This window comes from Lacerta agilis, chromosome 2, assembly GCF_009819535.1.
Source record: "Lacerta agilis isolate rLacAgi1 chromosome 2, rLacAgi1.pri, whole genome shotgun sequence".
Lineage (NCBI taxonomy): Eukaryota > Metazoa > Chordata > Lepidosauria > Squamata > Lacertidae > Lacerta > Lacerta agilis.
The window spans coordinates 110,862,856-110,931,001 of NC_046313.1; the positions used below are offsets into that span (position 1 = coordinate 110,862,856).

General features: G+C 47.0%; 5 protein-coding genes, 1 long non-coding RNA gene and 7 other non-coding genes across 13 annotated transcripts; 4 read left to right on the forward strand and 9 right to left on the reverse strand.

Moving 5' to 3' along the window:
• Positions 1 to 2,771: 2,771 nt before the first annotated feature.
• LOC117042433 (zinc finger protein 271-like) lies at positions 2,772 to 12,795 on the reverse strand. The gene is made up of 6 exons (XM_033141979.1): positions 11,896 to 12,795; positions 10,913 to 11,027; positions 10,201 to 10,686; positions 8,080 to 8,730; positions 3,794 to 3,840; positions 2,772 to 3,658 (listed from the first exon to the last, which is right to left on the reverse strand). The coding sequence occupies exons 1-6, from the start codon at positions 12,694 to 12,696 to the stop codon at positions 2,858 to 2,860; spliced, it is 2,901 nt and encodes a 966-aa protein (XP_032997870.1). The 5' UTR covers positions 12,697 to 12,795; the 3' UTR covers positions 2,772 to 2,857.
• A 7,875-nt stretch (positions 12,796 to 20,670) lies between these two features.
• Positions 20,671 to 24,458, reverse strand: LOC117042671 (zinc finger and SCAN domain-containing protein 31-like). Its single transcript, XM_033142263.1, has 3 exons — positions 23,259 to 24,458; positions 22,695 to 22,827; positions 20,671 to 21,829 (listed from the first exon to the last, which is right to left on the reverse strand). Exons 1-3 carry the CDS (start codon positions 24,054 to 24,056, stop codon positions 20,709 to 20,711), a joined length of 2,052 nt encoding a protein of 683 aa, XP_032998154.1. The 5' UTR covers positions 24,057 to 24,458; the 3' UTR covers positions 20,671 to 20,708.
• A 29-nt stretch (positions 24,459 to 24,487) lies between these two features.
• On the reverse strand, positions 24,488 to 25,338 carry LOC117042860. The gene is made up of 2 exons (XR_004426089.1): positions 25,217 to 25,338; positions 24,488 to 24,520 (listed from the first exon to the last, which is right to left on the reverse strand). It is a non-coding gene; the product is annotated as an uncharacterized LOC117042860 (long non-coding RNA).
• Positions 25,339 to 27,156: 1,818 nt separating this feature from the next.
• Positions 27,157 to 30,039, forward strand: LOC117042748 (protein ALP1-like). The gene is made up of 2 exons (XM_033142384.1): positions 27,157 to 27,792; positions 29,330 to 30,039. The coding sequence occupies exons 1-2, from the start codon at positions 27,226 to 27,228 to the stop codon at positions 30,029 to 30,031; spliced, it is 1,269 nt and encodes a 422-aa protein (XP_032998275.1). The 5' UTR covers positions 27,157 to 27,225; the 3' UTR covers positions 30,032 to 30,039.
• A 4,077-nt stretch (positions 30,040 to 34,116) lies between these two features.
• On the forward strand, positions 34,117 to 38,786 carry LOC117042681 (zinc finger protein 397-like). The gene is made up of 4 exons (XM_033142277.1): positions 34,117 to 34,290; positions 35,428 to 36,164; positions 36,604 to 36,694; positions 37,789 to 38,786. Exons 1-4 carry the CDS (start codon positions 34,227 to 34,229, stop codon positions 38,670 to 38,672), a joined length of 1,776 nt encoding a protein of 591 aa, XP_032998168.1. The 5' UTR covers positions 34,117 to 34,226; the 3' UTR covers positions 38,673 to 38,786.
• A 3,136-nt stretch (positions 38,787 to 41,922) lies between these two features.
• Positions 41,923 to 41,994, forward strand: TRNAM-CAU. Its single transcript has one exon. It is a non-coding gene; the product is annotated as a tRNA-Met (tRNA).
• A 700-nt stretch (positions 41,995 to 42,694) lies between these two features.
• Positions 42,695 to 42,776, reverse strand: TRNAS-GCU. Its single transcript has one exon. It is a non-coding gene; the product is annotated as a tRNA-Ser (tRNA).
• A 19-nt stretch (positions 42,777 to 42,795) lies between these two features.
• On the reverse strand, positions 42,796 to 42,869 carry TRNAN-GUU. The gene has a single exon. It is a non-coding gene; the product is annotated as a tRNA-Asn (tRNA).
• Positions 42,870 to 44,827: 1,958 nt separating this feature from the next.
• Positions 44,828 to 44,900, reverse strand: TRNAV-AAC. The gene has a single exon. It is a non-coding gene; the product is annotated as a tRNA-Val (tRNA).
• A 598-nt stretch (positions 44,901 to 45,498) lies between these two features.
• On the reverse strand, positions 45,499 to 45,570 carry TRNAE-UUC. Its single transcript has one exon. It is a non-coding gene; the product is annotated as a tRNA-Glu (tRNA).
• Positions 45,571 to 45,812: 242 nt separating this feature from the next.
• TRNAM-CAU lies at positions 45,813 to 45,885 on the reverse strand. Its single transcript has one exon. It is a non-coding gene; the product is annotated as a tRNA-Met (tRNA).
• Positions 45,886 to 47,299: 1,414 nt separating this feature from the next.
• On the forward strand, positions 47,300 to 47,372 carry TRNAF-GAA. The gene has a single exon. It is a non-coding gene; the product is annotated as a tRNA-Phe (tRNA).
• A 2,556-nt stretch (positions 47,373 to 49,928) lies between these two features.
• Positions 49,929 to 59,493, reverse strand: LOC117042839 (zinc finger protein RFP-like). The gene is made up of 8 exons (XM_033142497.1): positions 58,983 to 59,493; positions 57,198 to 57,293; positions 56,568 to 56,798; positions 55,704 to 55,726; positions 55,083 to 55,201; positions 54,005 to 54,037; positions 52,887 to 52,916; positions 49,929 to 50,622 (listed from the first exon to the last, which is right to left on the reverse strand). The coding sequence occupies exons 1-8, from the start codon at positions 59,412 to 59,414 to the stop codon at positions 50,096 to 50,098; spliced, it is 1,491 nt and encodes a 496-aa protein (XP_032998388.1). The 5' UTR covers positions 59,415 to 59,493; the 3' UTR covers positions 49,929 to 50,095.
• Positions 59,494 to 68,146: the final 8,653 nt, after the last annotated feature.

Below are 68,146 nucleotides of genomic sequence, written 5' to 3' on the forward strand. Positions count from 1 at the left end.
CTATTGTATTTTACTTTCAGTTCTGGCTCGAGAGATGCTAGACGCTTTTATGGACAGCTCTGACTATCTGAGCTGGCAAGCAGAGGCATACTCTGCCTTTTATCTGCAATAAAGTAGTTTTTAGCCTTGATGGCTTGTGTGTGTTGTTCTTCACGCTGGAGAGCAATCGCATATTATCAGTGTGCCCCTGGACTCGAGTAGTCATGAGGGCACGCAGGCTTCGTCCCTACCTGGGGGTCAGTCTCACAGCTTGCCCCCGCGGGACGCATCATAACATATCTCCACATTTCAGAGATAAATCTCACTGAATTCAGTGGGATTTTGGCCCAGTTAAAATGTTTAGGGTTGTTGCATTAACATTCCTTATGAAACTTGCTTTGGATTGGGCTGCTGGTGTTAACTGTTCCTGAAGGTTGCATTTCTGAAGCGTCTCACCAGGGGTGATGCATTGTCACTTTGTGTAAATATCATGAATTGTGAGTTGTGCATCTTTGCAAGGAAGGTGGACAGAGTGAGAGCATTCCCAATGGGGAGGAGATGCCACTGTCTACCCACTTCTTAGCGTATGAAGCAGCAGGTCAGTCTCATAATCTGAAGGTCTTGAGTTGGGAGCCTCTGAGAAGGCAACTTCCTGCTCTCTCTTCCTTTTTGCCAAGGGATGTGTTCAGCGGCACTCTCTAAGAAGGGAAAAGGGAAGACTGTGGGCATCATGGGTGGTGAGTTGGGAGTCTTGATTGCTGTTATTTATCTGTATTAAGCATTTGCAAGTAATAAGTAAATAAAGAGAAAAACATATTCCTTGACCAGGAATTGAATGCATCAATGAGAGAAACAGTTTTTAGAACCACAAGTAGATTTTGATTGGTGATATTTTTCTATGTTAAACAACTAAGAAGAATGTTTAAATTAAAAAGAACGAATCCTCTGTTCAGAAATGATGTGGGCTTCAGGGTGAAAATGTGGTGACCAAGTTTGCTCAGACATTAAATTGTTCAGCCTCTCAAACCATCTGTCTGTTTGTCATCTATTCAGCTCCAGCAACAAAACCTAAGCCCAAAGGAGGCTGAAAGGGGAAACCATTCAGCTCTCTGTGGCTCCGTTGGTTAGTGTGTCTGATTGTTTGGGTCTGGTTAGTGTGTCTGGTAGTTTGAGTCCATCCAGGTACAGGTTTGGGTCCCCTACCCTCATGATCACAAGGTGAAGGTGATGACTGGCTAATCCATTGCTCCTCGGGCATGTGGGTTTGAATCTCACCTTCATCAACACTTTATCCCAAACTGAATTATGGAAGCTGGGCGTAAGAACTGCTGGATTAGGCCAATGGCCCATGCAGTTCTCACGTGGCCAACCAGAAGCCTGTGGGAAGATGCCCACAAGCAGTAACATTAATTTGGCCCTAACATTCTTTCCCCTGACTTGCTAGATTTCTATATGCAGGGACTGCTTTTGTACAGAGGAGCTTTCATTCAAGTGAGTCTCCTCTTTTCTTGCTCTGTCTTTCCCTTCCTTTTATTTTACGGGTTGTTGTGAATTGTAAACTGAGCCATGGGGAGCTGGCAGTGAAATGTTCAGTGTTGTGCACTTACATATAAAAACAAGTGGGAAGGGGAGGGTGTGAAGGAGAAAAAGGAAACACTTTTATTTAACAACAAAAACAAAAAAAAGCGGGCAATCACACGGCTACTCGGTTCTTCAAGTGCTGGCCCAAAGGTAGCCAAAATGGCAACATCGATGCACAAAGTATCAGCAGGCATAGAGGAACCCCAGCAACTTTAGAAAACCTTCCGAAAACTGCCCAAAGAGGAACACACATTTCTAGTGGCCTTGAAAAGCTGATTTTCTGATGAGACACGAAAAGTGTGTGTGTGTGTGTGTGTGTGTGTGTGTGTGAGAGAGAGAGAGAGAGAGAGAGAGAGAGAGAGAGAGAGAGAGAGAGAGAGAGAAATACTGGTAAGTATCCTGGAAGACAGCACCCTACAGACTGCTGCGTTTCATAAGAAATCTAACTTGTAGTAGTAGAATTACCTTTTTACTGTTCACAGTGTTTCTCGTAAATTTTCCCAACCATCATTGACAACACCGCTGTGGGCAGGCAAAAGTGATCAATTCCCAAGTGCAGATATGGGATAACTATGAAGAAGGAGCAGCTGACCCACTCCGTTATGAAACTGAGGGAGTAGGACTCTGTTAAATGAACTAGCAGGAAGAGGCGGTGATGAAGCTGCCCTTCTCTTAAACCATTTCCTACCATTTGAGCCCCTCTGCAGAGCAAATTCCAACACCAGGGCTAAAATATACACATAGAACATGTCATTTTAAGAACCCCCCCAAAGAGCTGCAAATCCCCCCAATGCCTTTTCTTTTTAAAACTATTGGCAAATGTATTAAAGCTTGAGTCCTGCTGAGTAACTGTTCCTAGCTGGTTTCACAGTCCTGTATTTCTCCAGCCACAGTAACTAGGGTTTCATCTTTTGAGGGGCAGGGTTTGTGGTGCATAAAAACATAAGACAAGCCTGGTAGATCAATAGCTATGTGTTGAGGACGGTCAATAGTAGTGGGCAATCCATCTTTCAGGGAAGCATGTTTGCCCCTATTGATCTTTGCACTGAGAGATCCCTTAGTAAGTTTTTGAGGAACTACCAGGGCTCCTGAGTTTGGACAAACTGCGGGAGGCAGTGAAGGATAGGCGTGCCTGGCGTGCTCTGGTCCATGGGGTCACGAAGAGTCGGACACGACTGAACGACTGAACAACAACAACAACAACCAGGGCTCCCCCAAGCCAGAAAACTAAACCAGGTAACTTCCACCTGAGGCTGAAAAATATCAAGTCCTGACTTCCTGCATGCAAGTTAAGCTTTTAGACAGTCCTTTTCTCTCTTGAATGGGTTTTCTCATGTGATGTGAGGCTGCCCTTCTGACTGAATCTCCTCCCGCAATCCAAACAGTGGTATGGCTTCTCTCCTGTGTGGATCCGCACGTGCGTCATGAGGTTCCCCTTCTGACGGAAGCGTTTCCCACAGTGCAGACACGGATACGGATTCTCATCTGTATGGATCCTCTCATGTATGACAAGGTTGGACTTCTGAGAGAAGCTTTTCCCGCAGTGCGGACACTTGTATGGGTCCTCCTCTGTGTGGATTCTCTCGTGTGCGATGAGGTCACATTTTCGACTGAAGTTTCTCCCGCAATCGGAGCACTTAAAGGGTCTCTCTCCTGTGTGGGTCTTCTCGTGGATAATAAGATTGCACCTCTGAGAGAAACTTTTCCCACAGTCAGAGCACTTGAACGGTTTCTCACCTGTATGGATTCTCATGTGTTTCCTAAAAACTGAGCTACGAGTGAAGACCTTCTCACAGTGTGGGCACCTGTGTACATTCTCCCCTGTGTGGATTCTCTCATGCGCTGTAAGGCTCGAGCTGTGATAGAAGGTCTGGCCACAGTTTGTGCATGTGTACGGCTTTTCTCCTGTGTGGATTTTCTCATGTGCCCTAAGATTTGAACTGTGGGTGAAGCTTCTCCCACAGTTGGAGCACTCGTATGGTTTCTCTCCAGTGTGGGTTCTTTCATGTACTAGAAGGTTGGTGCTCCGGCTGAAGGTTTTCCCACATTCTGAACACTTATATTTATCCTCTCCTGTATGCATTATTTGGTGTTTATGATTTCAGCTCTGTTGGAAGCTGCCTTTGACATCAGCACATGGCTTTAGGGCACCATAATCATGATCTTTCACTTCCCCCCCCCCATCCAAACAATCTTCTAGGAACAGTTTCTCTCATATCTTTCCCAGATCCACTTGCTCCCGAAGCTTCTTCATCTTATTCTCACGCACCCGTCCATCACCTGCCCAGGACGAAGGGGAGAATCATAATATGAGACACATCCTGCTCTGGATGCTTATTTCTTACGAATAAATATTACCCCACACGTGAGGCCAAAGTCTTTAAAAATGGCTCGCCACAGTATGAGAACAGCAAAAAGGCAGTAGTGACACAGAAGATGAAAGGCTAGGATCTAAAAAGCCTAAACATCTTGGGCAAAGAGGAGGATTTGTCTGACTGCAGAAAGACAAGCAGCTCAGCACCAGGTGAGCACCAAGACAATGCCCTAAGGCTGGGGTAAGGAACCTCAGGCTCAGGAACAAAAGTGGCCCTTCAAACCTCTCTGTTTGGCCCTCAGGGCCACTAAGCCACAACCCCTCCCAGAGGCCTTTCCTTCCTTGAGGAACCTCTCTTCAGGGCTATATTCATGTCATGTGGGCCAGAGGGAAGGCAATGCTTCATTTTGTTCTAAGACAGTAATGTGAACGCAGCACAAGTCAGAGTTGGGTGAAGATATATAGCATCCCAGCTTTTTAAAAATAAAGTTTCAAAGTCTTTAAGGGATTGCAGGATTTGGAACTCTAAGGGTTTTGTGTTCTGCTTGGGCTGCTTGAGGATCCTTTAGTTTTCAACGTGTTTTTTTCCACGTTGCTTAATGCTAGTTTAAGCAGTTTTTCAGCCTGAAGGCAACAACAACAACAACAACAACAACAACAACAACGAGCCCTGCTATTTAAGGCCAGTGTCCCATCTAGTTCAGCATCCTTTTCTCAGTGTGAACAACCAGGAAGCAGCTGGTACCACAAGCTGTTAGGAAGCTGGGATAGTAAATGATGATATGAGTAATAACTATATTGTATATTGCTGGATTGTACCCAAAACCTCTAAAGAGTTTGCAAATAATAATGATGATAACTGTCAACAACAACCAAAAACAGATTTTAAAAATTCAAACTGTTTATTAAAATAAGCGTAGTTAAAGGCAGACTAAAGCATTCTAGCCATCTTGGATAGGCTTGCATGAGCAGAAATTCTTTGACCAGAAATGTATTACTATTTTACAATCATAATGATAAAGGCACTCCTTCCCAACACACACACACACACACACACACACACACACGACAGTGGATTTACCAGGGTGAAATGCCAGATAATCGAGGCAACCAGAGTATCTGAACACACAACGGATCTTTTTTCTTCCTCTTCTTCAGTCTCTCTCGCTTTTTGTGCAACTAGATCCTGGGCTGCTGCTGTCCATTCTCTGGAACTTACTAGGCTCCCCTTTAAAACCTCTTCCTTTCTCTCCACGCTCACCTCTCCTTGCAGCCTTTTGCAATGCAAACCCTGCTAACTGCAGCTGGGGGTGGGGTGGGGAGATCTGCTAAAAGGCTCCAACATGAAGCCCCTTTTCTGCAAAGGTCGTAGAACAAGCCAACCCCGCCACTCACCTCCAGGGGGCGCGATGGGAAAAGGTCTGGTAAGGAAGTGGCTTTCTTATTCAATCGTCATCTTTCTTCCTCCTCCGCCTTCTCCATCCTCTCTCTCTCTCTCTCTCTCTCTCTCTCTCTCTCTCTGGCCTTTCTAGGAACCGGAGCTGAACTCGGTGGATTTAACCGTTTGAGTAATGAATAACCTTGCAGACACTCTTCTCTGGTCGATAATCCGACCTGTTTCAGGCGCTTTTCTTATTGCAATGAAGTCTGATCGGCGGAGCAAGTTGGTTGTGCAAGATAAATTGTAATTGGGCAACCTGAATGTGTTGATGTGATATGTACACACACATAAAAGAGCCTGGATGGTAAAGTTATAGCTGTCAACTTTTCCCTTTTTTTTAAAGGGAAATTACCTCATTCCGAATAGGATTCCTCGCAAGAAAAGGAAAAAGTTGACAGCTATGGGTAAAGTGCTTAAAGGTTGGACTAGAACAGGCATAGACAAACTCCGGCCCTCCAGATATTTTGGAACTACAACTCCCATCGTCACTAGCTAACAGAACCAGTGGTCAGGGATGATGGGAATTGTAGTCTCAAAACATCTGGAGGGCAGGAGTTTGCCTATGCCTGGACTAGGACTTGGGAGCCCAGGGTTCAAATTCCCCACTCAGTCATTCACAGGGTGAGATTGGAATAGTCACTGTCTGAGCCTAATCTACCTCACAGGGTTGTTGTGAAGATAAAATGGGGAGGTGGAGAACCATGCATGCCAGCTTGAGCTCTTTGGGGTAGCTCAAGGTGGGGTAGAAATGTAAAAATAAACTTTTCCAGCTCTGCAATATCCTTCCGTGAAGCGAGATGATCAGAGCTGTATACGGTATTCCAAATGCAGTCTCAGCATAGTGTTATAGGAATTCTAAGGTCTTGTATATATCTGGAATAGATGTTCATAAATGTACAAGGCAAACACACATGCATAAGTATAGTGTCTGAAACCGTACAGGAGAGCAATCCCGAAGCCATTTTGACTCTCCCAAATTGAGTCAAATATTTCTCTGCAAGGAGGAAGGAAATGGGAAAAGCTTTCCAATTGTCTTTGGACTGTAAATACAGCCTGGCAAGTATCTGTTAAGCGGAGCACACTATCAGTACTGTATGCATAAGAGATTCAGGAACTAAGTATTTACCATCTCAGAGGAATGGCCAGTCTACCCAGAAAAGGCAATCTAAGGCATTATCAGGTAGAAGCAACACACACAAATTTCTGCTGGGGACCACCTTTTTCTGTGATGTGATGTACTGTATGATGTTTTCAGGGTGGTCTTGAGCTACAGACAATTTCAAATATCTACATAAGAGCTTGCACACCAATGTTCTGGGTTCCTCTCCTTCCCTGCATGGGGGAGTGGGGGACCCTGTTGCAACAGTTTAATAAAGATCATGCTTACTAGCTGCTTTGCTTCTCAATACAGTGGTACCTTGGGTTACATACGCTTCAGGTTGCATACTCCGCTAACCCAGAAATAACGCTTCAGGTTAAGAACTTTGCTTCAGGATGAGAACAGAAATTGTGCTCTGGCGGCACAGCAGCAGCAGGAGGTCCCATTAGCTAAAGTGGTGCTTCAGGTTAAGAACAGTTTCAGGTTAAGAATGGACCTCCGGAACGAATTAAGTACGTAACCAGAGGTACCACTGTACTCTCTGGTTGACCTCTGTTATTTTCTCCTACCGATAGAAAACCTACATAAGGACTATATACGGGCTCTTCGATACCCCATAAGGGAAAGGGAGCAGTATTTTTCTTACCACAATAGATTTGTAGAACAGCATTATGATACCAGCAGTTTTATTTTAAATTCCTTTCTTAACAATTCCCAGGGTGGAATTTGCCTTTATCACAGCTGTGGCACACACTGGGTAGATAGATGTCTTCATCAAAACTATCCACCACGACCTCAAGGTCTCATCCCTGGCTAGTTACTGGCATTGCTAACTCAGTTAGTGTTGGGGTTTGTTTGGCCCAAAGTGCAAAGACCTTGCTTTTAAAACATGAAAAATGAAATGATCAGTTTGGGACAGCAGCTGGGACAGCAACTGGGACAGCAACTCACAGGGATGAGCTTCTACTAAAAATAAATACATATAAAATTTTATCTACGACAGCAATTCAAAGAAGGCTGAGTGCCCTGCCTCTACATTCATATTTGCAGGCGGGGTTGGAGTTCTTGTGCACGCTTTCTTCAGGGGCAAATAAATAAAAGGCAACCATACAATGTGAAAAATTGTCAAAAGAGATACAATTCAGGCTATGGTCTGGTTCACCTAAAGGGGGTAAATCTGCCTCTGGGAAGTACCACTTCAGATTGCAGGGGGAGGACTCGTGTTCCTGAATGCATAAAACAAAAACCCTGCATATAGAAAACTAGTGTGCCTGGGCTAAAATGATTCTCATTGGAACACTAGCTTTCTAGATGCAGGGTGTTTGCTTCTTTTTAATAGTGAAGTATTTGAACATATTGAGCTCCCAACTACCGTCAGAAATGGTACAGCTCAAGACACCAGTTTACTGCTGAAATAAGAACTACAAGGTTTGATTTGGGAGAATCAGGGTGGGGGGGGTGGTAAGTCGGGTTCAACAAAGCTTTTTGTGTTCTCCACAACTGCCAGATCTCAGTCCCCACCTATCACATATTGATATCTGAAAGACTCCTTTGCCTTAACAACACAAATTTGTAGCTACAAAGAGACAGCGCATTAGCACATTTAATGCTCAGCTGTGGTTTGCTTTAACCATGGTTTGTCCGGCCATTTGTTCTGCCGCAGTCAGAGCTTCTCCGTGGTTCTCCCTCCCAAGTGGATTCTCCTATGCACGCGAAGGCCTGAGCTGTGCCCGAAGTTCTTCCCGCAGTCGGGGCAGCTGTACGACTTCTCTCCTTTGTGGCTTATCTCGTGGGCCAGGAGGCAGGACTTCTGGATGAAGCTCCTCCCACAGTCCGAACACTTATAGGGCCTCTCCCCTGTATGGATCCTCTCGTGGGTCAGGAGGCCCGACCTGGTTGTGAACCTTTTCCCGCAGGTGGAGCACATGTATGGCTTCTCCCCGGTGTGAGTCCTCACGTGAGCCCGGAGCGTGGAACCCTTGCCGAAGCTCCTCCCACAGTCCAAACACTTGTGGGGCCTTTCTCCAGTGTGGGTCCGCTCATGGGCTTTCAGGTTGCAGCGGTGCTTGAAGCTCCTTCCGCAATGGCAGTGGTGGAGCCTCTGGTGACCGTTGCCCTCTTCCCACCCCAAGCCGCCTCCTTTACTGGGAAGAGCTCCATCCACGTTCCTCTCTGGCCTGATCCCCTGCTGACCCGCAGGCCTCACTCCCTCTTTGCCATGACGCGAAACCTTGCCTCTTCTCAACAGTGCCTCCCTTAGCTCCAGTTGTTCTGGGCTTTCCTGCTGAAGGCGATGTCCCTCGGTTTCAAGTGCTCCTGGATGCGTATATATAAAAAAAGAACCTTGATGTGAAACTCTTGCTCTGGCTAAGTGTTCCCAATAGCTGGAAATCTCTGTCCTCTTCCTCAAATTTAAACATAGAAATCACAGAATTGTAGAATTGGAAGGAACCCCATGGGTCATATAGTCCAACCCCCTGCAATGCAGGAATCTCAGCTAAAGCAAATAGGTTCTCTGCCCCAAAGAAGGAAAAATCTGTATCTTCACCGGTTTTCCACATTATTTTAATTATTAGTTTGTGTCTAATTCTAGTCCTATCCGGAGGTAGCCATCAAGACAAGACGACATCGTGTTGCATCCAAAACTAGTCCCGCCTAGAGGAAACCCATTAAATTTGCATGCTGCTTTTCCACATAAATGTGCCCAAAGGGTCTCACAAGACAAGAAAAGCAACAACAGAGCAAGAAAAAGAATCATCATTGTGACCTTTGTGTGCCCCCTCCTCAGGAGGTCTGGAGGGTGGCAACATGAGAATGGGCCTTTTTGGTGGTGGCTTCTCACTTGTGGAATGCTCTCCCTGGGGAGGCTTGCCTGGCACCATCATTACATAGCTTTAGGCACCACGCAAAACCACGTCTTTTTTGCCAGGCCTTTGGTTCTTAATTATCTGTGGCCAACTTGAGCGGGTAGAATGTTTTAATCCTGTCTTTTAAAAACAGGATTGTCTTTGTTTCATTTTTTCTTTTATGCTCATTTCAACGTACAGTGGTACCTCGACTTACGAGCTCCTCGACTTATGAAATTTTCGACTTCCGAATGAGTTCCGGAAGGAAAAAAATGGCCGCCGCTTCCGAATTTTTCGACTTACGAAGGGAAAGCGGCGGCGCAATACCTCGACTTACGAGTTTTTAAATGCGGTTTTCTCGACTTACGGAATTTTTTCCCCTTCGGAGATAGCGCCTTTCGACTTATGAAAATTTCGACCTATGAGGGCGCGTTCGGAACACATTATCTTCGTAAGTCGAGGTACCACTGTACGTGTTTGCCTTTTTACATATTGTAATTCACTTTGAGTTACCTGGGTAACTCAACCAATAAATTTTAATAATAATTTAAAAATAGCAGCCATGGATGTATACCAAGATTGCAATCACCTGTTCCATCTGCATGCTGAGGACGAGCATGAATGGCTCTGGAATGAGAAAAACTACATTTTTGCATTGCAAATGAGTCAGTGTGTACCCAGCCATTGATTTAAATCTGCTAAGCCACTTTATACCAAGTGAGACTAATAATCTGCCTTAGCCGTGTATTAACTATTCCTGTGGCTGTGCAGTTAAGGATGGGTTTCAGGGACAGGAAAAAACCCAGATCCTTTTAACTGGATCTGCCAGGGATGGCAATGGGGACTTCCTTCAATTCAGCCCCCGATCTGCTCAGGCACCCATGGAGTTCTCCTGCCCAGCGAATGCAGCTTACAGCCTGACACGGACCCATTTCCTCACCTGTGTGGATTCTCTCGTGTGCTGCGAGACTTGCACTATGACAGAAGCTCCTCCCACAGTAGGTGCACTTATGCGGCTTCTCTCCCTGGGGGCTTCTCTCCCTTGCCACATGGGTTGAGCTTTCACCAAAGGTTTCCACTCGGTACTGCAATTGCCGTGGTTTCTCAACAAGGTGGATTATCCGAATGTCTGAGTCTCCTCTGAAGTCACTCTGGGCCTTTTCTCCCTTGCCATGCAAGGTGTTATTCTGGGCTATGACCACTTTTTTCCGAGAGCCCCCTTCCCAACAAGAAGGAGTTTCGGCAAGACTCTTTGTCGCATCCTTTCCCTGCTCCTTTTCCAACTCTCGCAGAATCTGAAGACCTGCGGCCTTGTTGTGATACTGGAATATGTCGCCTCTTTCCAAGGAGCGCTTTTCTGGTGCCACCTGCACAGAACATCCACGATGAGGCTCCTTCATCTTGTTCTCGCGCATTTGCCCATCAACTGCAAGTATAAGCAGAATGTGGTGCCCTTCACATTTAAAATAAAATCAAAACTGGGTCCCCCCATTTTTCTATCCCTCCCCCAGGCCTTCTCATCTCTAGTGAGCAGATGAAGTCCCATGGCACAGGTGGAAGTCCCTGCGCTAACAGGATGACTTCATTAGATACAACCCAAACAATTTCCCATCATTCTGATGCAACCTGAGTCTTACCCCTTGTGTCCTTACCTCCTTTTCTCGCCTGTTCAGTGGCCTGGCAAACCTGCCTCTGCCAGGTGTCTGCCTGGCTGGCCTCAGAGGAATCCACAGCTGTTATGATCCCCTGAGGCCGAGACATCTGAAGCTGCAATTAAAGAAAAATCAAGGCATTAGTGCTCCAAGAGAGGCAAATATTTGGTTTCTCCTCAAAAAATCCACTCAGTACGGGGTTCCCTTGCACATGGTCGAGAAACTACAGGTAATGCAGAATGTTGTTAGGAGACTCCTTATTCCCCTCAGTGCTTTAACTACCAGCCCTTCTTCCCAGGGAACTCTGGGAATTGTAACTCTGTGTGGGGAATAGGGAGTCTCCTAACAACTCCCAGCATCCTTAACAAACTACACTTCCCAGGATTCTTGGGGGGAAGCCATGGCTGTTTAAAGTGGTATATAACATACAGGAGAGTCCTCTCTACAGCTGCTGCCAGTCACTTGTCAGCAGTACTGAGCATGACTTGGTATATTTGAGCCTGACTTGGTATATTCCTGTATTCCTGTTTCCATAGAGGAACTTTATCCCAGCTGACCACCATAACCCCAGAAAGCTAGCTGCAAAAATCTGATCTAAAATACTACTGGCAACAGTATCTCTTCAACTCCATTGCCATTTATCTAACAATCCGAGCTGTAACTGGATTGGCACAAATCAAGTACAGTGGTGCCTCGCAAAACGAAAATAATTCGTTCTGCGAGTGTCTTCGTATAGCGAATTTTTCGTCTTGCGAAGCACCAAGGCAGAATAGCGGTTTTCGCGGGGGGAAATTTTTTGTCTTGCGAGGCAAGCCCATTGACTTTTTCGTCTTGCGGGGCAGCCTTCTGCTAGCGAATGCCTTTCGTCTAGCGAGTTTTTCGTCTAGCAAGGCATTCGTCTAGTGGGGCACCACTGTAATGCAAAACTGGGGCAGCCACTCTCTCCTGAATCCACCTTCCAAGACCACCAGAACACCCCTCACCTCTCCTTCCTGTTTCACCATATTATGCTGCTGCAACAAGAAATTCTCTGCCAAGGCCACTGCCTGGCTGCAGGTTTCAGGCCTGCCTTCCCTGACCCAGCTCTCCATTTCCTGGGGCAAGACTGTCAGGAACTGCTCCAGGATCAGCAGCTCCAAGATCTCCTCCTTGGTGTGTCTCTCCGCTCTCAGCCATTGGCGGCAAAGTTCCCTCAGCCGGCCGTAAACGCCTCTGGGCCCCTCCACTTCCTGGTAGCAGAACTGCCTGAAGTGCTGGCGCTGCTTCTCCCTCAAAGTGGCCTCCCCTTGCAAGATGGCCGCCTTCACCTTCCCGTAGTCTCCCCTGTCCCGGGCACTGAGGCCGTTGAAGGCCTGCTGGGCTTCTCCGCTGAGGGCTGGCAAGAGCAGGGTCACCCACTTGTCCAGAGGCCACCGGCAGGCTGAGGCTACTTTCTCAAAGGAGGCCAGGAAGGCCTTGGCATCCTCCCATGGTGAGGGCCCCTCTGATACCTGAGGATTCCCCCATCCTGAGTGAGGGGCCCGCAATGTCTGGAGGAACTCCTGCCACTGGGCTTCCCAGCATTCCTGAAGCTCCTCTTCTGGTTCACGTTTCAGCTGCCGTGGATAGACCGTAGCTTGTGATTCTCCAATCCCCTCAATGCATACAAGCTGTGGGGCTTTTGTTTCCCCCAGATCTGTCCACAATTTGACGTTGGGGGTGTTTTGCTCTCCCCTCTGCAATCCTGGGGTCTTTGCTGCCCCTTCATCCACAGACATGTTCAACTCCACTCTCAAGGTCTCCATTGAACTGTTCAAATGTAAGGAGGAGTTCCCAGCCCCTGGTGGGCTTTCTTTAAATCACTCCTCACAGTCAGTCCATGAATCTCTTGCTATATATCATTACAGTCTTCTAGGAAACCACAAGTTGCAGGGTGTTGTGGTCTCTCCGATGAAGTGCTGCAGGCTTCTCCTGAAAGGGAACAAGATTTATGTGAATATTTAGTTGGGAACCTGCTCTCACAAAGTGTCTGGACCTTCCTGATAAGCTAGATCTCTGGGTGCAAGGAGCTTAGAACAGGCGAGACCCACTAAACACTACTGTCCTAAGAGACAGCTCCTTTCTTATAATGTTATTTACCCATCATTTTCAAATGCTTTATTACTGTTGCAAGGTGAGTCAAACTCAACACTGTTGTTGGAAAAGTGTGTTCAACACATTTGATGTCAAATCGAGATAGACAGAATTTCAAAATGATTCTTATCCATTATTTCAGGAATCCCTACAACTGTCCGCAAAGACAGGCCAATATAAGTAGCCCCAGAACTGATCGAGAAGGATGAAGGATGGGCAAATAAATCAATGGAACTGTGGCACACTTTCCATTGTATGTTATGGTATGAGCAACTTGCAGAGGTTAAATATAAATTTGAGGTATGACTGTGTTTCAGAGGAAATAAACTCTAACATGAATTATTTATTCTTAAACAATGCAAAATAAACTCATCACTGCTAATGATATTAACTGCAGATAGCACAATTCATTTCCCTGACAGAGCTACAATTCCCAGAGTTTCCAGAGAAGAGGGGCTGTTTATATTAATATGGAACTGTAGCTCTGTGAGAGGAATAGGGGGCAACTCTTAGCACCCTTTGGAAACTACAGTTCCCAGGATTGTTTGGCAGAAAAAATAATCCTATTTTAAAATGTATGATGTGAATGGAGCCACAGAGACATAAGGGATCTTCCTCTCATCTAGTCTAACTCCCTGATTAGTTCCAGTTACAGGTAGGTAGCCGTGTTGGTCTGCCATAGTCAAAACAAAACAAAATAAAAAATTCCTTCCAGTAGCACCTTAGAGACCAACTAAGTTTGTTCTTGGTATGAGCTTTCGTGTGCATGCACACTTCTTCAGATACACGAAAGCTCATACCAAGAACAAACTTAGTTGGTCTCTAAGGTGCTACTGGAAGGAATTTTTTATTTTGTTTTGTTTTCCCTGATTAGTGAAAGACATAAAATACAACTACAGCACAGTCTCCCCGACAGGCGGTTGCTATTAAATACCTCCTGTTAAAGGGAACATACCACCTCTCAAGGAAGAAACAGGCATTCCCTCAAATAACAGATTTCTCTTTCAGTGCAAAACTTCACTCTAATGTCTATCTAAGGTTGGCGGCAAGCAGAGGAGCCCAATCAGGAAAGCTGAAGAAAAGGTGGCAACTCAGGCTTGCCAACTGACCAGTGGGAGAAAAAAACAACAACCTGCTCCTGTGTAGTTTAACATTGCAAGTGGTGTGGTACCACTGTGCGCTAACAGTTGAGGCTGAAGCTGCCGTTCCCTAGGCACAGTGACAAAATCTGTGCAACGCCTGGCAACCTTGTGCTAGCTTCCAGAAAGATGCTGGTTTGAGGGACAACTGTGCACAGAATTACTGCATTGCAGGGGGTTGGACTAGATGACCCTTGGGATCCCTTCCAGCTCAGTAATTCTGTGATTCTATGATTTAGTGTGTACGCTTGTGACATCTTTCCACTTCTGCACTAGCATGCACTTTGCAGCAGGGATTTGGGGGCGGGGAACCCCCCGTGGGGGGGGGGCATCCAAATGCTATTAGGACTCCAACTCCCATCAGCCCCAGCCAGCACAACCAATAGTCAGGAGTGATGGGAGTTGTAGTCCAACAACATCTGAAGGAACACAGGTTCCCCGCATCGTTCTTTAGCAGGCTGTTTGGAATTGGTTTGAATTGGGAGAGAGGTTGAATCTTGTTGCTTCTGCCCTATTGTTCTCCCAGGATCTGGGATTGCAGCAGTAGTTTCATTGTTTTTCCTGCAATTTTGCATACTCTATCCAACTGCAGCTTCCTCCTGCCCCCTCCCCTTCTTTTACCCCCCCCCCCCCCCCAATTTTCACTCACCTCTCCCTTGCAGCCCTGGCAGCCTGTTCTCTGCAGCAGAAAGATACAGTATTCAAAAGCCAGTTTCCCTCCAGAGGGGAGCAAAAGGGGAGGGGGGCAGGAAGTGGATGCCCTTTGTTTACCACAAAGAGATAGGTGCTTGAAAGGAAACAAGCCTTTAAAAAAAACAAAAAACCCAAAGCAAGAGCCTTCATTTCCGGTTCTCCTTGGACTTCTTCATCTGAGGAAAAGTGCAGGGCATCCTTGGCTGCAGTTCTTGTTTTCTTTCTAAATAAATCAGGCTCATTGCACAGCACAGTGGCATTCGCACCCATGCCATGTTGGACAGCTCCAAAAGGAATGATAGAAACATGGAGTTGGAAAGGGTTCCCTAAGGGTCATCTAGTCCAACCCCCTGCAATGCAGGCATCTCCACTAAAGCATATAGAATCACAGAGTGCTGAGACAACTTCGAAAGTTTCAGCTTTTAAAAATGCGTTGCTGAAATTTTTTTTCAACTCCTCCAGGCCTGTGCAGGCAAATAAGAATGCATCTTTCCACAATGATTAATTGATTACTGCTTTCATTTTTCCATGGTTTTCACTGTACGGTTTTGTGTGTCTTCGTTGCAAACCACCTCATTACCTTTTAAAAAAATGAAATAGCGATATCAGAGAGCCAGTGTTGCGCAGTGGTTAGAGCGTCAGACTAGGGCCTTCGGAGGCCAGGGTTCAAATCCCCGCTCAACCATGAAGCTGACTGAGAGACCTTAGGCCAGCCACAGCCTTCTCTCAGCCGAACCTACCTCACAGGATCGTTGTGGGGATCAAATGAGGAGGGAGAGAACCATGTGGTGCCCCCCCTCCTTGAGCTCCTTGGAGAAAAGTTGGGATATCAATGCAGTAAATATAAATACTGTAAATAAATAAAATCCATTGGGGATAATGGTCTCGGTCTGCCAGTCCTCAGCTTCTTAATTCATAACCAGCCCAGGGGTTGGTCCTGCCATTCAGTCTCAGTGTCAGTGTTGCACTTGTGCAACTCAGCGGAAAAGAGGACCAGGGACAAAACTAGAATTAGTTGCCTCTGCTTGTCAGTGGCTTTGGCTGTGGTTTTGGCTCCCTGCCTTCTTCCCCAGGGAGCACCAGCCACCATTGCAATGGCTACTATATTGGGAGGGCTCTGTTCTGCCTCTGAATATCAGTTGCTGGAAATCACAGGGAGGGAGAGTTTGGTTGTTGGGCTGACGTCCAGGCTTCCTAGTGCAACATCTGCCTGGCCACTGTAAGAACAGGGTGCTGAACTATGGTGGCTTATGTCCTGCTGATCCAACCAGGATTTTTCTTACGCATACACCAAATTATTTTTACCCCCTGACTCCTGTGGAGCATGGGAAGAACGAGCAGAAAAGGTCAAATCTGACAGAGCTTTTCCCTACAGGAGTTTCTTGTATAACTCCAAATAATATGCCAGAAATAAGAGAAGTTTGGAGGGTAGAATCAGCCTTGCCAAATTTGTGTTGCACTTTTTTCTTTCCTCTGCAGGAGGCTGTGCTCATTTCAAACTGTCTGCTCTTTTAGACCTTTATAGAAAAGAACATCTTAATTCCTAGGTAATTTCCTCCTGCTTTTCTACCAAGTGCAACTGCGAGTCAGAAATGTTGCTGGAGAACCATAAAAACTGCAGCCCTTTGGGGTTTGCAGTGCATCAGATTTCTCAGGTTTCCAGGCCTTGCTAGGAATCTGAGTGGAATTCTACGGATTTAACCCTTCAACTGCTTTCTGGGTGGAAGGGTTGGGCTGGAGGTATCTTGATATTTGTTTTTTTGGAAGCCTCCCCCATCCCTATCGGTTGTTTCAAAAAGCACATGTTGCCGCTGCATCTTAGCTATGTGAACTTGGAACAACTGGATTTTGGTTTTGGATTGCTGATGTGAATGGCGTAACAATCTGTGCACTTTTCTGTATTTTGATCTTCACTGTTTTCCCACTAATACCACATCCTGTAGAATTCTATCAGATATATTCTATCATCTGAACAATCCAAATGATTTTCAAATATTTTTTTTCTGTGCAGCTTGCACAGGAGCAATAAATAATGTTATAGTTAATTGTTATAGCTTGTCTTCACTTACAACCCCCCCACTGCCCTGCCCACAGTTGTGAATAATATTCTCATGTTATGAATGGTCCATGTCACCATTAAGAAAAAGAGGTAGGAATAGGCCAATATATTTGTGGACTGTCCCTGGATCAAGTGACTTTACTCTTTAAGTTCTCAATGTTCTCAACCTAGCTCAAGGTTGTCATCTGAACTAGCCATATGTTTATCTGAGTAGCCTATCAACCTATGTCAGTCCATCATTTAAAAAATAAAGAATTTAGAGCCCTCTTGCCCAAAAATAGCAACCAGACATTCTGTGTTGGTGACTGTAACCTTGATTTAAGGAGCCACTTGGCGCCTAGCTTATATACCTGAGTTTCTGACAATGGTTGTCATATATATGGCATATATGCTCCCTCTTGCCCCGGTGTGGGAATTGCTTGCAGACAACTGTAGTGCCTGGAGACAGCAGTCAAGTTGTGTATCCATAGTAGTGATCAGAGGAGAAATGACCACTAGGAGGAATGCAAAGAAACACCATGGTGCATCTGCAACAGCAAAACAGGATGCCTTTGTCTGCTCCAGCTGCAACAAAACATGTCTCTCCCGTATCATCTCTACAGCCACAACAGGTGCTGCAACCTTCCAACAGCTTGACCTCATCCTCAAAGGAGCACTCCTTCATCGTCTCCCAGGATGGATGGATGCCTCTACTGAGCCTTCAATGTGCCAGGCCTTGCCCTGTGGAACCCCCTGCTAGTACTAGAGGTTCAGCAGGAATCATTTTGTCTTCTCTTAGACATCTCCTAAAAGCAGTGTTATTCAGACAAAGCGTTGCAATTTTCACCAACCAGTATTTATTGATGTTTTTATAGCTCTTATTGTAATTTCATATGACTTACAAATAATTTTAGGAATGTGTGGTACGTGGGTGTAGGTGTGGGTGTAAACCCAAAACACTATCCAATGGCTTTTGATGAAGGGTAGTATAGAAATTTCAAAAATAAACAAACTGACACAGGTTTGCCCCATAGGAACTAGCCCTGAGGGACACTTTGTTTGCCTCTGTCAGGTTGTCCTTAAAAATCAGAGGCAACAAGAGCTCTTCAGTAAATTTTGTAGAAAAGAAAATTCAGCTTGAGAATGGACCATATTTAAAAAGTTTTAAACACAAGGAAATAACACATATCATTTCCATATACAGCATATGGCGTGGGTAGGCAAAATAAGGCCCGGGGGCCGGATCTGGCCCAATCACCTTCTAAATCCGGCCCGTGGACGGTCCGGGAATCAGCGTGTTTTTACATGAGTAGAATGTGTCCTTTTATTTAAAATGCATCTCTGGGTTATTTGTAGGGCATAGGAATTCGTTGAATTTTTTATTTTTTTTCAAAATATAGTCCGACCCCCAACAAGGTCTGAGGGACAGTGGACCGGCCCCCTAATGAAAAAAGTTTGCTGACCCCTGGCATATGGAATGCACCATTGTTGCCAGAAATTCAGGGCTGGGTAAGGGTTGAATGGGTTAAGAAAATAAGAAGATCCTTTGCTAGTTCAATATAGCCCAACATTTAATTTCCCACAGTGGCCAATCAGGCGCCTCTCACTCTTGTTCCCTCGGCAACAGGTATTCACTGAAATATACTGCCTCAGATTCTAGAGGTACCAAACAGCCATCATGACTGTTTAAGCCACTGACAGGCTTATCCTCCATGAATTCAACCCACCTTTTAAAGCAGTCCAAGTTGGTGAAGAACTTAACCCTTTTGCCACTCCCGAATCTTCCAACATTCAGCTTCTATAGATCACTACATGTTCTCATACTATGAGAGGAGGAGATAACTTCTCTCTATCCACAACGTGCATAATTTTATATACCTCTATTGCGCTCCTCCCAGGGCCATTTCTTCTAAACTAAAAAGACCCAAACATCATAACCTATCCTCATAAGGGACTTGCTCCACCCCCTTGATCACTTTGGTTTCGCTTTTCTGAACCTTTTCCATCATAGATTTGTATAACAACATTGGCAATTTTATTTTCAGCTCCTTTCCTAATGATTCCTAGCATTGAATTTTCCCTTTTTTCGCTCTAGGTTGGCATTTTCGTTGCACTTTCCACCACGACCCCAAGACCCCATTCCTTGCCAGTCACTGACAGCTCAGATCCCATCGGTGTAAATTGATCCCAATTTGGATCAATAATTTTTAAGCTCTTCACAGTCCCTTTCTGTTTTTAATCACCCTAAGCAATTTGATGTCATCAGCGAAATTTGCCACCTCAGTGCTCACCCCTAAATCTTAATAGTTTATGACAAAAAGTTTAAAAGTACTGGTTGGTAGTGGCTGGCATTCACTGGGACTGGTGGGGCAGGTAGCTCAACACTAGGTGGCACCAGAGCCAATGACTGGCCCAGCCAATTAATTCTAGCTTTGCTTCGTCGTCCTCCTTGCAGAGTTCTATATTCACAACACTGAAACTAAGGAGGAGGGAGCTGACAGCCAGGGCTATCCACTGGACTGGCTGGAATAAGGAAGGTGAGTTGGTGAAGGCTGGTTGAGGGCAAACTGAGGCTGGTGGGCCCCATTTGCCTTAACTAGCCAGCAGGGCCGCCTTAAGCATATCCGGCGCCGTGGTTCAAAGATCCTTCCTCCACCCCTCCTTTCCCAGAGTTGTCAACCTTTCCCCAAGCCTCTGTGGGGATCGCTCTCCTCTCGCGGAGGCTTCGGAAGGAAGCTGCACGCCCGCCAGTCATATGGTTGACGGGGCACAGCTGGCGGGCGTGCAGGGAAAGGGGAGGCCGCCGGCAAAGCCAGTAAACCCAATGGGAAAGACGGCTCTGATGACCAGCCTCCATCGGTACCATTCCCAATTCAGGTCCAGTCTGTTGCTGGGTGGAAGTAAGTGCTCTCTGGCTCCTACCACCTGCACAAGCTCCTGGTGGAAGGGATCCTCCCCGTCCCCAAAGCCAAGACAGGCAGAAGGAAGTTCATTGCACATAATTCCCTATTAAGACAATAATACATGAATTGGAAACTTGAAAATGTTAGTCAACACTTCTTCCCAGTCCTACCAAAAGTACATTGTGCTATCACTAGCATGCAAGCCTCTCATTGAACTTTAGTCACTTTCTTTAATATAAAAGTTCCTCTCTTGTGTAAACATTCAGCAAACTCTGTAGTCTGACTAAAGTAGACCCACACTGTGTGGGTTTAAGGGCTCCAAAACTTTGAGGATTCGCTGTGCGTTTTATGAAGATCAGATACTCATCTTCAGGCTTCCTCAGCATCGGCTGTCCATTAGGAGCTTTTTCCAAAGTCAGAGCGCTGATGCAACCTATCTCATAGCCAAGCTCCAAATACTTGTGGCAAGAAGGCGTTAACCTATGGGCTCTCCAGGCGACCTCTGACTATTGGCTGGGGCCAAGGGAAATCTGTAGTCTAGCACCATCTAAATGGCCACAGGTTTCCCAACTCTGCCTTACTGGCTAGGCTTCCACAGCCTGGTGCCCTCTAGAAGTTATTGGATCACAACTCCCATCATCCCCAACTCTTGCCCATGGTTGCTGGGGCTGAATGGAGTTTAATCCGACAACATCTACAGGGTGCTGGGTTGGGAAAGCTGGCCTAACCCTTTAACAAAGCCTTAACATAGTAGTGAGGAACCTGTGGTCCTTTGGATGTTGCAGGACTCCCATCAGACCCAGTTGGTGTGGATGATGGGATTTGTAGTTCAGCAGTATCTGCATGGCCACAGGTTCCCCACCCCTGTCTCAACACATATGGCTTCACCGCGTTGTGGATTCTCTCTAGAGTCAGAAGGTTGATGCTCCATCCGAACTCTTTTCCAATAGCCCACACGGCTGTTCTCTTATATTTGGCTCTTCTCTTCTCACATGCCCTAGGTCACTGAAGCCCTCCCCACAATCAGCACTCATATGCAAGTTGTCTCCGGGGTTCGTTTCCTGGCGCACACTTCCACTTGCGCCACCAGACAAACCCTTCCTACAAGCTGGGCGCTTATAAGGGTGGACCCCAGTGTGAACTCGTTCATGTGTCATAAGGCCCGACTTCTGACAAAAGCTCTTCCCACAGCGCCCACACCGATATGGTTTCACTCCCGTGTGGATTCGTTCGTGGGTAATGAGATTTGAGCCATCGGTGAAACTCTTCTGGCACACGGCACACTGATATGGTTTCACTCCAGTGTGAATCCTTTCATGGACCCTCAGGTCCGCAGAGGTCCGGAAATTCTTCCCACACGCGGAGCACTTATATGGCTTCTGTCCCAGGTGGATCTTTTCGTGCGTCGTCAACGTGCCCTTCTGACGGAAATTCTTCCCGCACATCGAGCATTTGAAAGGTTTCTCTCCAATGTGGATTTTCTCGTGTGTCGTGAGGGTGCCCTTCTGGCGGAAACTTTTCCCGCAGTGCGTACACCTGTACGGTTTCTCTCCAGTGTGAATCCTCTCATGGGCAACGAGGTTTGAGCCACTTGTAAAACACTTCTGGCACATGGAACACCGGAAGGGAACCTCCCCAGTGTGGATTCCCTCGTGGGCCTTGAGCTGCGCAGATTTACGGAAACTCATCCCGCATTCGGCACACTTATACGGCTTCTCTCCGGTGTGGATTCTCTCATGGACCCTGAAATTCGAGCTCCAACGGAAACTTTTCCCACAGTGACAGCGGTGGATTTTGGGGTGGGCTCCGGTTTCCTCCTGATCTAAGTTACCTTCATGGACAGGAACGGCTTCATCTGAGCGCTTCTCAGGTTTGGTTCTCCACATGTTCTCCAGTCCCTCCTGACTCCCAAGGCTTCTTCCCTCTTTGCAATAACGGAAGATGCCGTCTCCTTGCAGTGATGCACCTGCTGGTACCTCAGAATCACCCTGCTGAAGATTATCAAGTTGGTTCTCATGTACCTGCCCGTCACCTGCAGGAATAAACAGAGTCACATGTCTTGTATAAGTAATTGTTTATTGCATTTTAATAATGGCTCCCTGACTGTGGAATGCTCTCTCCAGAGAGGCTCACCTGGCAACATCATTATTTGTCTTCAGGCACCAGGAAAAACCATTCATCTTTACCCAGGCATCTGGCCTTTAAATAATCTGTAGCCTGTTAAACCAGGGGGAGGGTGAACTGCTATTATGTTTATTTTAGTATTATGATGTCTGTTGTTATCATTTTTATTGCGTTTTTATAATGCTCTGTAAAATGTGTTCTTAATGTTGTACACCGCCCTAGGATCTTTTGATAACAGGGAGTATATAAATCGAAGTAATAAAACTTGTGGTACCTGGCGATGCTGGGAACTGAACCTGGGAACTTCTGCATGTAAAGCAGAAGTTCTGCCACTGAGTCATGGCCCAGATTAACAAAGCCATCAAATTCTGATCAGTCATTAAAAAGCTCCCTTTTTATGCTCATCAGGTAGAAGAAGAAGAAGAAGAAGAAGAAGAAGAAGAAGAAGAAGAGTTTGGATTTGATATCCCGCTCTTCACTACCCGAAGGAGTCTCAAAGCGGCTCACATTCTCCTTTCCCTTCCTCCCCCACAACAAACACTCTGTGAGGTGAGTGGGGCTGAGAGACTTCAGAGAAGTGTGACTAGCCCAAAGTCACCCAGCAGCTGCAGAGACGCGAACCCGGTTCCCCAGATTACAAGTCTACAACTCTTAACCATTACACCACACTGGCTCTAGGATGCTGGAGACAGGGACTCTGCTACAGAAATAGGAAAGAGTCTTCACCCCCCAGCGTGTTAACATCTAGCAATTAGATTACAACGAATCCTTACCAAACAAGCTTGCCTCTTCATCTTGCTCCTGCTTGAGCTCCTTGGAAGGCTGCCTTTCCCACGCCTTTGGTGGTGGACCCAATCCTGCCTCGGAGGGATTCACAGCCAGTCCCGCACCCAAGGGCCACAGCCCCTGAAACAGCAATGAGAAAAACCATTCAGGACTGGGGAAGATGCTCCCAGACATGCTAGTACTTCCCATCTCTTCCTCAGCTCTAGATTTCTGGACCCCAGGCAAGAGATATGGAGACACCTGCAGGGGCACAGCCAGCCAGGTGGGCTGGCCTGGGATTCATTCCTCTCCTAGGTGGGACAGTGTGGCACAAAGCAGAAGAAGCTGGTGCTGCTTTTACCTCTTGTCACAATAATCTCTCTTCTGCCCTCTCTTGCTAAGCCATTAAAATCAGAGAGGATGGGTCTCTTTTTCTGGGACAGTGACACACTTCAGACAACAGGGGACCACAGAATTGTTGTCTGTCAAAAAATAAAAATATTAAAGCATCAGAACTCTCCTGAATCCACATTCCAGGACCAACAGTATGACCCTCATTGAACTCCCCTCACCTCTCCGTCCTGTTTCACCGTGTTCTGCTGTAGCAGGAAATTCTCTGCCAGAACCACCGCCTGGGCGCAGGTCTCTGGGCCCTGTTCCCTCACCCAGCTCTGCATTTCCTGGGGCAGGATGGTCAGGAACTGCTCCAGGATCAGCAGCTCCAAGATCTCCTCCTTGGTGTGTCTCTCCGCTCTCAGCCATTGGCGGCAAAGTTCCCTCAGCCGGCCGTAAACGCCTCTGGGCCCCTCCACTTCCTGGTAGCAGAACTGCCTGAAGTGCTGGCGCTGCTTCTCCCTCAAAGTGGCCTCCCCTTGCAAGATGGCTGCCTTCACCTTCCCGTAGTCTCCCCTGTCCCGGGCACTGAGGCCGTTGAAGGCCTGCTGGGCCTCTCCGCTGAGGGCCGGTAGGAGGAGGGTCACCCACTTGTCCAGAGGCCACCGGCAGGCTGAGGCTACTTGCTCAAAGGAGGCCAGGAAGGCCTTAGCATCCTCCCATGGTGAGGGCCCCTCTGATACCTGAGGATTCCCCCATTCTGAGTGAGGGGCCTGCAACGTCTTGAGGAACTCCTGCCACTGGGCTTCCCAGCGTTCCTGAAGCTCCTCTTCTGGTTCACGTTTCAGCTGCCGTGGATAGACCGTAGCTTGTGATTCTCCAATCCCCTTGATGTATACAAGCTGTGGGGCTTTTGTTTCCCCCAGATCTGTCCACAATTTGATGGTGGGAGTGTTTTGCTCTCCCTTCTGCAATCCTGGAGTCTTTGCTGCCCCTTCATCCACAGACATGTTCAACTCCACTCTCAAGGTCTCCATTGAACTGTTCAAATGTCAGGAAGAACATCCAGCCTCTGAAGAGCTTTCTTCATCTAAAGTCACTCCTCAAGGTCCATGAATCTCTCTGTAAATGAGTCCTCCAGGAAAGCATAGAAGACCGAAGGTGTTGCAGACAGGTGTTTTGAGGGAGGTGGGAGGAAGAGAGAAATAGATGCACAAGAGAATATGGTTTTTGAAGTTGCCTTGCATTCACCTTTCTGAGAACAGCGACTAATTGTTAATGATAATAATGTTCAGAAATGAGCTTTCCACCTCACTCATAACAATCAATTTTAATGCAGCCACAGAGTCCAGACATTCCTGGTTTCTAGAATTCCAAATTCCAGGGAATCACCAGCAGTGAGTCTGTTTGTGTGGTTATGGATAGGCTCAGAATTCTTTGATTTGAAGCATACCGGTAGGTATTTTTTACACTTGGCTCCAGTGAGCGGGTCTTGGGGAATCTAGTGGGGGGAAAACAAAGTAGGTCTCATAAGACTCAAGCTAATCCACCTCTGCTCTATAGCAACCTCCCCAAGTAATCACCCCTTTGGGCACGTTTGCTTTAAGATTTGTTTTAAGATTTGGAAGAGAGGATAAACTGGGAAGTGCAGCTCAATGGTACATGCAGAAGGTCCCAGGTCCCATCCCTAGGTACTGCTGGGAGAGATCTCTTGTCTGAAACTCTGGAGAGCTGCTGCCAGTCAGTGTGGACAATACTGAGATAGAAGGGGTAATTTTCTGACTCTATAAAAGGCAGAGCCCTGTGTTCTTCAGCTCGGTGGTGTGGGGATCAGCTTACATGCATAAGGTCCCAACTACAACCTCTGACATCCCCAGGTAGGGCTGCTTGAGAACCTGGAGAGCTGCTGCCAGTCAGTGTGGACAACACAAAGGTAGATGGACCAACGTATCTAAGAAGCAGGCTGCAGCTCAACGGTAGAGCACCTGCTTTTCATGCAATCCCAGGTTCAATCCTGGGAGTCTCCAGGCAGGGCAGGGAAAGTTGCTGTCTGAACCTCTGGAGACCCACTGGAGAGTAGACAATATCCTCAGCCCTGCTTCAGTCCACCCTGCCCCTCCTGCAGTTTTACTCCCTCCCTGATCTTGCTGCCACTGCCTCGCTCCTTCTTAACAACAACGTCCCCTTTTAAATTCACCTTTCCCTGCAGGCTTGACAGCTGCATTTATCCTCCTGGCTGAAGAAATCTGCTCCTTGCAGCTCCCCTGTGTCTTCCTCCAAGCTTTTAAAAAAGAAGTAATTCAAAAGGCAGTTTGCCACCAGAGGTGAAGCGGGGGCGGGGGTCAAGTGGGGGGTGAGTGATGTGGGTGATTGGGCAAGAAGTCAATTCTCAGATACTGTAATCTATTCACTGCCAAAAAAAAATGCACTGGGGAAAAACCCCAAGAGTTCCACCTAACCTTCATTTCAGGTTCCCATGCAGAGCCCTCCATTTGAGGGTAGCTAAAAGGGGTGGCACCGGTTGAATTTCTGCCTGTCATTCGCCGTCGGGTCAACGCGTTATCCCCACACATCCCAGTATGTTTTGCACTCAAACATTCCTTACTGTAAAAATATCTGCCGGGGTGTGTGTGAGAAGCAATGAGTGCTTAATGGGCATCTGCAGGGATTTTGGAGGGCGGAGGCAGTACTGAAAGTCGAAAGCCGGCCAATTTATCACCCCACAAAATGGGAACAGTTTTGCCTCGTATCTCAGGTTCCACAATTGCTAGAAACTTAATTTTATCTTGCGTGTGTTTAGAGAAAGAGATTGTTGCAAAGCCAAAGCGCCGCAGCGGCACGTTCTTCGCACGGGTTCCTATGCAATCGGAATTGCCACTTGAAAACATGAAAACTGTAGCCCTTGGTGTCTTAAACTACATTGCCGCGGCTTTGTATCGTGGTCTCTCCAGGAATCGGAAAGGAACTCGGTGGTTTTAACCTTTACGTTTGTGTGTGTGTGTTTTTGTGTGTGTCCCTAAAATGGAAGGATGGTGGGATCTAAACTCAATAAAATAAGCCAATACTGTTCTTTGAGGTGGGGGCTCTTCCACCATCTTCAATCCCTCCTGGGGTTGATGTGACTCCTCACCCACTTTCTGGGATATCCGCCTTCACAGCCCACAGGGACTCTTTGTAGAAGATGCGCCCCTAGTGGAACCTAGCCGAATGACAACCTAATACACACACGCACGCGCACAGGCACCTGCCATGGAGACGCGCTTTCCCCTTGAATCGTGGGCACCGCCTAGTCGGAGGGGAGAGCTCTGTCGCTTTAACCCTTTAGGCTCTCGATAGCCTTTTGCTAGACATTGGCAACCGGAGGAGGAGAAGGGGCAGCACACGCCCAGAGAGAGAGAAGCGGGAGGCAGGCTCGCGGGAAGCGGGGGGGGGGGCAAAGAGGACGAGCTTCGTTGCAGCGCCTCGATCTTCTGATTTTAAAGAAAAGCTTGGATTGCACCCCGCTTTATTTTTATTCTTTTTTCCCCTTGGGGAAAAATCGGTTTGCAACGTTGGTTTCCACGATCTACTGCGAGGGCTGACATCGCGCTGCCGCCGAAGCATCCGGCCTTTCCGTTGCTGCGTTTCCGCCTTGGAAGTTTGACTTTGCGAATTGCAAAATTCCAAAAAATTCCAGAATTCGGCATGGATTGACTTCGCCACGGCATTTTACGACCCTTTTCTTTTTCCTCCTACTCCTCCTCCTCTTCTTCTTCTCCTCCCTCGAGTTCTCTCTCTCTCTCTCTTTTAATCATGTTTTTAAATGTACTCGTAGGCCGCTTTCAGCCATTCCGGCAGTCAAAGCAGGGTGCAAAACAACCCGCTGCTGCTGTTGCTTCTTATATCAACATTTCTGCAGGCTTTCTGCCCGCGATGCTTGCTTTGAAGCGCTTTGGGCCGTTTTGAGCGGTCTTGGAGAAGCGGGGGCAAGTCGTCCCAAAAGACTGGAAGGGGAATCATAGAATTGTAATCTTGGAAGGGACCCCCCTAGGGTCATCCATTCCAACCCCTGGCAATGCAGGCATCTTTTGCCCACCGTGGGGCTTGAACCCACAACCCTGAGATCAAGAGCTCCTTCCTGCTCTACTGACCTAGCGCAGCTGCCCTTGATTCTGTCATCACCATCCAAATAAACGATCGCGCAGCTGGCGCTTCTTTCCCGTGCGAATGGAGAACCTCGAGGCCATCGTGCTGGTGATCCTGGCCACGCACAACCTGGTGCGCCTCCACCTGCACCGGGGCGGCGTGGCTGCCCGCGCTCGGCGGACGATGCGCCGCGTGATGGCCAACCACGTCTCGCTGCTGCACCAGCTGCTGCCCGACGCGTGTCCGGACAGCGAGGCGCGCCTGGTGGCCGAGGAGCTCCACGCCGGGCCGCACCGCTTCTGGTCGCGCCAGGTCAGCCAGGACTGGTGGGAGCGCGTGGTGCTGGAGACGTGGCAGCCCAGCCAGTGGCTGCAGGGCTTCCGCATGACCAAGGACACCTTCCTGGCGCTGTGCGAGGAGCTGCGGCCGGAGCTGCAGCGCCAGACCACCACCATGCGGGCGCCGCTGAGCGTGGAGAAGCGCGTGGGCATCGCCCTCTGGAAGCTGGCCACCACCGAGTGTTACCGATCCGTGGCCGGCCACTTCGGGGTGGGGCGCTCCACCGTCGGGGAGGTCTTCATCGAGGTGTGCCTGGCCATCGAGAAGCTGCTCTTCAGGAAGGTGGTGGCCCTCGAGGACCCCAAAGAGGTGATGGTATTTTTTTTTTTTATGTACTTGCATTTTTTCCCCTTTGTTACTACTACTGCTACTACTACTTTTGTTTGTTTGTTTGTTGGTGTGTGTGTGCAAATTTTTAAATTAAATTTTCTGTTTTACAATTTAAAATACTCATGTTACACCCTTAAGATAATCAACGACTTCATTTCTTCTCTTTCCATGGTTCACTTTACATATCATAAATCCCTGCATGTTTTACAAGAACTATACCATTCAGTATTCCATTATTGCACCTATCAGAACTTATTTACACTGTTCAATTTATCTTAATGCTGCCAGCTTTTTCAGCTGTACACAATTATTTCACATATATTCAATAAACGCTTCCCAGTCTTCTTTAAATGCATGTTCTTCTTGTTCTATTTACAGTGGTGCCCTGCTAGACGAATGTCTCGCTGGCCGAAAAACTCGCTAAACGAAGGCATTCGTCTAGCGGAAGGCTGCCCCGCAAGACGAATTTGTCTATGGGGCTGCCTCGCAAGACAGGGAAAAAAAAATTTTCCCGTCTAGCGAAAACCGCGGTTTGCACTGCCGCTTCGCTAGACGAAAAACCCGCTAGACGAAAATACTCGCAGAACAAATTATTTTCGTCTAGTGGGGCACCACTTTATTTATTTATTTGTTTGTTTATTTATTGTTTTGTTGACATTTTCTTTCTTTCTTTCTTTCTTTCTTTCTACTATTCCTTTTCTATTTTATGAAGATTTTTATTAGTTTTACATAGTTTTACATCTTTCAAACCTTCAGACCTCCTTCCCTCCCTCCATGGGTTCCATTCTAAAGATTTTTACTTTTTCTTTTTTCCTGCATCTTTTACTGTTATCCATCTATTATATAATCACAGTAACCAAAGTTCATTTCACTTTACAAGTGTCATTGTATTCCTGCCAATGATTTCAACTGTCTACAGTTGTCTTTCAAGTCTATTAAAAAGTTATTCCAATCTATTAAGAATACTTGGTCTTCCTGGTCTTTCCCACCAGTCTTGCCATTAATGCATATTCCATCAGATTGGTCTGCCACTCTTCTCTGGTCGGTGCTTCTCTTTCTTTCCATCTCTGGGCTAGAAGCATTCTTGCTGCCATTGTTGCATACATAAATATTTATTTTATTTTGGTAGTTCCTCACCCATTATACATAAGAGAAAAGCCTCTGGTTTATTAACAAAAGTTTTCTTAAACATTTTTTTTAACTCATTATATATCATTTCCCAGAAAGCTTTTACCACCCCACAGGACCACCACTGAGCTGTATAGAACCAGCTCAAAACTGTGCTGAAAATGTCAAAGGAAAGAGGGTACCTTTTATCTACTATTCTTTTTCTGAGACTGATTGCCGGTTTTCATTCAGATGACTCCCAAAGCAACCAGATGCCCACTAGACGTTTAAGACTCCGTGATGGGAGCTGTAGTACAAAACACCTGGCTAGCACCTGGTTCAGGAAGCCTGGCCTGGATGATGATGGGATGATCAGCTTTCTAATTCTTCAATCTTTTTGTTTTGAAAGGTCATGGCAGGATTTGCGGAAATGGGGTTTCCCAGCTGCGTGGGGGTCATGGACAGGACCCACATCCCCATCATCTGTACTGTCCGAAAGGGGACCAACATCAGCCAAAAGGGGTTCTTCCCTATGTCAATGCAAGGCACGGTGGACCACAAGGGCCGTTTCATTGACATCGAACTCAGCTGGTGCGGTAAAGATAAGGACGCCTCCTTCTTCCGAAACCTAGCCCTGTGTGAAGCGATGGACCAAGGGTCGTTCGTACCTGGGACTCATTCCATGACCATTGGCAACGTGGAGATCCCCCCGCTCATCTTGGGCGACGCGTCCTATCCCTTGAAGAAGTGGCTCATGAAGCCCTTCACTGGTAACCTCAGCCCCCGCCAAGAACATTTCAACTCCCGCCTAAGTGACTGCAAGAAGGTGGCCGAAGAGGCCTTTGGGCGGCTGAAGGGACGGTGGAGGTGCCTGGCTACCCGCTTGGAGGTGGCTGAGGAGAACATTATCCCCGTGGTGGTGGGGTCCGTCGTGCTCCACAATATTTGCGAGAATCGTGGACATGCTTTGGTGGATGGGCCTTGGGCCCAAGATGGCGTGTGGGACCAGGCCCCTGAGGGACACTTGAGGCTCCCGACATCCCCAGAGGATGCACGGGATGGGAGCCTGGTGAGGGAAGCTCTGGCAAGCTACTTCATGAGCAATTCCTAACTCCTCAACTTGGATAAAAGAAAAACACAAAAGTTTCGAAATGCACACTTCAGTTCGATTCAAAGCAATCTTTGTTCCGAGAAGCTGGGGATATACCACAGAAAGCTCTGGTAAACTGTCTTCCGAAGCCTTGCTGTGAAGTGACTTTTGCCACTACACCGTGTGTTGTTTCTGATCAGGTCCTGAGGTAAAATTACCTCATAACACAGCCGATAGGGAGAAGTGGCACTCCATGTCTGTGGTCATCACAACAAACAGTTTTGTGAATCGACTTTTTGTGTCTCAGTTGGCAAAGCTATGAATTTTATGCAAGCCACTACTCTTGCCCTGTTTTTGTTTTTATTGCTGTCGTTTTTATGGTCGTAACCTGCTGTAAACTTTGGGGAATGACAGTTTATAAGTATTTTTAAAAATAAACAGTAAGAACATTTTTTAAAAGGATTCCCAGCTCCATTATTTGCCAATGTGTAATGAAGCAGTGGGGAGAGAGCTATTTGTACGGGAGAAGTAGCGGTTAAAAAGCAGGGGTGCTAAATCCCTTTTCCTTTCACCACAACCACTTTTCTAAGGGACCATTTCCTGTTTTCCCCCACTTTACCTGCAAGCCCACCTAGGAACACGTACCTGGGGGAAAGTAACCTGGGTGAGGTGGTGTTTGAGCAGGTGTGGGGAACCTTTCGCCCTCCAGATGTTGCTGCGCTACAGCTGCCATTGTCCTTGGCCATTGGATGCACTTGCCGGGGCTGATGGGAGTTGTAGTTCAGCAACACCTGGAAGGCCAAAGGTTCCTCACACCTGATTGAACACTGCTGTGGAGGAAAAGAGGCAGGTGGGGAGTGTTATGTATGTATGCATCCTATCCTCCCCGGGGAGACTTAGACATGGGGTTGGCAGCCCCGCTTTTGCTGCTGAACATGTAGTTCCTGAATTTGGAGATGGGGCAGAAAGGCGGTTGCTAAATCTGAGAACTGGATCTGCTCAGGTGTTCCTCATATCTAGGTAATGTTACCAAGGGAGAACACAACCTGAGGTAATAGAATGTGTACATACCACTCCCCCACAAAAAGGTAGATATTTTTAAAATATACATAGAAGCCTGAAGCAATGTAGGGAAACTGGCCGTTTAGGCGTACATGAAAAACCACAAACTGCCCTTATCAGAAAGACCATGCACCAACGTATACCACACCTAACTGGGTGCAGTGAGAATCACAAACACACAGGCCCATTTACTTACGTAGACATGGCATGACTACACGCTACCCATATATGGTACTTCCATATCCTATGGCTGATGAAATGTAGTCCAAATATGATGAAATGTTCCTGTATGCTTTTGTATAAATAAGGCTCTTGCAGCCCCAAAAATCATCAGACCCTTTCAACCCACACTGTTGTGAGACTGGTCATTTCGCCCATTGACGAGCTGGCTCCCGTCAAAGCAATCTTAACAACATTACAAAATTTCAACTTTTTCTACCATCATAAAACACACAAACACAAATATATTACAACCACATTTATTTTTGTGTTCACATTAACAGCATTATTCTCTGCAGGTTTACTCAGAAGTCCCAGTGTTTCCTAAGTAATCCTACATGGCAAGTTTCTCCTAAGAATTTTTCCCAGGAGTGAATACAAGATTTTGGAGCGGCTCACTTCCATTTGTCGCCCTCTCAGCTGGAGCCAGGGCTCTTGATTCCATGGTCAGCTCCAGAGAAAAGGTGGGGCTCAGCATCCCCAAATATAGGAATTTATTAGCGTGCTGTAATGCTAACCACTTTGAATAGATGGTTATCTGAGGGCAAAGCAGGAGAGGACAGCTCCACACAACCAAAGCTTTGGGCAAAGAGGTATGTCTGGACCAGTCAAAAATCATGCCGTGATGGTGGTGTAGCTCCCCTGTAATAAAACATCAGAAACACTTTAGACCCTCCTTTGTTTTCTTGCTGTCTCTCCTATAAAGCATACGATTTTTATTTTTTTTTAATTTTCTTTTACTTACTTCCATATCTCAGGCTACAGACTCGTGGAAATAATAGTAAGCTGGTTACATGAAAACGCAAAATCTGCAGAAAATACAGAAAAATCTTAAGGTTGGATCCACACTGTGTATTTAAAGCACATTTTACGCACATGGTTCTCCCCCCTCCCCCCAGAAAAATCCTAGGAGCTGTAGATTACCCATCACAGAGCTACAGTTCCCAGCACCCTTAACAAACTACAGACCCAAGGATTCTTCAGGGCACTGAAACCTCAGGGGCATCTGGTCCTGCCATGTGAGGAACAGAGAAGCTGATGTGTTGCTTTCTAGCTGTGGTTGGTCTGCATTTCCCATTAGCTTCAGCTAGCCCAATGGACATGGATGTTGGGAAGTGAAGTCCTGCAACCTTGAGGGCACCAGGTCCCCAGCCTTCAAGTCAGGGTGTTTGTCTCAGCAAGAGAACAGCTTGCCTGTATTGCATTGCAGTGGATGCAACTTGAACCCAGTGTGGTGTAATAGTTAAGAGCCCTAACATGGAGTCCACACACACACACACACACCTGGTTCCTACCAAAGCCTCCTGCCCCTCTGCGCTTTTGTATTTTGCTTTAAAAAATAATCAGTAATAAACAGGGTTGGGTGGGGGAAGTTGCTTGGTTTGGGAGGGGGTTGCCTGTTTCTTCAGGGGGTGAATAGTGCCTGTTGTTTTTTTTAATGCGTTTTATTTGTGTCGAGTGTGCTGGTGTTCTGCCTGTTGTATTATTTGTTTACAGCATTTATTTTGGCAACATAAAGGCTCTTCAAGAGCAACTTGCAAAAATCAGTACTTGGCACGGCACACGAGGAAGAAGAACTGGGAGGGAGAAGGGAGGAAACAAGCTCAAAGACAAGTCTGCAGTGGTCCTGGCTGTATAGCCTTTGCACCTGCATTGCAGAGGGGATATCATTGCAAAGAGCAGGTGCCAGTCTTGAAGAAGGCCTGTTTCCACATTGCCGCAAGATGGAATTCTGCAGGTTGCAGCACATCTATCGGGGCCACCTCCAAAGAGCTTACTTACAAGCTCTGTGTGGGGCTGCCCCTTAGTCTTCTTCAAAAGCAGCAGTTAGGCGGCAAAGGGGGGTGTTCTGGCAGGCACATACAATGCCTGATTTGATATAGGTAACTGCACGGGCTGCCAGCTTGTGACTAACCCAGGTGAAATGTTATGTTATTTGTGTATATGGAGCCCTAAATGGACCAAGTTGCGGTATCTGGACTGGAGATGGGCTGCAGCTCAGTGGCTTTGCATGTAGAATGTCTCAGGTTCAATCCCCCACACCTCCAGCAAGGACTGAGGGAGATCCCAAAACTTGGGGAGCTGCTGCCAGTCAGTGTAGACAATACTAAGCTAGATGGACCAATGGGCAGACTTGGAATAATATAGCAGCTGCCCATGTATGTGAGAAACCTGCCTGCATGAATCTGGCAAGCAGAAAGTCGATAGAGAAAAGTTTCCCTCCCTCTCTCGTAACACTAGAACTTGAAGCTTATCCAGGGAAGAAAATACTTCAAGCAGTGCCTAGTTAAACTGGAACTCCCTGCCACAGGAGGCCATGACAACCACCAACTGTGGTGGCTTGAAAAGAGGATTAGACAAATGAACAGAAGCCAAGACTGGCTACTAGTCATGATGGCTATGCACAGTCCGAGGCAGTAAATGTTTCTGAATACCAGTTACTAAGAACCATAGGGGAGAAGGCTCTTGTGCTGGGATCCTGCTTAGGGGGTTTCCACAGAGATCTGGATCATGGGTGTTAGGGAAGGCAGGCCTTTTGTTAGGGGGGCAGAACCTCAGTTTGCTATGTATTTTTTATTGATTTTTACTGATTTAGGGGTGCGGGCAGCTGCCCCTCCCTGCCATCCCGCCTTGACTACACCCATGATCTGGACGGACCTTCTGAGAACAGGATGCTGGCCTAGATGGGCCGTTGGCCTGATCCAGCAGGCTCCCCTGGTGTCCTTCTGCTTTTAACCTGTCCACTTTTATACGTAACACGCAAGTTGCCTTTTCCAAAAACCAACAACTAAATGAAATACAAGGAAAGGGTTAAATGTATCGAGTTCTGCTTGGCAGAGAGGCGCATGAATTTGAGAAGGGCAGATGTGAAGAAGGCAGCCGCTTTGTGTCCCTTCTCCTTTCTTGGGAGACTGGCTTTTGGGGTGCACGCCTTATGAAGATCTGGGGGGCCCCCAAGACATCACCAGCAGCTGTGATGCAAAGACTGCCAGGAGAGGGTGAGTTTAAGGCAAGGCCTGGATCCAGGGGAAGAGCAGGAGAAGCAGAAATAGCTGGAGAGAGGGAAGCAACAGTGCTGCAAGCAGGGAAACCTTCCATTGAAAATTATGTCCAGGATCTGAAGCAATGGGTCTCTGAATGCCACTTTATGGGGAACCAGAAGGGGGGACAGCATTGTTGCGCTAGGATCCTGCTTGTTGGTTTCGCATTGGAGGATCTGGTTCGCCACTGCAAGAGATGTTGGACTGGAGGACCTGACCAAACAGGGTTTTTCTGATGTTCCTAAAAAAAAACTCTGCAAATAGTAACAACTGGTGTAAATATTTTTAGCAAATCAATCCTGCAAATCTCCAGCAGCTGCTCAGAAGGATAATGTGTTTATCTATCTTATAACAGCAAGGGGTGTATATTGTCCATTTGGTGATGGTCCCTAAAAACTGAACAGTGAAAGCAACTGATCTTCTTTTGGTCTTGCATGTTTCTCTGCCTATTTGTATTCAAATGACCATTTGGAAGAAAGAAGCCAGTGTGTTTCCTGGTTATTTGGAAAAGCAGAATATTCCTGTGCGTCATTTGGAATAAAACAATGATTTTATACCCCCAAACAGTTTTGCCCTTGTAGCTAGCTATATATATATAAAATGTTTATTTGAAATATTTATAAGCCGGGGATGATGGGAGCTGTAGTCCAGCAACATCTGAAGGCCACAGGTTTCTCATCTCTGAGTCAGATCTTGGGGTGGGGTGGGGAATCAGTTCTGTTCACATTTAAAGGGGAACCTACTTAATTAGCAGAAAGAAAGAAAGAAAGGGAACTGAAAAACACCTCCCCCCAAAGAAAAATCACATTTATCCTAAATTTCAATGCTGTTCTGCAGCCAGATAATGTGTACAAAATTGTATGTACTGGGGTAAACTGTACAGAGTAATGCATATTTTTGTGACTGCTTTGCAAAAATCTTGGGGGAAATGGTGGTGGTGGGGATATGCATATAAAGAGGAATTTGCAGAAATTAAAGAACAAATCATGCAGAAAGGAATTTTAGATTGGGGAAATTAGAATCTAAAATCGAGAAAGCGGGTTTGTTTTTTTAATAAATTGCACACTTACTGACATTGCGCTGGATGTTTTCCAGATTCATGTGCAAAGCAAGGAAGCATGCCTGGAGTAAAAACAGAAAAGGAGGATCCAGCAGAGTTCAGACCAGGGGAGTTCCTGCAGAGGGACCTTCACATCATCCAGGTGGAGACCAATGGAGAGCTTTCTGGGGAAGCAGCCACACATAAAATTAAGCAGGAGCCAGATGGAGGGCTGCAACAGTGCTGGGAAGCTCTGCGGTGTAAGTTCCCAAAGGATGTGGCCACCGCTTGGCCCGGATGGGAAAATCCGCTGCCACCACAGCCTCACTTGGGGAAAATCCCTAAGGATTTTAAATATTCCATAAAAGGATTTGCAGACGCCAAATGGTGGACTCATGAAGAGTGGAGGGTCCAAACGTTGCCGGGTGTTAATGGAGAATCCCATGAGGTTGACCGGAGCCAGGATCTTTCTGGGAACCTAGCAGAGGGGGACATTCCAGCTGGCTTGGAGGCCCAGCGCTTGCGTTTCCGGCGGTTCTCCTATTGGGAGGCTGAGGGGCCCCAAGAGGCACTTGGACATCTCCGGGAACTTTGCTGTCAGTGGCTGGAGCCGGAGAGACACACCAAGGAGCAGATCCTGGAGATGGTGATCCTGGAGCAGTTCCTGATGATCCTCCCGGAGGAAATGCAGAGCTGGGTCAAGGAACGCGGGCCAGAGACCGGCAAGCAGGCGGTGGCTCTGGCAGAGGATTTCCTCCGGAGGTTGAAGTGGTCTGAGAAGCACAAAGAGCAGGTGAGCAAACTGTTTCATCCTGAGGGTCACAACTTTCTCAGAAATTAGCCCTTAACAAAAAAGCGATACAATCTGAATTTTTGTGATTGTGTGTGTGTGTGAAAATCAGACTTTTAGTGTGGTGGCACCTACGCATTGGAACTATTGTTCTCCAGCAGACACCTTCATTTTATTATTTTCTGCACCTGCTAGAAACATTTTTGTTTAGACAGGCCTTCCCAGATATCTGAGAAAGCGTATGTGTTTCAAGTTTATTGCTGGTTTTTCATTTTTTGAACATTTTAATTGTTTTTACTAATAATTTTATTGTTCCTTTTTGTTTTTGGTAAAATGCTTTGAGGTTTTTTGCTTAAAAACACAGAGAGAACAAAATCAAGCAGCATGTGAAATAAGTAAATAAAAAAAATGAAAATATATTATTCACTGGCCGTCATTTCAGACACCATGTGGGCTGGATCTGTCAGAGACTGTCACATTGAAGCTTTCCATGGAGGCTGTAGAAGAAGGCAATGGAGAGACCATTGTCCCAGGCAAGTATTTACTGAGCTTCCAAGGTGCTTGCGGTGTAGCAGGGGCTCCACATTCCTCCTATGTGAAGTTCAGAGTGCACCTAAAGTCCACACTCCCGATTTGGAAACCGACATAGGGTATGAGGTCAAGATTCCCGCCTCCCGCCTCTGAAGGCTATACCACTTCAGAGTTGTTGATGTGGAATCCTGTTTTTAAACACTTTTCTTCCTAACAAAGTCTTAAAACAGCTACACTGGTTGCCAGTTATTTTCCAGGCCCACTTCAAGGTGTCAACTAAATCAGGCTTCCTCAAACTCGGCCCTCCACTAGCTAGCAGGACCAGTGGTCAGGGATGATTGGGATTGTAGTCTCAAAACATCTGGAGCGCCAAGGTTGAGGAAGCCTACCCTAAATGTTTTGGGATCCAAATATTTGCAAGAAGGCTTTCTTCCATACAGTGGTACCTCAGGTTACATACGCTTCAGGTTACATACTCTGCTAACCCAGAAATAATGCTTCAGGTTAATAACTTTGCTTCAGGATAAGAACAGAAATCATGCTCTGGCGGCGCAGTGGCAGCAGGAGGCCCCATTAGCTAAAGTGGTGCTTCAGGTTAAGAACAGTTTCAGGTTAAGAACGGACCTCCAGAACGAATTAGATTCTTAACCCGAGGTACCACTGTATTTACCTCCCTATATGTATTATAGTCAGGGCTTTTTTCAGATGGAACTCAGTTCTGACACCTCAGTTGGGTGCCATTGCCATTATAAGAGAACAAGGAGACATTAATGATGAGTTCCGACACCTCTTTTTCTGTATAAAAAATAGCAGTGATCATAGTGAATACCACTCATATTTGTCTGCACAATTTTTGTCCCTGGCCTCAGATGAATATCCAGATTGCAGGAACTTCCACTCCCTTTTCCATTTTAGATGGAATTAGCTGACATCCCTGATGGAATGTATAAGATTGCTTGTGATTTTTGTTGAATTCTATGTTCTTGTTTAAACGAGTGGTCAACTTGTCCTGTTAATTATGATGCATAGATCAGTTCTTTACTCCACTTTGTGTCCTTGGTGTGACCGATTTAACAGTTGTCTTGTTTTCTTCCAGCTGTTGACTGGCAAGTGAAGGTGAAAGAGGAGCCCAAGGATGAAGAGACTCTTCTGCCAGAAGGACCCATGAAAGGAGATGTCCCCACAGCATCATGGGAAAACATCAAAGGGAAAAGTCTCCAGGATCCTGAAATGAAACTGATGCCCAGAGGTTTGCAGGTTCAAGAAAATCACATAGAAAACCATCCTTGGAAGACAGCAGAACTATCCTTTCTCCATGAGGGTGCTGCTCACACAGGCTCACACAAGAGGGCCTTCCAGGACGGACTGCTCCAGCGTAAAAGAAAGAAGGCGGGTGTGGATGGCAGGAAGAACTTGTTCCCGAGCTCTGACGTCCTCAAGAAGCAGAGACTGCCGACGGCAGAAAAGGCATACAAATCCTCGGAATGGGGCAAGAGCCTCAAGTTGAGGCTGCACCTCAATATGCCTGAGAGGAAACGCATGGGAGGGAAACCCTCCATCTGGTCGGACTTTGGGAAAAGGTTCCCTCAGCCTTATGATGGTCCTCAGCCCCGGGAAATCCAGGCAAGAGCGAACCAGCATATATGTTCGGAGTGCGGGAGGACCTTCAGCAGGCAATCCCACCTCCTCATACACCAGCGCATGCACACAGGAGAGAAACCATATACGTGCTCGGAGTGTGGGAAGAGCTTCAGCTACAGCTCGGTCCTTACAGAACACGAGAGAATCCACACAGGGGAGAAGCCCTACGAGTGCTCGGACTGTGGGCAGACCTTCAGCCGCAGGTCGTACCTCATTCAGCACGAGAGAACCCACACGGGGGTGAAGCCCTACGAATGCTCCGAGTGCCAGAAATGTTTCACGCGGCGAAGCGGCCTTCTTCGACATCAGAAGCTGCACGTGGAAAGGAAGCCAAGCTGAAGCCGTGTCTTTTTAAGAATCTTTCATTTCCTTTAACTATGCATTAGAGATAATATTGTTGAGCGTTCTAGATGGCCACAGGAGAATTGGATGAATAAATATTAACTGTAGGTTCTGCAGGATTGTTGTGTTTCTTGTTGCGGGGAAAGATGTCTTCTGTAAGAATGTAAGAATCATCTTGCTAGATCAGACCAAGGTTTAGTTTATTTCCAGTGCTTCCCACAAATAGTGCAGAGCAGCCCCATAGGGTTTTCCTACCCTGTCCCTAAATCAGGCATTTCCAAAGTCCATTTCGGGGTGCCTAATCCAGCCCACCAGTCGGTTGAATCCGGCCCCTGTGGCAGTTTATTCCCTAGGGTAAAATCCTAAAAAAAAACCCTCAACAACATAAATTTTAAAAAAGCTCAACAACTTTGGGCTAAAATAGCTCAGCTGCACTGTGTACCACAGATGGGGAAAGTGCCACTGAGTCTTAGAAGGTGCCAGCGTGGTTGATGAGCAAAATTATGGAAGCTCTGAGAAGCAAGGAGATTTCTTTTAGACAATGGAAGCCTCGACCAACTGAGGGGAACAAAACGGGGAGCAAAGCTTGGCAAAGCAAAGCAAACAGGCAATAAGGGATGCACAGCAAGAATTTGGGAGAAAATCACCACAGCTGCAAAATGCCCCAACTGGTGAGGTGATCTGGGGATGGCCTGACCCTTTCTTCTGGCAAGGCCGCTCCTCTGGGTGGGTAAAATCCCCCATCTGCTGCACCAGTGGCAAAACCCTGCAGTAGGAAAGGGAAATCCTTTTCTTGATTCTGGGGAATCTTTATCTGGCCCCACCCCCAGGTCATCATTGACAAATGGGTGGGGCAGCCCACCTGCCAATCACTTGATGTTGGAGAGGGAAAGGGGAGGAGCAAGGAGGCTTGTAAAGACCTTCCTTGATTCCCCCTTTCTATCTTTAGTGTTAGAGGTGGGGAGAGGAGGGGTGGGGACACGTGCAAAAGATTCTGTGAGTCTCCCCTCGCTTCTCCTTTCTACCTGTGACTTCACAGGTGGGATGGAGAAAAGCAGAGAGAGTTTAAGGAACAGAGCAGGGTGGGTAGGCAAGGCTCCCCACAAACAGACTTCAGGTCAGACAAGGAGCCTGGCAAGCAGGGGCATAGCAAGAGGGGGCGGGGGGGGGCCTTGGGAAGTGCCCCTGCTGAGGGTGACACTTCGGGTGGCGGCCCCGCCCCCTGGACTTTTTTTTTAAAAAAAATTAAATTTTTTTAAAAATTTTAAGGCTATTTTCGGCACTGCCAGGGTGAAGCCGCAGGAGCGGCCAGCCAGGAGGGGTGTCACCCCCCTCGCTGGCCCACCCCTTGGCTCTTTGCCGAGCTCCGCTGCTGGCTGGCTTGCGGAGGCGGGGCATGGAGAGGGGCGGGCCAGCGAGGAGGGACACCCCCTCCTCGTTGGCCCGTCCCTCTCCCTGCCCCGACTTGCACTCCGCCAAGGGAGCCTGGGTGGCGGATTCGGGAGTCTTTGCAGCCCACAGAGACTCCCGAATCCACTGCCCAGCACCCCTTCGTGCAGTGGCTGCTCGCGCAGGCACAAGGAGCCGCGGCACGAAAGGGTGCCACCGCCCAGCACCCCCAGGGGCAGGGCAGGGCATTGCGTGCGTCATGACGTTAAGACGCACACACGCACCGCGATGCCCCGCCCCCGGGGGTGCCCTTGGGCTTTCCGCCCCGGGCAGCCAAGGGGCTAAGAACGCCCCTGCTGGCAAGTTCCCCACACCTGAGCCTCCAGCCAGTGTGGGGAAGGCCACTGATTGCAGGATTCAAAACAAAAAAAATTCCAATCAAACCAGGAAAGATATTCCACCAAAGCCCTTTTCAAGTAGCAAGTTTTTTGGTTTTTTTTTTAAACTAGTCTTCTCAATCCATTTCCTGTCAGGGAATCCTTTTGCTATGTCATCAGGGCAGGTCCTGGCCAGAGAGCCAAATTGCTGCTCTGTGCAGAGAAATAGTTTATTTAATCACTGGCTCAGTTTATTGTAAATATACACCTGAGCAGCGGAAGACAATACAGGTGGGGACCTGAGGGAGCTATTTAGGTAGAACAGGGTGATTAGGCCAACTTTTCTGAGCTGGTTGTCCTATTCGGAATTTGGAGAAAGTATTGTGGGCGCCAGTTGCAAGATGGTTGCTGCGGCAACAGGGCACAACACAAAATGGCTGCCCCATCTAAAAGAGCAGAAAAAGAGACAGAACCACAAAATGGTGGCATGGTGACCAGCCCCACTCCCACCAGCCAGTGATGTAGAAGCATTAGGACCAGTCCGATACATTTCAGCACTTGAGGCAAACCACAAAATGGTGCCTCAGCTGCCAGGAAAGGAGGTTGGGAGGTGAGTGAAGGTCTAAATCAGAAACAAGCAGGGAATAAAGATCTAAATCAGGAACAAAGTGGAAATCTTTACCCAACAGTTGAAGAGGGAATCAAAGGCTGTCACTGGGGGTGGGGGGGGGGTGGGGTATTACTCTCAATCATGCTGGGAAGGTGCAGAGCCCAGGAGACCCCATAGGACAGCCCCTGCCATTTCTTCCCAAGGGTGAGGGAAGACCAGCAGCACCAAAGAGTGGGCTGAAACCATCACTGCTACTGTGGCAGCGGTGGCAGCAGAAGGCAGGGGTGTTTCGAGGCAGGGGCAGAGGGGCAGTCCACCCCAGGTGCCATTCCAAAGGAGGGGTGACAAAATGCCAACCCCAAATCGGCGGCACCTCCCGGAGCGTGCACCGCTCACCGCGCACCCCCCAGGACGCTCACCACACTCCCCCGGGGGTGGCACGTCACACCCCCTCGGACGCGCGCCGCTCCAGGTACCGGAGCAGATCGCTTTGCCTTTGACAGCAGGAAATGCACTCCTTAGAGGATGATGCCTTCCTCTGCCTTTTACCTCCCAAGTAGCAAAGACAGCATAGCTAGCCGAGTCGATGCTGCAGATCCTCCACCCAGCGGGGGAAGTGTTGATGAAGGCGAGATTCAAATTCACATGTGCAAGGAACAATGGATTAGCTCCTCATCGCCTTCACCATGCCAACCCCTGACCCCGGTAGGATTAGACAACCTTATTTCTGGTTAAGAGCCAGACATGCTAACAGATTGTGCCGCAGAGAGCTGAGTGGTTCCCCACCACTACTGCCAGCCTCCCTTGACCTGAAGTTTCTCTGCTGGAGCTGAATAGATGAAAAGCCCCAGGCCACTTTCATGCCCCATCCAGCAGAGTGGCGCAGTGGGAGCATGCTGGGCCCATAACCCAGAGGTCGATGGATCGAAACCACCCTCTGCTAGGTGCCAATGGCATTTTGCTTTTCCGTTAGACATCACTCAAAAGAAAACGGTGAGAGGCATTTGCTTCCTGCTACTGGCTGGAATGCTTTGTGTTAAACAATTCCAGATTCTGCAGTCCTCTTGTTCTCTTCCAGCAACAGACTTAGAGCTTACTGCCTTCTCTCCAGGCAGTGATGGTTCTGGGGAAGGCGGCCAGCAGAGAAGTCTTTCCTTCAAGAGGCCAAGTCCTTAGCCTCTGCTGTGCCTCATTGGAGCAACTCCACAAAAAGATCCCCATTTAGCGTGCCAATGGTATAGAGGCATTTTGTGAGATTGCCAATCTTGTAGAACCTGTCTTCAAGTTCTACACTTTATTCTGACTCTTACCTTTTCCAGGGGTCAAGACAGCAGAGCTAAGTAAAAGTTTCCACTACAGGGAACCAGGCAGAGGGCCTTCTCGGTAGTGGCGCCCGCCCTGTGGAACGCCCTCCCATCAGAAGTCAAGGGAATAAACAACTACCTGACATTCAGAAAATTCCTGAAGGCAGCCCTGTTTAGGGAAGTTTTTAAACTGTGATATTTTAAAATGTATTTTAAATGTTTGGTGGAAGCCGCCCAGAGTGGCTGGGGAGACCCAGCCAGATGGGCGGGGTACAAATAATAAATTATTATTATTCTTATATTCCATCCGGAAATCCTGCATCCCATGGGGAAAAGGGCCGACAAGGGTGGGATTCGAACCCACGCGTGCAGAGCACAATGGATTAGCAGTCCATCGCCTTCACCACTCGGCCACCTCGTCTATGAATCCTGCCCGCAGCCGTCCCTGGGTGGGCTCGAACCACCATCCTTCTGGTTAACAGCCAGACGCGCTAACCCATTGCGCCACAGAGACCTGGGCAGCTTTCCTCGGCCTCCTTTCGCCTGAGGTTTTGTGGATGGAGGCGTTCATAAGACAGGCGGGCAGAGCTGGGAAAATGACATTGAGCCATCTGAAATAGCCTCTCACCACCAGCAGGTGCTTTTAACTTGTCTGTGAGAAATGATGAGCCAGTACTGCTTCAGACCCTCCAACTCTTTCCTATTTTCCAGGGATGTCCCCGATTTAGAGAAGCCATCCCAGTTTCTGATTTGATCCCAGAATGTCCTGGTTTTCCTTAGGATGTTCCTAATTTCACTGGAGAAATGTTGGAGGGTATGGAGTTATCCAACCCCCGAGCAGTCTGAAGGCAATCCTGTATAGGGAAGTTAAAAAAAAAAAAAGTTTAATGTTTTATTGTGTTTTTATTTATGTTGGAAGCTGCCCAGACTGGCTGGGGCAACCCAGTCAGATGTGTTGGGTATAAATAGTAAAATTATCATTATGGAATAGGACGTCCCTATTTCCATCAGAGAAATGTTGGAGGGTATGCTGCTTCTGCTTTGTCAGCAGTGAGGAGTCAGGTCAATGAGACCTATGCCTGCTGCTTCCGCAGAAGAAAAAGGCCCTTGTGAATTACCGTATAAGTGCAGAGGCATTATGGGAGGCTGCTAACTTCATTTCCTGGGCCTCCATCTGCACTATACATTTAAAGCAGTAACATACCATTTTAAACAGTCATGGCTTCCCTCAAAGAACCCTGGAAACTGTGGCTTGCTAAACAGAGCTGTAACTAGGGGGAGGTTGGCTTTTTTGTTTTTGTTTTTCCCCCCACTGAAGCCTCCAGAGGGCACATGGTGTGTGTGTGTGTGTGTGTGTGTGTGTATGTGTGTGTGTGTGTGTGTGTGTGTGTATATATATATATATATATATATATATATATATATATATATACATACCAAACTGGGTTTTTGGTATAGTTTTTGGCCTAGTTTCGCCCCTGTGCTAAGGGTGCAGACAGTTCTTCGGGGACTCACAGAGCTACAATTTGCAGAGTGGTTTAACCAATGTTTCTTTTCTGGAAGGGACACAGGGGTACGCATACCCCTAAATATTTTGTGAATCTAAGTTTCGCCTCATTGAGGGGCAGTATTTCAATATGAGTAGGAAAATGAGAGTACCTCTAAACATTTTTTTAGGAAAAAAAGCACTGGGTTTAACAGTTTATTCCTCTTCCCAGGGGACTCTGAGAATTGTGGCTCTATAGCGGGGGTTATGTGTGTGCAAATTGCTCAATTACTCGAAGGGCAATTGAAATTTGTTAAAACTGTTATGAATTGTATTTTCTTCCTCTCTTAATTTTCTAACTTTCCCTGGTATAGAAGCTTTCTTGGTCCATATCTCTTTTTTGCATGCATTTTTCTTTATCTGCAGTACATATCGATCACAAACAGTGATTCATACACACAGTGGCGGAGGAAGCATCCGCGGCACGTGGGGCGCCAAACCCGAAGGCACCCCCCGGGGGGGCGGCGTGCATCATGACGCATGACACACGGGTGCTACGAAAGGAAAGCAGCCGCTTGTTTGCTCTGCCGCCGGCTGGTTTCCTCCCCCCACCCCTTTTAAGGAATTTTTCGGTGCTTGGCTGCAGAACCGTGGCGCAGAGGTGAGGGGCGGGCCAGCGAGGAGGGCCGCTTGTTGCTGACGTGACACCCCTCCTCGCTGGCCCGTCCCTCGCCTCCATGCTGCGGCTCCTGCTTTTCTTTTCTTTTTCCCCCCTTTCAGGGCTTTTTTCGCCGCTGGGCTCCCTGGGCGGAGCCGCGGCATGGAGGCGAGGGGCGGGCCAGCGAGTGTCACCCCCCCAGGGCAGTCCCCTGGGCAGACCGCCCCCTCCACCCCCTCGCTCCGCCCCTGCATACACAACTGATTTCTTGTTCATTTCATTGGCTGGGGTTTTGTTTTCAGTCTGGCTGTTGGAAAATAAAAGGGCATGTTTCTGCCCGGTTTCGATCCGGGGACCTTTTGCATGTTAGGCAAATGTGATAGCCGCTACACTACAGAAACCCAAGGGCAAAGGCTCCCCCATGCCAGCTTGCCCATATCTCAGTGCCCTTTGATAGCTCGGCTGGTAGAGCAGAGGACTGTAGGTGTGCAAGTCGAGGCATCTTTGCATCAAACCCAGCTTGAAGGAGTGCTCCCTTTCTGCTTTCCCAGTTGGGCATCTTTGCCTGCACCCAAACGCAGATTCCCCGATACAAGGTTTAAAAATGATTCAGGATGCTGATAAACAGGTAAGGTGATTTGTGGAAAGTTGAGAATGGGTTGAGGATTTTAGTTAGTGCTATTTCTTTGTTTTAAATACTGTAACTGATAAAAAATATTTAAACTAAAAAAAAGAAAGGATCCTCCGACTGGGAATCAAACCCAGTTTGGGGTGGTGACGAGAGTGCCAAATCCTAACCACTAAACCACCAGGTAGTACGACAGGATGGAGGTGTCTGCAGACAGGTTTCTTCTTTCACTCAGTGTGACCCAATGTGCATTGCAGGGGGTTGGAGTAGATGACCCTTGGGCTACCTTCCAACTCTACAATTCGATGATTCTGTGACCCATTGAAAAGGAGCCAGAGTCAGGCTAGTGCTCCTTCTTCTTGGCAAAAGGATTCCCTGACCGGGAATTGAACCCGGGCCGTGGCGGTGAAAGCGCCAAATCCTGACCACTAGACCATCAGGGACAGATGAAACTACCACCACCTCCCAGACTTTTCATTCCTTCACTCAATGGGCTTCGTTCATTATTTTTAAAGACAGTTTTGCTCTGTCCAAGCACACGGGCTTATCTGAGACACCAACACACATCCTCTCCCACCCAAAGCATCACTCCTCTCCTTGAATTCACAAGATAAAACACTTGGAGCTCTCTCTCAGAAAACAGAGGAGGCACACACCCTTTGCAAAAATAAAGAGATCTGCAAGCTGCCTTCTCTGAGGCTCGAACTCAGGACCTTCAGATTATGAGACTGACGCGCTGCCTACTGCGCTAAGAAGGCTGCACAGAAATATGCCTGAGCACATTTTCAATAGAAACCCATGTCAGGTGTAGCCACAAGAGAAAACCTTTCTGCAAGAGCATCACCTTCATGAGGGGAAGTGGGGGGGGGGGGGAAGGAAACACTTTCCCTTGCAGCATTTGGGGACTTTACAACGCAGAGAAGAGGCCAGTCAGAGAGGTGGCATGCTAGATTGTAAAATTATGCGCGGCATGGAGAAAGTGGAGGGAGAAAAGTTCTTTCCTCATAACCCTAGAACTCGTGAGCATGCAGTGAAGCTGAATTTCGAAAGATTAAGGGCAAGAAAAAAAGCATTTCTTCATGCACCACATTTAAAACAATGGAACTCATTCCCACAGGAAGCAGTGATGGCCACTGAACTGGATAGCTTTAAAGAAGGATTAGACAAATTCAGGGTGGACTATCAAAGGCTAGTAGACCATTGTGAGAAAAGGATGCTAGTGTTCAGTCGTTCAGTCGTGTCCGACTCTTCGTGACCCCATGGACCAGAGCACGCCAGGCACCCCTATCCTCTACTACCTCCCGCAGTTTGGCCAAACTCATGCCACTCGCTTCAAGAACACCGTCCAACCATCTCATCCTCTATCGTCCCCTTCTCCTTGTGCCCTCCATCTTCCCCAACATCAGGGTCTTTTCCAGGGAGTCTTCTCTTCTCATGAGGTGGCCAAAGTATTGGAGCCTCAACTTCAGGATCTGCCCTTCCAGTGTGCACTCAGGGCTGATTTCTTTAAGGATGGATAATATGTTTGATCTTTTTGCAGTCCATGGGACTCTCAAGAGTCTCCTCCAGCACCATAATTCAAAAGCATCAATTCTTTGACAATCAGCCTTCTTTATGGTCTTTTCAAGCCCCTTCGCCACGACAAGGCAGTGGGTCATTTGCCTGATCCAGGAGGGTTCACCTTATGTTTTTATGCTCCCTGTTTGGAAATCTGTCCCCCGCCAGTGTGGTGAGACTTGCCAAATCACTAGACCAGCCAGGTCTGGACCAGGGTGTTGCCGTTCCACTTCTTGATGGGCCTGTTATCTAAATTCAAGGGCTCATCTAGGCTTCCATTGGCGCCCTGCAAGACAGCAGCACACATTAATGACAACCAACTGTTCTGTGTCCAGCAAACAACGCAGTACTTCTTCTTTGGAAAGAAAATTACCTCCTCACTAGCTGTGCGAGTAGTGATGGGGTATCATATGAAGTCGCCAGTCCTGTGATCTGGGTTCGTGCATGTCTTCCCCTCTTTTTCGCCCCTTGGAGAGATGGGGGAAGCACAGCTATCCAAAGGTTTTGGTGCCAGGGTGCCTGGCCACTGAGGAAAAGATCCAGCCACCTCATCTTGCAACTTGGGAGTCTTGTTTCTGGGAGAAATTAGAATGGTGCTTGCTTTTGCCCTGGGCAGCCAAAGTAGCTCAGCTGGGAGAGCGTTAGACTGAAGATCTAAAGGTCCCTGGTTCGATCCCGGGCTTTGGCAAAGCTTTACGGGCCATGTTCCTTTTGCATAGTCCATTCACTCCCTTTGATGGACATTACCCCAAGGGACGCTCCCCTTGCTATGTGGAAAACTTTGGAAAAAAAGGAAGCTCTCCTTTGAGCCTGGGATGGTGGGATGCTGATCTGTTGTGCTTTGTTCACATGGGCCAAAATCCCACTGACTGGGGACTCTACAGCATAAAATGTCTGCCTGGCTGTGCCATCCTTCCCTCTCAGAAAGGCAAAACACAGAGGAACGAATTCACCACCAGCCGGAACTTGAACCCAGGTCACAAGGTTGGGAACCTCAAATGTCTCTACACCCCTGGTGTAGCTGATGAGAACCGTTTCTATCTGGAGGTGGAAAGCTTTAGGAAAGTGGCAAGGAACATGCAAGTTCCCCTACACCCAAATGAGGTTTTAAAATATGTATTTATACTATTGATGAATTAGCCCTGCTGGAGAGATTGTCACATGACTAGAGGGTGAGAGTCCTGCTGACCTTTAGAAATGTTTGGCAAAATACATCTTTGCCACCAGTGGAAAAGGACATCTTTTCTGTTTCTGGGTATTTGAGGCAGAAGCAAAAGGCAGCATCTGCCTAGCAGAGGGAGGTTATTGATACAGCAACCTCTGGGTTATGGGCCCAGTGTACTCCCCTGGATGCAATATTACAAATGCAGTTTGCACCATAAATTGAAAGGTGGCATTTATTGGTACTTTTACGCTCACTTCATTTCCTGATGATCCCTCAGATGGCATTCTCTTTTCACAGCTGCTGCACAGTCTTGGCATCTTCACTGAGCTATCCATCTTGACCCCAAGATTTCTTTCCCACTCAAAACAAAATAGAAAATTCTTTCCAGTAGCACCTTAGAGACCAGCTGAGTTTGTTCTTGGTATGAGCTTTCGTGTGCATGCACACTTCTTCACTGTTACAACAATCAAGATCCCTAACTCACCACCCATGTCACCCAGAGTCTTCCCTTTCCCGCTCTCAGAAAACACAGCTGAATACAGTGGTACCTTGGTTCTCAAACTTAATCTGTTCCGGAAGTCCGTTCCAAAACCAAGGCGCGCTTTCCCATAGAAAGTAATGCAAAATGGATTAATCCATTCCAGGCTTTTAAAAATAACCCCTAAAACAGCAATTTAACATGAATTTTACTATCTAACGAGACCATTGATCCATAAAACGAAAGCAATAAACAATGTACTGCAGTCACACAATCAATCAGTACTTGAACTGGGTTCCACACAGTCACAAAAACAAACAAAAAACCCGCAAAAACAAAAACGCAAAATAAATAAATAAATAGATTGACCTCAGCGTAACACTCAAAATGGAAGTGTGGCACTCAAAACGGAAGCATAACATTCTAAACAGCATGTTCAGCTTCCGAAAAAAGTTCGCAAACCAAGTTGTTTGAGAACCAAGGTACCACTGTACACGCTTGGCAAAAGTGAGAGAGCTGCAAGTTGCATTCTCTGCGGCTCAAACTCAATAAGGGAAGAAGAAGAAGAAGAGTTTGGATTTGATATCCCGCTTTATCACTACCCGAAGGAGTCTCAAAGCGCCTAACATTCTCCTTTCCTTTCCTCCCCCACAACAAACACTCTGTGAGGTGAGTGGGGCTGAGAGACTTCAAAGAAGTGTGACTAGCCCAAGGTCACCCAGCAGCTGCATGTGGAGGAGCGGAGACGTGAACCCAGTTCACCAGATTACGAGTCTACCACTCTTAACCACTACACCACACTGGGGCAGACATTGGTGTCTCCTTCCCATTGCGGATGGGGGGGGCAGTGGGTAGGGCAGCTCATGACAGGTCTGGTCAGAGGCACAGCGAGCACTTTTTGGTTATGGCTCTGCCCTCCTTCCTTGCAAAGATACACACCACACTGCGGTCACTGATCTTTGCACTGTGGCAAGACATTCTCCTTGGGAGAACACAGAAAATGTAATCTTTAGGAACAGTTCATTCATCTCAGAAAGCCCAATGCAATGCAAGTATACTTGGAGGTAAGCCCTGAATATGTAACCCTTGTCATTTTCTTGTGGAGCAGGTAACTGGCATCCCCTCCTGCCCCTTCTGAACCACATTTCACAGATGGTCGGGTTGCACTTGTTCCCCTTGAGAAGCTGAATTATTTCAGCTGGGAGAACATTAGACTGAAGATCCACTGAATTCAACAAGTAAGTTTCGAGATAGAAAAAGCTGTATTTGCAAGGGTGGGGGGGTTGAAGTTTGTGCCCTATTCAAGTTATTTGTGTTTTCTTCCTATCTGAGTTCTCCGGAGCAAGGAGCTTTCCTGCCTGATGTGGATGAAGGGGTTAATTTCTAGAAATCTATTAATTCAGTAATGTGTGCGTTTGAATAGCTTCGGAAGGTCTTGGGAGGAGAGGAAGGTGGAGAAATGAAACCAGGACTGAAGGTGATGGAGGCTGAACCTTTTTGAGAAAAAGATTATTTATTCAGACTGGTCAAGTGTTACTGTTTCCTTAAGATCTCACCTGCAGAATAAATTCTGGAAAGGGAAAGGGAAAAGAAAAACACACAACCACAACCACAATTTATTGACTATTTTGTTATTTCTGCTCATTTCGACTGGAATGAATCCTTCCCAAAGTGCCCTTGAGAGGCAAATACTGTTGTTGTTTTAGTCTTGAGTCATTCTGGTCCAGAGAGAAACTCTTGCTGGGCCTGTGAGGCGGATTCCATCTCCTCAGGAGATCCTGAAGTGGGTTTTATCTCCTGACAGGTGAAAGAAAGGGAGGATGGTATCTCCAGAGAATGGGGCTCCTGAGAACGTGTAGAGTTCGGTTCCGGAGTCAGCATCAGAAAAAGACACCTCCTCCCCTTCATAGTCCAGAGTCACCCGGATCCTCTTGGGCTCCCAAAACAGGGACAGAGGAAGGTAATCAGGGGGGTCAAAAGCCATGTACTCACCTCCCGACTTCCCCACAGCCCAGATCCCTCCGTCAGAACTTAAGGCAAAGTCACCCTTCCTCTCTGCAGATTTCCTAGTGACCCCCACAGTCCAATAGACCCACTTTCCCTCACTTTCCACAGTGACTTCCCAGAAATGGCAGCCTGCCGTGAATCCTTCATGTCCCAACACAGAAGTACGGCTGTTGAATCTCTCAGGATTATCGGGCAGGTCTTGCTCTTTGTCTCCATATCTCACGCTTTTCCGATCCTCAGATAGGATGAGGTTGGGATGGGCTGTGTCTGGATCCAGAGTGACATTTGCTGTTGGGTGGGGGGGGAGGATGAGGGAAAGAGGAGAGAGGCAGGATCAGCCGAGAGTTAGAGACAGATATCCTGATCTAAAAAACACCACAGGTACCAGATTTCCTCTATAAAAAGGGGGGAGTTCTTTGCCTCGCATCTAAGATTAGGAGTCTTCCAGACTCTCATCAGAATAAATACATTCCTTTTGGATTTTGAATCAGTTTTGTTCTTTTTATAGTCAATGCATTTTTATTGTTCCCCTCCTTTCAATCCAGGTATCTTCCAAGAAGCAAAATCACCCAGGAAACATTATCCTATGCCAGGCTTCTTCAACCTCGGCCCTCCAGGTGTTTTTGGCCTACAACTTCCATGATCCCTTGCTAGCAGGACCAGTGGTCAGGAATGATGGGAATTGTAGCCTCAAAACATCTGGAGGGCCGAGGTTGAGGAAGCCTTTCCTATGCCCTTTTAAAATGTTTTTTTGTTTTGTTTTGTTGTCAGGCTATTGGGTTGTTGTTTTTATTGTTATTATGTATTTTGTGGTTTTATATCTTTATTTTATTCTGCGAAACCCCCCGATGATGATGATGATAATAATAAATAATAATAATAATAATAATAATAATAATAATAATAATAATAATAATAATTTATTATTTGTACCCCGCCCATCTGGCTGGGTCTCCCCAGCCACTCTGGGCGGCTTCCACCAAACATTAAAATACATTTAAAATATGTATTTTAATATATACTGCCCTACACCCGATACCCTTGGGTGTAGGGCAGTATATAAATTCAATAAATAATAAGAATAAGTTACAGGTAGGTAGCCGTGTTGGTCTGCCATAGTCGAAACAAAATAAAAAAAAATTCCTTCCAGTAGCACCTTAGAGACCAACTAAGTTTGTTATTGGGATGAGCTTTCGTGTGCATGCACACTTCTTCAGATACACTGAAACAGAAGTCACCAGATCCTTTTATATAGTGAGAGGGTGGGGAGGGGTGAATTGCAACTTATTACCAAACTTAAAACCATGGAGAGACCTGGTCTGAATAGAGACATTGGATTCTTATACATGATATAGCTGTTTTTAAGCCATCTCACCCCTTGCTTTTTCCTGTAAGGCCAATTGCAGTTGTTAACAGTCCAGAGGTAGGACTAAAGTTGCTTCAAGGGTAACGTTTCAATGAGGAAAACAATGTTGGGCAACCTAGCAGATACCCTTGCATTGTGAAACTTTTCGTAGAAGCCTTGTACCACTAACATGAAAATTTGCTTTCCTGGTGCATGCTAAACGCTCTTTAAATAATGTTTTGTCTTTTGCAGTTTTCATTGTAAAGCTGATTCATTGTCCTGAAATCGCACCTGCATTTGTATATTTAAAGACCTTGAAACAAGCTGTGCAGGACATTGAGGAAAAGTTGGCTACGGTGGGGTACCTATTGAACTAGAGCTAATACCATTATGTGCACAGCTCCCACTCACAATCTCCACGGCAGGAAGGTGTTTTTCTTTTTAAAAATATGAGGCAAAAAAAAAAAAAAAGACAGCACTGTGCCTCCACAGTGAAGCGTCTCTTCCCAAAGTTGCTCTGGAAGCAGAAGGATGTTTAGGGTGGGCTGTTTCTTTCTGGCCCCTTCCCACTAAGACCAACTGACCTGACCTTGGTAAGCCATTTCAGACTACAGATTTCTCCCTACCAAATCAGCCATTAGCACCTGTCTTCTTGGAACTGCTTTTTAAACTTCCACAAGATGAAGCCCTCCTTAATAAGACCGGGGGTGCAGACAGTGCTGGATCTGGCCAGCAAAACAGATCTCCTTGTGGGCTAAATTTGCTAGGTGGAGGCTATTGACAAGGCTGCCTCTGATTCTCGGGTGATGGAAGCCAGAAACTGGAGAGAGACACTGCCTTCCTGTCCTGCTTAGGGGCTTCCTGGTGGCATCAGTTTGGCTCCTGCTGGAAAGGGGATTTTGGATGAGATGGACTCTTGGTCTGACATAGCTGCGAAGTGCTTTGGTCACATAAAGCAAACAAACTATCTCTAGGCAAGAAGAGAGCTTAGTCTTATACATCTGGGCAGTTTCTTTGGGGGGGAAGCCCTCTTCACATCCTCTCCCCACCCAGCCAGCACATTCAATCCCAGCCTCTCTGCCTTTGTTATACATAGGGAAAATCCAAACAGCAGGGCCAGAGTCAAGTTCTTAACTCTGCAGCACAGACCCCATGAAAGACCAGCCCCAACCCCTTCTGTGAATTTAGGCCTCCATGTGAAACTTACCTCTCTGAAGATTTATGAGTAATGGATCATCTGAGGAAGCAAAAAGATATAATGTTTAATCTTGTTACGAAAGTATTACATCATAACCTAGCATCTGTTGTTTCCTTATTTCAAGCAGAAGATTAAATCAGAGAACAAATAACTGCAAACAAGAAACAGTATGACTAAGAAATGAAAGACACTAACATGATGAACTAGATGACCCTCGGAAACCTTTACAACTCTACTATTTAAAGCTTCTATGTGAAAACCAGAAATGGTGCTCCATAGTAGAAAATCGCAAAATAAAATCAATTTGAATTCATGAATGAAATAGAGATCTATACTGGATGACTGGAAGGCCGGAAGTGCCATTTCCCTCTTTTAAAAGGATCCAAAGGAGAGCTGAAGGAAGGTTAAGATCTGCCCCAAGTATAAACAGGTGGGAAATAGCTACTGAAGCTGGAATTTTCAAGAATGATGACAAACCAAATTCCAGAGGAAGAACTGGCAGAGCTTTAAAATGTACCGTATTTTCCGGCGTATAAGACGACCCCCAACTTTTCCAGTTAAAATATAGTGTTTGAGATATACTCGACCGCAGATTCTCCACCCGGCGTATAAGACGACCCCCGACTTTTGAGAAGATTTTCCTGGATTAAAAAGTAGTCTTATACGCCAGAATATAAAGGGTCTTATGCAATGGGAAGTCCTCCTTCATAAAATGGGGTCGATCTCATAAGACGTATGAGTCCTCTAAGACTCTTGAAAGGTACTGTAAGTCTTTGAAGTCCCCCCCCCCACACAATCAAGTGATATATAAATTTTATGACATAACGGTAGATAAAAATAAAAGTAAAAAATCACGTGGAAAACCAGTGAAATGACAGGCAGGAATGGAACTCTTCCATTAGTCCCAGATTGATGTGCAGGTTCTTCACAGGGAACAGCTATGCCCCCAATCCATACCTTCAAACCCTCCTCCAGTTCATTCATGAGACATACAAAGAACCCAAACACCACTAGAGGACTGCTGCACAGAGTTACGCCATTGATGGGGGTCCCAAAGTCTGCAGAACAGACCAATGAAATATCAGTCCCCTTCCCTCCTGTGAAATTGTTCTCCCCATGAAATTTACCTTCCTGAAGCTGTTCTTTGAATAACAGAGCATCTGAGGAAGCAAAAAGATATAGTGTAAGGGCAACACCGTTCCACCTGAAATAAATCTCCATACAAAAGTAACATTTCATAACGTAGCATCTTCAAATTCAAGAAAAAGATTAAGAAGTAGAAAAAACAATTATAAACAAGAAAATCATAGGAAGAATCTATGAAAACCACGAAAGCTTTAAAACTCCGTAATCGTAAAGCAAACTTACAAACATCAGAATAAAAATATTAAGCATAAATCCTGATATTCTCTGAGTTTTGTCACTACAATTGGTGTCTGGAGTGGAGGGCTGGAGAGGAGGCAGCACAATAGGAATCCTGTAAAAGGATGCAGATTGGAGATGGAGGCAGCCTTAACATCCGCCCCAAAGTGGTGGGAAAAATTATTAAAGCCAAAATTGTGAAACATAAGGAGAAACGAAGGTTGATCAGGAAGGATTGAGAGAGATCTCATACAAAAGAAAGCCCTTCCTCACAAACCTTCTACAAATCTTTCAGATTGTTAACAAGCATAATTGTGCCCTTTGATGCTCATGTGCTCCTGATTCCATCCTCAATGTGGGAACTCTCAGATCTTGATGCTTGAAGCACTAGATATTGCAGCTGCAGGGGGACGTCTGAGGAGGAGACGGCTCAGGCCTTGGCTCCACTGCTGAGAAACAAGCCTGAGCAGGAGGCAGAGGGGGAACTGGGGGCTTCTCAATGCCCTTTGACTCCATTCAGAGCAGGAGAATCTCCAAAAGGACAACCCCAGATTGTGTAGACAGGGAACCAAAAGGAAAAGGAGGTTCCATATAATTGTAAACAGATGCACACTGGAGGAAAAAATCCCGACTTTGCTCGATGTTTCAGGCTTTCTTTACCAGATCCAGAGTGACAATATACACAGGGGAAAGGAAATGATGGCTGGAGCACCAAGAAGGAAACTATCCTGGTGGTACCCTGTCTGCAGCAGGAATGAAATTCAACGCAACAAGAGCCTGGCATGTTCAGTTCTGAACTAATATAACACCCAGTGTAAAATCCTTGCAGGCAGTTTTCATTACCTTCAAATTGTTCCATGACATCCTCCACAAGGATATTTATATCACAAAATTCCGAGATCCTCTTCTTCAGCTCTGGAAAGAAAGCCAGTGGATTCTCTTGATTCTCCCTTTTCTCATACCTGGTGAAAAGAAAAAACACTGTTAGCCTGTTCAAATCCACAATTCCTAGTAGCTACATGAAAAAAATGGAATTGAGGGAAAGAATTGCAGAAAGCTTAGAGGGACAGGCAGGCATAGAGGGGAAAGATTCTTCCTCACTATTAACTCCACAGCCAGACATCACAAGGCCAGAACAGCAACCCCAGGCCTCTGAGTGTCCCCACTGATGTCTATTCAAAGAACAATGAATGAATTTAACATGCAGGAGGCAGAGAACAACCACCAGCTCTGCATGAGGTGATGGGGGGGGGGGGGGAAGAAGGCAGAACTCTGGCCCTGATTCTTGCAAGGAGAATTGGTGTGCTACAAGTTCAAATGAGGGGGCCCTGCTTTTACCTGTGAGGTGCTGCAGGGAGTGAGTCCTACAATCTCCCCCCAGCAGCCCCTGGAAAGCCATGTTTGAGGTTCCTGCATCCCAGCCTCATGGAGTGATACTAATGGAAATGAGCCAGATCCACTCACCTCTGCAAGGTGCTTCTCACATCCTAGAGGGGAAAAGAGAAGGGAATTCATTGCACACCACAGGCCACACTAGGAAGACCCCCTCAGACCCTGGAGTGGAGGAACAGCCTGGCCCTCGGATGTCAGTCTGCCTGATACATGACAAAATTTTGGGTAGGGAATCAGCCAATTTCGCTTTCTCTCAGTTTTCATTTTTCCAATGTTAAGTTCTTAAGTTACCCAGTCTTAAGTTCCTGAGGACTGAAATGGGTTTTTTTCCTCCCTGGGGTAAGATAAAAAGATATGATGACAAGGCCTTAGTTGAGTCAAGACAACATACCAGCGTAAAGGTACTGCAAGATTTGTTACTTCATATGACTAGTAGCGCTGGGTGACCTTTGTGAACATCTCTGTACTCTAGGCATCTCACAAGAGTCCCTAAAACAATGGCGGTTGTCCCTTGTCTGCCTCTGGGTGAGAGAGGGTGGGGCGAGAGGGAAGGACAATCTCAACGCCTAAAACCTGGGGTGTTAAATGCAGAAACTGCGCTTAATGCTAAGGCTCACTTCTCGTTTGCTTAATTTTATTTTTCCTTTGATCCAAACCAGCCAAACCAGCCTCTGGGAAGCCCAGCACAGGCCATGAAGGCAGCATGGCCATGTTAGAAGGCATTAGGAGGCAATTATTTTCTGCAAAGAGCAGAAAACCACATCCAGTTCCATCCACCACAATAGAATTTCTAGTCTGCATTCAGGTGAGAAAATCACCCCAGCTCTCCTGGCTAGAGCCTCCATATACTGAGCCCCATACTACTTGTATAGATGAATGAGGCACATAAAAGTTTGCCAGGAGTGAAGCCTTGTGCTGCTCCTGCCACCATCTTACCTGCAGGAGTTCATTTGCTGGCTTCTGGCGCTTCTCCTCCAACTCCTGGATGCTCCTTTCAAGAGAGGAGAGTTCGCCGGAGAATCTGGCCAGCTGCTCATCCCTCTCCCTTGCAATCCGCTCCTCTACGTCCTCTATCTGATTCAGCAGGTGTTTTTCTTGTTCCTCCAGGAACTGGCGCAGTTGCCCGAGCTTCTCCACCGTTTTCTGCCTCTCCGTTTCTGTCAATTTCTGCAGGAAGCAGGAAGAAATAGCAAAAGAGGAGCCCAGTCTGGAATGTGTATTTACAACATCAGAAGGAGAGACAAGAGAATCAACCACAGGGATGCCACGTTTGATTTTTCAGAGACATAAAACCAACACCTAGCTAAAGAAGGTCTCTTCTTCAGGCATTAAAGTAAAAAATGGAGGGTGGTGGGAGGTTGAAGGGATGAACACACTCTCTCTACCCTCTCCACTGACATTTCTATTGCCTTCCATTTTGTTTATGGACACAGCATAAAGCAAGAGCCTTGTCATGATGTGGAAAAATGAGAAACAGGGAGAGGCTGAAATGGGCAGATTTCCCATCCCTACTGACTTGATTCTTCAAGTAGTTGTTCCTTCCCTAATAATCATAGTGATACTTACAAGGAGGTCTTGGCTTTCCTTTTCCAGGTCCGCTTGATAGGCCAGAAATTTCTCTCTCTCTCTCCTCAGGATCTGCAGGCGGCTGCTGATCAGTCCCTAAAGAGGAAAGAAAAAACTCAGCCTAGACAGAAAGAGATGGAGAGATAAATTGACTATTACCCTGACTTCTAGTATGCGGTGGCCCTGCTCTTAATAGTTTCTCTCCCTCTTCTGTTTTACTAATACTTTTAATATGCAACAGTTTTTTGTTGTTCAGTCGTTCAGTCATGTCCGACTCTTCGTGACCCCATGGCCAAGCTCATGTTAGTAGCTTTGAGAACACTGTCCAACCATCTCATCCTCTGTCATCCCCTTCTCCTTGTGCCCTCCATCTTTCCCAACATCAGGGTCTTTTCCAGGGAGTCTTCTCTTCTCATGAGGTGGCCAAAGTACTGGAGCCTCAACTTCAGGATCTGTCCTTCTAGTGAGCACTCAGGGCTGATTTAAGAATGGATAGGTTTGCTCTTCTTGCAGTCTATGGGACTCTCAAGAGTCTCCTCCAGCACCATAATTCAGATTCATAATTCATAATGCAACAGTTAATGCTTGCATTTTTATGTTTTAAATAAATGATTATAGATAAACTGCAAAAGTTTGGATAAAAACCATAAAAGATTTATTGAGGTTGTGGGCATTTTTAGCGGGCTTTGCAACCTCGCTACCCTCCAGAAGTTTTGTTTAGGGAACTTTTTAATGTTTGAAGTTTTAATGTGCTTTTAATATTCTGTTGGGAGTCACCCAGAGTGGCTGGGGAAACCCAGCCAGTTGGGTGGGGTATAAATAAAAAACAAAAACATTGTTATTGTTATTTATATTAGCGTAAAATAAAAAATACAAACGAACAAAAATATTCAAAGTCACAAAACATAGTGGTTATATCTTCCACATAAACAATAGACTATGTAGAAAAACGAAAGCTGCCAGGGCTGGCCCAATACATTTCATTGCCTGAGTGTAACCATAAACAATGGTGCCCCTTACCATGTCTCACTCATACAAAAAGCAAGTATTGTATTTGCCTTTTTGTATTTTCAATTTTTCCCACGGCACACCAGGCAACATCTCGTGGCACACTAGTGTGCCGCGGAACAGTGGTTGAAAAACACTGCCCTAGTGGAGATGCAGCCCTGGGAGTTGGAAAGGACTCAAGGGTCATCTAGTCCAACCCCTGCAATGCAAGAAGCACAGGTAAGATTTGTAGATTTAGTGCAGCATGCAATTTATGGCTCCTATGCGATGCACCCACCCTCAGAGACAAGTCTTGTTAGCATCAACGCTGCTATCATTTTATTATCCCAAAGAGTAGCAGTGTTGCACCAGCGCAGAAAACAACAATGAGAAAGTCCCAAGACTTCAGAAGCTTACTATAGGTGCTGCAATGTGCATTGATAAAATTTCAAATCCTTAAAGGGAAGGGAATCAATTTATGTGTTTAAGGGTACTATTCCATCCTTACTCAGGTGCAAGCTCCACTGAACAACCAGCATGCAAAATTGGATCCAGACAATTAATTCCATGCCTTGTCCAGAAGAAGTGTGCATGCACACGAAAGCTCATACCAAGAACAAACTTAGTTGGTCTCTAAGGTGCTACTGGAAGGAATTTTTTATTTTATTTTGTTTTGACTATGGCAGACCAACACGGCTACCTACCTGTGACTTGTCCAGACCTGTGAGCCACAGAAAACCACCCAAGAAAATCCAAAACTATTCCCTACCCCGCTCAAGATCCCGAGTGGTTTCCTACCTTGTACTCCTCGTAAGCCTCCTCCAGAGGAATCACCTTGTGATTTTCATGTTCCTTGGATTTGCCACACACCACACAGATGGGGGCTTCATCCTCCTTGCAGAAGAGCTTCAGGGGCTTCCGGTGCTCCTTGCAGACTTTCCCTTTTTCTCTTTCCTCCTTCCCCGCTTGGAGGCTGAGCTTCTTGATTAATTCCACAATGTTTGCCAGCTGCCGGTTGGGGATGAGATTCTTTTGCTGGACTGTTTTGCTGCATCGAGGGCAGGAAGCCTCTGCCTCCGATTCCCCCCAGCACCGGATCAGGCAGGATCGGCAGAAGTTGTGCCCACACTCTGGGATGGTCACTGGATCCTTGAAGTAATCCAGGCAGATGGAGCAAGTGGATTCATTACGGAGATCCTGGACGGGACTCCCTACAGCAGCAGCAGCCATGGCTCCCACGCGCCAATTTAAGAGTTAAATGCCACTTCCTCCGATCTCACTTCCTGGGCTTTTCTGCAAATGACTCCGGAGCTTACTGTATTGCCCACGTGATTTATTCTTGCTCGTTTCCTCCTTGCTTTGCATTTCTTATACAGTACGGTATATGCATGGCGGTACACTGTCCTGAGAAGGCAATGTGTGCGTACTTTTATAAATAAATAAAAAGAAGGAAATCCTTGGCATCGTGCAGCAGCAGCCTCCGCTTTAAGGAAATCCACCTCCCGGAGGGCAGAGCTTTGTAGCAGCCCGAGATCCCTGCCCGCCCCGCCCCCACCTCCTGGATTGGACATCTTGACCCCCTGCTCAGCTCTGGGATCTGGTGTGGGTGGGCAGAGATTTTTCAGGGGAGGGGCTGCCCTTTCTCCCCTGCTTCCTTGAAATATTTCCAACAGCGTCTGAGAACTGCATCAGAAAGTACCTCCCATAAACGCTGGTGGAACTAGGAGTGAATTAAATTTGTTTTGGGTAAAATGGGAAAAGGGTAAAACGCGGATCTAGACGGATCCTCATGGATCCTCCACATTTTTACAAATAACTCCAAAAAATTTAGTGTCAAATCACATCTAGAAGCCACGTCTACAGTCTGGAGTATAAAAAACGGGAATCCAACACTTTGCTGCGCTGTAGCACCACAAAAACATGGATCCGAGGCATGGATCCACATGAATTCATATGATTTTTATATTGAAACAAAATAAAACCACCATGATACTCTAGACCAAATATTAATCTCTAGGCAACACCCCAAAAAATCACGTTGCCACTATTCCGTGAGGCTGCAATGGCGCAAAAACATGGTTCAAAAACGCAGATCCTCATGGATCCTCACCCTTTTTGCATTGGGCCACCCGAAACCCACCGTCACATCGCATATCAGGGGCGTACCCAGGATCAAAACTAGGGGGGGGCAAGCCATGGTCGCCCCCCCCCCCCGTTTTCCCAGAATTGTCGACCTTTTGGCTGGCGGGGTGGCATGACATGGGCCCAGGACTCCCGTGATGCAGGGGGCAATAACCAGAGGCGTAGTAAGGTTAGGTGCAAGGGCATCTTAAGCATATCCGGCGCCGGAGTACAAAGATCCCTCCGGAGGGCGCCTCCCATTTCCCACATCATACATTCAACACACATTTAAAGCACATGATTTCACCCAGATAATCCTGGAAACTGTAGCTTCCCACTCACAGAGCTACAGTTCCCAGGATTCTCTAGAGGAAGTCACGTGCTTTAAATGTGTGGTCTACTCTAGAACTGGTGTCAGCGGCTGAACATCTGCTTGACATGCGGAAGGTCCCTGGTTCGGTCCCTGACATATCCAGGTATGCTGGAATAGGACTGCATAAAAATCCCAGAGGGCTGTTGTCAGTCAGTGTAGACACCATGGAGCTAGGTAGGCCAGTGATACAACTCTGGCTAAGTTATCCCTCTATAAAAGTAATATTTCATTTCCTCAGGTCATGTGTCCCTTGTTAAACTGGCAGAAAAGGAGGGGCCCCACCCATTTTTTGCACCTGTCCTGCCCACCACTAGTATGCCACCCCTGAGAAATGGCCCTTCATGGAAAAGATTACCCATTCCTGGTTTAAACTACCTTGATATGTTTTATGAGTAAAAGTAATCCTAGCTTCATTCCAGAATTACAGTATCTGATGTTTACATAAACATTTTGGAAACAGATTTGTCAGCGGTTGGCTTTATAATTTCTCAAACTTTTTGGAGTCCTCTGTCCATAGGAAGCCCAAGTGAGCCAGTAGTATTTACTCAAGTTTGCTTGGCATTCTTCTTCCTCACTTACTGGAAAATTAAGTGTCTTCCTTGTATTTTTGAAGTAAAAGGTAAAAGGTAAAGGACCCCTGGACAGATTAAGTCCAGTCAATGGCGACTATGGGGTTGCGGCGCTCATCTCGCTCTATAGGCCGAGGGAGCCAGTGTTTGTCTGCAGACAGCTTCCGGGTCATGTGGACAGCATGACTAAGCCGCTTCTGGCGAACCAGAGCAGTGCACAGAAACACTGTTTACCTATTTAACTACTTGCACTTTGATGTGTTTTCAAACCGCTAGGTTGGCAGGAGCATGAAAAAATTGGATTAAGCAAATAAGAGAGCCAGGGAAGTATAGCAGTTAAGAATGTTGGGCTAGGTCGGACCTGAGGGAGGCCCAGGTTCAAATCCCCACTCAGCCAAGAAGCTCATTGCATGACCTTGGACCAGTTGTCCTCTCTCAACCTTGCCAACCTTGCAAAGTTGTTACAAAGATGAAAAGAAAATCATGTTTACTTCCTTGGACACCTTGGGGGAAATGGAGGAGTATAAATGTAGTAAATAAAGAAAACAAACAAACAAACAAACAAACAAATATGGACTGTGTTACTGGAAAGGTACTTTTCCCCAAGTCAAACCATCTAGCTCAGTACTGCATACACTGACTGGCAGCAGCTCTCCAGGGTTTCAGGCAGGGGAGATTCTTAGCCGTACATGCAGATGCCAGGGAGGAAAACTTGGGTGCAAGGTGTTCTAACCACTTAAGGGGATGACCCTCCCCTTAAGACATAGATACATTGGAAGCCACATTATGCAAAATCAAACTCTTGGTCCATCTAGCTCAGTATTGCCCACACTGACTGGCAGTGGCTCTTCAGGAGTCTTTCCCACTTCCCAGCCCTAACTAGAGATGCCAAAGATTGAACCTGGGACCTTCTGCATCAAAGCAGATGCTCTGCCACAGAGCTATGACTCCGCCCCCTGCTTTATTTGCAGATTAAATAAATAGCTGGAATGTTGGGAATTAGAAAAAAATGAAACAACCAGTTATTCCCAGCCTAGCTGGTGGGGGGGCACTCCAGCCATCCGTAGGGCCATTTGCCCCTCTACCCGCCTTACCCAATTACCCCTTCCCTACCTGGCTGACTGGGGAGTGGGCTCCACTCTGCCAAGGGGGGATGCCACAAAGGTTGGCACCCTCTTCCAACAGAGCCAAGTTTGCTCATCTAGTCTTCTCCTGTTTCCCCCACCTGGCATGGACCTGGGCTGGGAGGGATGAGATGGAGCTTTACTTCCCTCCTTCCCCTCCCTCTTTGATTCCAGGTTGTTGGGAGGGGGGTGTTTCCCCCAATGCATTGCCTTTTTAACCCTTCTCTGGCCCCTTCAGCCACAGATTCCTATGAAGGTCACTATGTAGCATCTTGGTCAATGCTGAGGTTCATGGACAGGAATTTTGAAGTCGTTTTTATATCTTGCAAACCCCGTTCTGCCCTGTTATGCCTTGTTCCTGACCCACCACTGTTCCACCCGTTTTGCCTTTAACCAGGTCCAAAAGGATCTATGAGTTGGCAATTGCCTGAAATGGTCTCCGGCTGTACAGTTTCACAATATGAGTATTTATTATCATCGCCAGCCCACCTTTTATTATTTTCACAATATGAGTATTTATTATCATCGCCAGCCCACCTGGGAAATCCTTCCCAGGAAAGTAACATTTTAAAATGCATTGAGAAATGCATTTAAAAAATTAAAAAATTCCTTCCAGTAGCACCTTAGAGACCAATTAAGTTTGTTCTTGGTATGAGCTTTCGTGTGCATGCACACTTCTTCAGATACACTGAAAAAGAAGTCACCAGACTTGAATGCAAACTTGATAAAGACTTGAAGGCAGGAAAGTGGAAAACAAAGGGTTAATTGCTGCTGGGCAAAACAGCAACTAAGGAACAGGGAGAAGCCACAACAAGGAGGGTCTTAACAACAAGGTGGTTTTAACACAGCAAAAGGCAGGGAGGGGCTGAACAACAGTAGGCAGGTAAAAGGACGCTGCGAAACACCAACCCAGGAGATATTTTTGCTAGCGGTAGAAAAGCAGGGATTTTAAACAGCTCAGAAAAAGGGGGACAGAGGGAAACACCAACTTCAGAGCAGTAAAGTAACTTTAAAAGGGGCGAACCAGAGGAGTTGGGGTGAAGGAATGACAGACAACACAACGCCAGGAACAGGCAAGCCCTCCAAACGTGTTAATATTCCCAGAACAGCGGGAGGGAGGGAGGGAGGCGTGAGAGGGAAGAGCAAAGCCTGACGCAGCGGCAAAAGCACAGTGAGCAGAGCCGTCCCCCACACCAGCCCGCCGCTGTGAGCGCGCTCCTCCTTGCCTCCGGGACAGGAACTGCCTTGGGCAAGGGGGGGGGGGGCAAAGGGAGGAACTTGGGCGGCAGGGACAGCAGCCTCCTTCTTCTCCGCTCCTCTCCTCCTGCCCCGCTTCTTCCTCAGCCTAAATGGACGCGCCGGGCAGCCCGGGAGCCGCCGATCATTTTTGCTTCTGGGGGGGCAGCTGGCTTCTAGGGGGGGGGCAGCTGCCCCCGCCTGCCCCCCCTTCGGTACGCCCATGTCGCATATCATGTCCAGGGGCACAGCCTGCACCACAAAAAACACGGATCCACCGCTTCCTGGCGACACAGTGGACCAATATATGAACAGAGGTAGAGTGTTGGCACAGAAAAACTTAGTTTAAAAAACTCATAAAGGTCTTAAAGCTAAATATCAAGTGTTCTTACAAGTTATGCAGAGAAATTATAAAACTAAATTAAAAGACTAGAAAATAAAACTAGAAAATTAAACTCTCCCCCTTCAATATCTCTAAGATTCCAAGTTGGATCCCAAATCTTTACATTGGGCCTTACTGGGTAGCCCGGAGTTTCATAGCTGCTTGGCTCGAGTTCCCATGCCCTCACATGAAGTCTGGGGTTTGCAATTTTGGGAGAGGGGAGACTGTGGAGCTAGGGAGTGGGCAGGGTAGCAAGGCCCCCTATATTTGGAGGCCCTGCTCTCGCATGAAGTCTTGGGTTTGAAATTTTGGGAAAGGGGAGACCGCCCACTGGGGAGCAGGCAGGCTGGTGAGGCCCCCTAGATTTAGAGGCCCTAGGCTTCGGCCTACTTAGCCTATACATAAATCCGGCCCTGTGCACATGGGAGAGGAACTGTGCAAATGGTCTGAGGGCGAGAAGCCCTTTTCCCTGCGAGAGATCTGGGTGAGCCATCAGAGAGGCCTCATGGAAGAGAAACCATCCCAAGTGTGCAAAGAGGTTCAGTTGCATTGGAAGATCCACAGTGAGCAGAGGCCTTTGTGATTTGAGCAGAGAGAAAATGAAGAAAGGAATGCAAACTGCTTGGTCCACAGGGCAGCTGAAGCAGCTCCCAGTTGCTTCTCATTTTAAGAAATTAAAGAGTGCCTAATTCAGATCACTTGTAGAATAAATCTCCCCACTTATTTAGCCCTTTACCCCAAGGTTCCAGTACAGGTTACAACAATTAAACACAATAATTAAAAGCAATTTGAACAACTTACTGTCACCAAAATAAGGTGGGTCCTAAGAATATGCGCAAGCAAGTAAATGTGTAACTTTTCAGCTGGCCCTCGTTGACTTTGGGCGGCAGAGAGGGGTGAAGCAACCAGATGCCTAGAAACGTGGGCTTGGGGAGAGATGGGTTCAATCCCCTTTTTAGCTTTAGGAATTCAGAGTCCCCTGAACCAGTTGCTGTTCCTGATACCAGTCAACCTCACAGAGCTGTTTTGGGGATAAAAAGCGGCGTGAGGGGGGAATAAACGATTTCACCAGCACTAGGTAGGCCTACCCATGTTGCTGGCACCTACTCACAACACCTTGTCATAATTTCAGCTGCATTTCTGACAGTCATAGCAGTTTGTTTCTCTGCTCCACCCTACATCACTATGGTTTGAAAACTTGCTGGTTGCAGCAATGCTTGATTTAGTGTAAGTATGCTTCTGCAACCACTTTCTTTGAACACAGGCATCTGTTTGGGAGGAAATAAGAATGCAGTTCCAGATATCAATTGAAAACAAGCTAAAAGTGACATAAAAGGAAGGGGGAATAGGTAGGGAGGAGAAGAAGAAGAAGAGTTTGGATTTGATATCCCGCTTTTCACTACCCTAGGGAGTCTCAAAGCGGCTAACATTCTCCTTTCCCTTCCTCCCCCACAACAAACACTCTGTGAGATGAGTGGGGCTGAGAGACTTCAGAGAAGTGTGACTAGCCCAAGGTCACCCAGCAGCTGCATGTGGAGGAGTGCAGACACGAACCCAGTTCCCCAGATTACGAGTCTACTACTCTTAACCACTACACCACACTGGCTGTGGTGTAGGAGGAAAGGAACAAGCTAGTTCTTAAAGTTATAATGACCAGTTGGGGTAGAAACAGTGCAGGGAGTTTGATGGAGTGACTGTTACTAGGTGACAATTGCGGAAGAGCCCAAGGCTGCTCTGAGCAGCAGTGATAGAATCCCCCCCCCCCTGCAACCTCATGGAATATTGGCATTTGCTCAGTTCTATGTATGCCTATTTCCATCATGGCCTACTTTTAAAAGGGTTCAAACTAAACCCTGATGTTTCATCCATTTGTTGTTGTTGTTGTTGTTGTTCAGTCGTGTCCGACTCTTCGTGACCCCATGGACCAGAGCACGCCAGGCACGCCTATCCTCCACTGCCTCCCGCAGTTTGGCCAAACTCATGCCACTCGCTTCGAGAACACTGTCCAACCATCTCATCCTCTGTCGTCCCCTTCTCCTTGTGCCCTCAATCTTTCCCAACAGCAGGGTCTTTTCTAGGGAGTCTTCTCTTCTCATGAGGTAGCCAAAGTACTGGAGCCTCAACTTCAGGATCTGCCCTTCCAGTGAGCACTCAGGGCTGATTTCTTTAAGGATGGATAAGTTTGATCTTTTTGCAGTCCATGGGACTCTCAAGAGTCTCCTCCAGCACCATAATTCAAAAGCATCAATTCTTCGGTGATCAGTCTTCTTTATGGTCCAGCTCTCACTTCCATACATTACTACTGGGAAAACCATAGCTTTAACTATACAGACTTTGTTTCATCCATATAGTGTCATTTAAAGTCACAGTGTGTTGTGCGCCTTCAAATAACATTCTTGAATGTGCACATATCTCCCATAGTTTTTCTGCATTCTGACTGCCAATGCAAGAGAAATGTGTTAGGGACACAGGCAACAACATTGGGGGGGGGCATTGTATATTCTAGGCAAAATAGCCACTCAAGTCAGCTTATACCTGGGGTTCCCAATGTGGCCCCATGGTGCCTGCCCAGGCCTTTGGCCCCTCCCATTTGTAATTTGTTGCTTTTCTAACAGAGGATGGTGTGGAAGGGGCTGCAAAGTGGTGTGCAGGCATCTAGGGACACCTTGACCTTTCCCCAGAATGTCTCTGGGTCCCACATGGGGCCCATAGAGAAAGAAGAGGGGGCAGACTAGTTGGAAGCCACCAGCATCCTGCTCAGGTCCACAGCCCTTTGCTTGCCTAGTGCTGCCCATCTTTCCTGCTGCTCGCAGCAGGGTGTTGCCTGTTGGCAGTGGGGGAAGGCAACGGGCCTGATCCCCAGCTCAGGGTGCCCGGGGTGCTTGCCACCGGCAAGGAGCAGGGGAAGGTGCTGGAGGTGAGCAAGGGTGAGTGACAAAACTAAGCCTAAGGTGGAGAGGATCATGAATTATCTGCCCCACCCCACCCCCCATTTTTTATTCCAGTTGGCGCCCATGTTTGTAAAAATTGGTTGCTGGGGGCTGCAGGGGGTGAGGCTGGTTTTGCTCTCTGGTCCTGCTTGCAGGTTTCCCACAGGCATCTTGGTGGCCCCACTTGGGTGCTGGACCAAATGAGCCACATTGGTGTCCTTCCAAAGGGTGAGTGGAGGCTCACAGGGAAACTTATGGTGACACACAAAAATAGCCAGCATCATATAGGGGAGGGAGCAAGGGGAGGTGGCCCTCAGGCAGGTGGGGGGGGGAGGTGTCTTTATTCCGAGATGTACCATCACCCAGTGGGAAAAGCAGGAAAAGGAGATCAGGCTGCACTGGTCAGTAGTCAGCGGCCCCAATAGCTGACCCCTGGCCATGCTGGATGGGTCAGACGGGAGTTGGAGTCCAGCATTATCCAGAGGACACCCCATTTGATGCCCCTGATATATAGAATCCAGCTTGTAAATAAGGAAAGTTAATGCATCAACACCAAACACATATAACTGGGCAGAAGCCCCACTCAGTGCAATGAGGTTTATTTCTGACAAAGTGTGGACATGGTGAGGCTGTATTTGCAGACGATATTTGAAACTGCCGTCCTGTTCAATTTCTTTTTCATTTTCTTCCCATCTGAGGTCTCCAGACCAAGGAGCTATCTTTCCTGACGTGGGTGAAGGGGTTCATTTTTTAGTCCTCTATTAATCCAAAGATGCATGTATTTTCACAGCTGTATAAGGTATTGTGGGGAGAGGAAGGTTTCATAGAATTGCAGAGTTGCGAGGGGTCCTGAGGGTCATCTAGTCCCACCCCCTGAAGTGCAAGACACTTTTGCTCCACGTGGGTCTCAGACCTACAACCCTGGGATTAAGAGTCTCGTGCTCTGCAAAATCAGACATCTTAAAAGGAAAACAAGATTAAAGGTGTGGAAAAGATTATGTATTGATACTTTAAAGTGTCTCTTTAAGAAGTAAACTGCAGAGGAAGTTCTGGGGAAAGGAAGGAAAATGCAAAGCAACAACAACCCATGTTTGTTTTGTTATTTCTGCTTATTTTGACTGGAACGAATCCTCTCAAAGGGCCCTTGAAAAACTGCCCAATGTGCTCTTGGCAGGTAAATGTTTTTTAGATCAGTCATTCTGGTCTGGAGAGAAACTCCTGCTGGGC

Coding starts and splice junctions, on each gene's coding strand:
- LOC117042433 (XM_033141979.1), bottom strand. CDS start 12,696: ATGGAGACCTTGAGAGTGGAGTTGAACATGTCTGTGGATGAAGGGGCA. Junction 11,028..11,895: donor TGGTGAAACAGGAAGGAGAG/GTGAGGGGTGTT, acceptor CTTTAATTGCAG/CTTCAGATGTCTCGGCCTCA. Junction 8,731..10,200: donor ACACGAGAGAATCCACACAG/GTGAGGAAATGG, acceptor ATACGCATCCAG/GAGCACTTGAAACCGAGGGA.
- LOC117042671 (XM_033142263.1), bottom strand. CDS start 24,056: ATGGAGACCTTGAGAGTGGAGTTGAACATGTCTGTGGATGAAGGGGCA. Junction 22,828..23,258: donor CGGTGAAACAGGACGGAGAG/GTGAGGGGAGTT, acceptor TTGCTGTTTCAG/GGGCTGTGGCCCTTGGGTGC. Junction 21,830..22,694: donor TGAAGAGGCAAGCTTGTTTG/GTAAGGATTCGT, acceptor TTATTCCTGCAG/GTGACGGGCAGGTACATGAG.
- LOC117042748 (XM_033142384.1), top strand. CDS start 27,226: ATGGAGAACCTCGAGGCCATCGTGCTGGTGATCCTGGCCACGCACAAC. Junction 27,793..29,329: donor CCCTCGAGGACCCCAAAGAG/GTGATGGTATTT, acceptor TTGTTTTGAAAG/GTCATGGCAGGATTTGCGGA.
- LOC117042681 (XM_033142277.1), top strand. CDS start 34,227: ATGAAGATCTGGGGGGCCCCCAAGACATCACCAGCAGCTGTGATGCAA. Junction 36,165..36,603: donor CTGAGAAGCACAAAGAGCAG/GTGAGCAAACTG, acceptor CCGTCATTTCAG/ACACCATGTGGGCTGGATCT. Junction 36,695..37,788: donor TGGAGAGACCATTGTCCCAG/GCAAGTATTTAC, acceptor GTTTTCTTCCAG/CTGTTGACTGGCAAGTGAAG.
- LOC117042839 (XM_033142497.1), bottom strand. CDS start 59,414: ATGGCTGCTGCTGCTGTAGGGAGTCCCGTCCAGGATCTCCGTAATGAA. Junction 57,294..58,982: donor AGGCTTACGAGGAGTACAAG/GTAGGAAACCAC, acceptor TTTCCTCTTTAG/GGACTGATCAGCAGCCGCCT. Junction 55,202..55,703: donor GTGAGAAGCACCTTGCAGAG/GTGAGTGGATCT, acceptor TCTTTTCACCAG/GTATGAGAAAAGGGAGAATC.